Below are 72,089 nucleotides of genomic sequence, written 5' to 3'. Positions count from 1 at the left end.
GAAGACATACCTTGTGCGTGGTCTGAATACCAACGGTTAATAGCAACGTCGAGTTGTTCCAACTCAATGACATATTCATTACATAAAATAGAAAGCATGTTGAGGGAACATGACTGAAGATTATTCTCCCAAGATGCTTTCAATTAATCGTTTATTTTTTTGATATTGGGGAATAGCTGAATTCTTAATCCCAGGGAATGATCTTGTGTTCGGCATATTTTTCGAAATAAATTTTGTGCCAGTAAATTCTGACTTTTTTTTCCAGAAGGTGTTGTAATCTCATGAATGCCCTGTCCAGTTCAGCGTCAGTTATAGTAGAAGCATTTTGAGATGCCTGGATCCGGGTCATAAGACCTTCCCAGGCTTCTCCACAGCCATTCCCTTTTGAAAAAAGCCTTCAATAAGGCAAAGAAACTCAACAGAAAGGACCTTGTCTTCTCCGACAAATCTCCAGATACCAGACAACCGGTACGACTAATTACCCAATACTCAAAACAGCATACCCAAATTAAACACATCCTCAATCAATTCTGACCCTTATTAACGGCAGACCCCACAATCTCCAAATATGTCAAAACTTATCCCGACATCACATACCTTCGATCTCCTTCACTTCGAGACCGACTTATTAAAAGTCACCACTCGATCGACACTTCACATGCGCCCACTGCTACTGGAACATACCAGTGTGGCAAATGTGACGTCTGTGCCTTTGTAACCAATTCCAGGGCAGTGACCCTGCCTAGTGGAGATATTCACACCATTAGACATCGGGTCACTTGCGCCACCGTAGGAGTCGTATACTTGGCTCAATGCCAATGTGGCTCGTACTACGTCGGCAAAACTAAGCGTCCCTTCCAGATCCGTATCCGCGATCACATAAAACCGCTATACAAAAACACTACCACCACAGCCATCAATCGGCATATTGCCGCCCAGCATAACTTTGACCCTCACGTTATTTTATTTTCCGCACTCGAGCATGTTCCATCACATGCCAGAGGCGGAAGCATTGACAACAGACTACTACAGCTTGAAACAAAATGGATTCACATCTTACAAGCTACCAGTTTCCCTGGGCTCAATGAACATATAAGTTTTAAATCTTTTTTATGAGCTTGCATATTTACCAGTTTATCTGCAAATACGCTATCTATGCAAACATCTGGCGCCTGTTCTCAATTCACGCCATTTATAGTTCTTCCTTCTCCTGTTTTTCTCCTTTTCTCCAGTTTCTCTTACTTTTCTTTCCCTCTTTTCTTTTCCTCTCAGTTTTCATCCTTTTTCCTTTCTCTTCAGTGTTCCTCTCTTTGTCTATTCTCCTGCCATGAATGCTGGTGTGTCTCCTTTGCACAGCTCTAGATACCTGATCTCAATAATACTAGCAATTCATGCAAGATGATTATGTCATCATGTATTAATGTATACGCATTCTCACAACATTGCTCTACTATGTATTTGTTTATTTGTTAATTATTGTTGTCTTTCGTTTTGAGAAATACATTATATATGTATCAGAACACTTTTTGTACCCGTCTGTATTACTTTTCCCAGTTTGATCTATTTTTTGTTTAACTAGGACCCTGTGGTTCTTTATGTCTGATGTGGTCTTGGTGGCTGGACATTGCGGGCTGGGGCACAGGGATACTCCCTCTGCCCCCAGAGACCCCTGTGGACCGTCGGGCTAGCTGGGGACCAATCCCCATATCCTGCGCCCCCGCCCACTTTTCATCTCACATTGGGGGGTTCCTTCCCTGGATCGCATTCGCCCACTGGCTCTCCTGCATCCCATGGGGGGGCGCGGCTCTGCCCCCCTTCTGGGAAGGGCGGAGCTAGCGCTGTTGGTGCTTGTACAGACGCCCGGGACAGTACATACTTGTCTGCCTCAGGTGTCCACGCCTCGCTCACACTTCTCGGCCTCCCACATTCCATCAGCAGATGGGTGTTGACGGCGCCTTGGGACCGCCCACTCCACGGCGCCTCGTCCTCTCATTGGCCATGTGATGGCCATAGTGTTTGAGCGTGCGCGTGCGGTGCACGCTGGAACGTGTAGTTCCCGGGGCGCTTCCCTGTGCGCATGCGCGGACGCCTTCTATTCGCGTCCGCACACCTGATCATTATCTGATCAGGTGTGGGGGGTACTTTAGTAACCGGCCAGTCCCTCGCTAAACATGCTGGATGAGGGACAAGCCTGTTTGTGCTCCTACACACAACAACTGGGTAATCTTGGATGGCTATTACATTCATTACTCTTAACCAACCGCTTCTTTATACGTTTTTCCTTACTCAGCTTTCACCTATTCCTTTAAGGATGTACCAACTTGGGGTTACTACCTGACCTCCTTGGCAGCCTCTAATACTGATCCTCTAACAGTCATATATTCAGCTAATTGGCTTACCAGGTAAACTACCCCCTGCTATGTATTCAATCCTCCATCCCCAAACACACTGTTTTTTCATTTCTAAATATAGTCCTTTTTCACTTATCCCTTTCTAGGATTCAGTGATTTGTTACCACCCCTAATGTTCACACTAATCATGTGAATATTGGGGCTTGAAGTCAGTCACCTGCCCCATAACATAGCTTATTTGGTAAGTCTTTTCTTTGCGGTTTTCCTTTCATTCCCTTAAGATGATTGCCAAGCCTATCTATAAAGATAACTTACTTACTGTATATCCTTCCATATAGGTCATTTATTAATCAATTGCCAATTTTGCCAACTGCCCCAGTGTGTCTTCGAATCTATCTACAGGCGCTTCTCCCCTCCACCAATCAACTTTCTTTTAACAAATAGTGTGAGTTTTACAGTAGCTTCTCTGCCCTATTGAATTGATGTATAACACATCACTTTTCGTGGCCTCTTAATGTAATGTTCAAAACATACCCAATATCCACTCACTCATTATTTGTAATATATTCCTTTGCCAGGTCTACTGCGTGTCCCCTGCAAGCACAATACACGGTGCAGCCTGCCCTTCCCCCTTGGGTGACATTTCTCGTGCCTCCCCTGGCTGTCGGTTTTTCAGGTACGTCTGCAATACCGGGGTCATTGGGACCGCCTCTCTGTGGGATTGTCCAGCCACAACATTCCAATATTCAGTTATGTGCTAAACATTTCATTGTTAGACATTTCCGCTTGTTCATATCATGTCCTTTGTATCCCTATGTACAGATTTCTTTATATTGAATTTGAGCTCTTGTTCCCTGAGGAAGCCAATGCCTTGGCGAAACATGTAGGAAACTGAGCCTTTACTTTGATGGCCGTCTCCATCCGGCCCACCCTACTGTATTTGGGTCGCACGCAATATATATGTCTGTTTGGGTGTTAACCATTTTATTGCTCTCTTTATGTATGTAATTTTGTCAAATAAAATTTTGTAATTTTGTAATTTGATATCTTCTTTTCCTTTTTACATTATGCTACCTTAGCACCGCTCTAATCCCCTGTCCCTTCACCTACTAGTTATTATCACATAGCTGAACCAAGTCCTTATACGCCACTTGATAGTACACCCAATTTGTTATGTCCTGCGGTGTCCATGCAACCTTTTATATGTTGGTCGTACCATCCGGACCTTGCGTATCAGGGTTGGTGAACACCACAGGTTCATTAACCGCTTCAGCACCGGAAGATTTTACCCCCTTCCTGACTACAGCACTTTTTGCGATTTTGGCACTGTGTATTTTAAATGACAACTGCACAGTCATGCGATGTTGCAACCAAACAAAATTGACCTCCTTTTTTTCCCACAAATAGAGCTTTTTTTTGGCGGTATTTGATCACCTCTGCGTTTTTTATTTTTTGCGCTATAAACAAAAAAAGAGCGACAATTTTGAAAAAATGCATTATTTTTTACTTTTTGCTAAAATAAATATCCCCCCAAAATATATATATAAAAAAATTTCCTCAGTTTAGGCCGATATGTATTCTTCTACATATTATGTAAAAAAATCCCAATAAACATATATTGATTGGTTTGCACAAACGTTATAGCGTCTACAAATTAGGGAATAGTTTTATGGCATTTTTTCTTATTACTTTTTTTTATTAGTAATGGCAGCGATCTGCGATTTTTATTGGGACTGCAACATTATGGCAGACACATCGGACACTTTTGACACTATTTTGGGACCATTGTCATTTATACAGTGATCAGTGCTATAAAAATGCACTGATCACTGTGTAAATGTCACTGGTAGGGAAGGGGTTAACACTAGCGAGCGAAAAAGGGGTTAAGTGTGTCATAGGGAGTGATTCTAACTGTGGAAGGATGGGCTTCAAGTCACATGACAGCGATCACTGCTCTCAATGATAGAGAGCAGTGATCTCTGTCATGACACAAGCCAGACCGGGAAATACCTTGTTTACTTCCCCATTCAGAGGCTCTGTGACACGATCGCCAGGAGACCGGCGGACATAAAGTCCAATGGTACCACGGGCACGGTCACGCTGTACGTGGTAGGACGTACAGGTACGCCCATTTGCCCACTGCTGCCATTGTGCCGACGTATATCGGCATGCAGCGGTCGAAAAGTGGTTAAGAAAGGTTTCAGAGAGCATAGTGTGCTCCATCATTTTGCTACTCATCATGGCATGAACTTTAAGGATCAGACTGTCCTAGCCGTTGAATGTGTACTTTCGGGTGGCATGACAGAGAATGAAAGATATCTGTGTCTATGCCAACGCAAAACCATGTGGATATATAAGTTCAATGCTCTTTCTCCCAATGGGCTGAACGAGGAACTTGAAGTTCATACAGTTATATATTATACCTTATAAAAGTAATAAACTGCGCTAAATACTCGCGCGCTGGACAACCAAAAAAAATAAAGCAGCAGTAAACAGTGCGACAACACAAAATAGCAATATAAAAGTAATAAACTGCGATAAATACTCATTATGTTATTTAAAACGTTATTTAGATGAAAAAATTGAATTGAATGTCAAACACTAAAGTCCAAAACTCCGGATCACCCCAATGCTTCAACATAAACAAAATTGATTCACAGTCCAAGCATCATAAGAGTAAGTTGCCCTTACCAGAACACCAATAAATTGAACAGATGGCTTAAACCCAGCCAGGGCCTTTGTGATGGAAACCGGTCCGTTCTGTCCAGGTTCAGGTTGTAATTCCCTCAGTTTATTGCCGGAGGAGAAAGATAACAAAAAAGCTGGCCATAGTGTAGTATGGTTATATATGTACATGGACATACAAACGTACCAACACCCTGGTGTGCACACAAAAACAAAGGGTGATATCCCACCACCGTGGCTGTAAAGTGTGCTTACCGACTCACAATGGTCACTAGGCTCTATATCCCACTAGGAGTCAATTGATAGGTGATAGGAAATGAAAAGTTCGCCCTCTATAGCCAGGAAATCCAATCCTCAGTACATGACCCAAAAAGGAGATAAACTGACCATAGTGTAATATATTCAGAGAACGATTTAATAAATAAAGTAATACACTTACAAACAGAAGGTTGAATTCGCATGGATAGTATAAAAAAATGCCGGCCGGCATAAAAACACAAAGCGGAGCTCGTCCTCCTTCCTGGTCACGTGGTAGCGTCACTACGTGCGTACCCAGACGCGTTTCGTCATCAAGCGGACGTTCTCAATGGGGACGAGCAGCGCAGTGAGCCACCACCTTATATAAGCGAACAAGCTTCGTTCTGAGATACAAGCACAAGGACGCCATCTTAAATATGGGCAAATGCCCTGACTTCCACCAGGATATGTGGATGGTTAAAAATACATAGCCCAGAGGCGCGACTAGCAACGCCATATTAGATATTGGCAAATGCCCAAACTACAGCTGGGGTGTGTAGATGTTATATCCCAGTGGCGTAAGTAGCAACGTGGTTGCCAATTTAAAAATCTAACATATAAATAACAAAAATCTCGCCTATTGAGGAAAACTAATGTAATTAAAAACTAACTAATGCAAAAATTGTGAATAATATTATATGTGTCTAAATAAATAGATTAGGTGTAAACAAGATCCATAAATAAATAAATAATAAATAATATATATATTTTTTTTATATTATGTATTTTGGTTAAATGTGTTAAATTCATTATAACCTATAGGAATAGTATAGTGAAAAAATGTGAAAAAAATGTGAAAAAAAAATAAATTTAAAAATAAAATTGAATTTAGATTAAAAATTAATTAAAAATAGTTATGCAAATTTCCACGCCCTAATAACCTCTAGCTGGTAGCTCAGAGCGAGTTCACATTATTCAATGAAGTTATGTACAAACTCAAATAATAAAAATAATTAAGAATTAACGATAAAAGCATTTACATCTGTATCAATGTTCAACCCATAGGGGCATAGGTCTTCAACCTATGGATCCAGCTCATCTCTAATTGGGATATCCCCCTAATCAGTGAACTTCCCCTCCAATGGGGTCTAAACCTATCTATCCCCAAAAAAATAGTTTTGGAGGGATTCCTATCATGCACCAATAAATAGTGTTTTGACACTGAATGATTCCTGAAGCCAGTTAGAATATTAGTAATGTGTTCATTAAACCTCACCTGAAGAGGTCGCTTAGTTCTGCCCACATATTGCAGGCCACATGGGCACTGCAATAGATAGACAACTTTCTCGGTGGCACAAGTAATAAATGGTTTAATAGTATGTCTCTCATGTGTGCTAGTAGAAGTAAAGGTGGTAGTAGGTCTGTGGGTACATGCACTCAGGGTGCAGACTCTACATTTTCTACATTGGTAAAAACCTGTTAGTTGGTCAAAAAAGGTTGGTTTTATGACCGGAGGGTTTAGGATATTGGGGGCCAACTGATTTCTTAACGAGGGTGCTCCCCTAAAAACCACACAAGGCTTGTCTGGTAGGACCACATTAAGAATCGTATCACTCTTAATGACATGCCAGTGTTTATATACTAAACTCTTAATGTTGTTGTGTTGTAAAGAAAAGGACGTCACAAAAGGGACACCCGACGTAAAATTATCTCCAACATTGGGGCCTCTTTCTACTAACAGGTCATCCCTGTTAACCTGTTGCACAATTTTTAATGTTTTTTCGAGGGAATCTTTTGAATACCCCTTTTGAGAGAACCTTTCCGTGAGAACCTCTGCCTGTGTGAGGAATTCAAGATTGCTGGAACAGTTCCTCTTAATTCGAAGATATTGACTTTTTCGGAACCGATTCCAGCCATGGGCGGTAATGACAACTATCCACTGGTATAAAAGAGTTCCTATCTGTTTCTTTAAAAAATGTGGATGTGACCAACTTGTCCCCACTCACAGAAATTCTCAAATCAAGAAAACTAATAGTGGTCTGACTAGTTTCATAATTCAATTTGATCCCAATTCGATTGGCATTGAGGGCAGACAGGAACTACTGCAAAGCCAGGTGCTCACCCTCCCATAGGAGAAGGATGTCATCTATGTGCCTAGCCCACAGGACCACCTGAGGGGTGTCCCGGCATAGATGGCATCCTCCTCCCATTTCCCCATGAAAAGGTTCGCCAGGCTAGGGGCATATTTAGCCCCCATAGCCACTCCCATGTCTTGTCTATAAAAATTGTTGTTGAACCAAAAATAATTGTGGGAGGCGGCATACCTTAATAGATCCATCAAAAATGATATTTGGGCCTGAACAAGACCAGAATCCCTATTCAAAAAATATTCAACGGCCCCAAAACCCAACTCATGTGAAATAATAGTGTATAGGGATGTCACGTCTGCAGTGACAAGCCACATTCCAGTACGATACTGAACACCAGAGAGTAGTTGAATAACATGCCTAGAGTCTTTAACATATGAAAGTAACTTTTGTACCAAGGGTTGTAAGAAGAAATCAATATATCTGCCCACCCAGGACGTCACTGAATCAATACCACTGACAATAGGGCGTCCCGGGGGGCAGACAAGACTCTTATGTATTTTTGGTAGATAATAGATGGTGGGTGTGTGCGGGGCCGTGGGTATTAGATATAGGCCCTCTTTCTCAGTGAGGATCCCCATCTGTCGACCCCTCATCACAATCACCTTAAGTGCCTTCAAGTATTTAGCTTTGGGATCCGAGGGGAGAAGTGTATAAGTGGAATTGTCGTTGAGAATCCTATGCATTTCTTGCATATAGTCTACTCGGTCCAAAACGACAATCCCACCCCCTTTATCAGCTGGCCTAATCACCAGTTCCCTATGTTTACATAGGGAGTCCAGACCCTCTTGCAGAGTTTTATTCAGTCTAGCTGTCAGACTTGTACGTAGCAGACAGGTGAGCCCGATGTAGCAGGGGGAGGCCTCCCTTACGTATCTGGTTACCGGCCCCTGGTAGTATGGACAGGAGGCACGGGAGCACAGAGTGGTATGAGAGCCTGGCGGGTAGCTGCAGGAAGATCCCGGTTAAGATGGTTATGGAGATCACCAGTCAACTGGAGCACAGGCAGTGGGTGCAGAGCAGGAGTGGAGCGGGTTGGTCGGGTCACAGGCAGAGGTCGGCAGCAGGCGGGCAACGCAGTACAGAGGAGCAGGCAGATTCGTAGTCAGGACGGTCCGGGATCAGTGGCAGACAGCAAACAAGCAGGAACAGAGACAGGCCGGTGGTCAGGAGATCGGAAACAACAGGAAACAGGAAGCAGGAAGCAGGAAGCAGGAACACAGGAAGCTGAAGATCGGACAGCACCGAGCCCCCTGTGCAGATGGCCTAAATAGGCAGGTTGGCGCCAAACAGCGCGCCGACGCGCCGCGATGCCAACCAACAGCGCATCTGCCCAAGGGAACTCTCTGACAGTGCCCCCCCCCTCAAGGGCAGCCTCCGGATGTCCAACTGTGCCAATTTGGAAGCGTGGGTACTCCCAAAAGACCTCAGAAGCTCTTCGGCATGTAAGTTGCCCTCTGGCTCCCAGGAGTTATCCTCTGGTCCGTACCCCCTCCATTTGATCAAATACTGCAACTGGTTGCGTCTTTTCCTGCAATCCAAAATAGCCTCCACCTCGAATTCTTCCTTGCTATCGACAATTATGGGTTCTGGTGGGTCAGTACTTCGACCAGCAAAAGTGTTGGGTACAAAAGGCTTCAACAATGAAATGTGAAAGACCGGATGAATCTTCAGAGTACTAGGTAGATTGAGTTCGTAGGCCACATTGTTAATCCTCTTCTTGACTGCGAACGGACCCAAGAATTTGGGGCCCAATTTCCTTGAAGGGCAGGCCATTCTTATATTGGTCGTGGATAACCAAACCTGGTTGCCAGGTTCCAGGATGAGCTCTCCCCGCCTCTTCCTGTCAAACATCTTTTTATTATACTCTTGGGTCTTAGCCATGGTGTCCTGCAAGAGTTTGTTGTTACAAAGAAAGAAGTCCATGGTCTCAGAGACTGCAGGGATCGCACATTCAGGTAAAGACCTGGGCAGAAAGGACGGGTGGAATCCGTAATTGGCAAAAAACGGTGCTTAATGGCCGAATGTAGAGAGTTGTTATAGGAGAACTCAGCGATTGGCAGCAGAGAGACCCAGTTGTCCTGAGAGAAAGATGAAAAACAACGGAGGTATTGCTCCAAAGTTTGATTAGTTCTCTCCGTCTGCCCATTAGTCTGGGGATGATAAGCGGAGGAGAGTGCCAGCTCGATTTCCAGGGAGTTACAGAGAGCCTTCCAGAACCGTGAGGTGAACTGAACACCACGATCAGATATGATGTTCGATGGGACTCCGTGCAACCTGACAATCTCTTTAATGAAGACCCTTGCTGTCTCCATGGCCGAAGGTGTGCCCTTCATTGGCAGGAAGTGAGCCATCTTGGTTAACCTGTCTACGACGACAAAGATGGTAGAGAAGCCCTCTGACTGGGGAAGCTCTACAATGAAATCCATTGATATCATCTTCCACGGTCTTTCCGGGACAGGTAATGGCTTTAACAGACCCCAGGCTCTAGTCCGGCTATTCTTGTTCCGGGCACAGGTGGTACAAGATTCTACATAGCTCTTGCAGTCGTTCACTAACAAAGGCCACCAAAATGTGCGCTGCACTAACTCCGTTGTCTTCAGCACACCGAAATGTCCAGCCATCTTATGATCATGGCAGAGCTCCAGCACTGCCACCCTCAAATCTTCAGGGACTACGATTTTACCCTTGTGCCAAAAAAGACCATCCTGGGCCCTCACCACCTCTCCGGAACTTGGGGTCCAATTTAAAGAAGCTTGTTTTATGCGGGATAACAGATCCACTTGAAGCAAAAGAAAATTTCCGGATGAAAGAATGGTGTCCGGATGCTCAGGTTTGCCGGAATCAGGGAACATACGAGAAAGAGCATCCGGCTTGGTATTCTTGGAACCAGGTCTGTACGTTATATGAAACTGAAATCTGGAGAAGAATAGAGCCCATCTTGCTTGTCGAGGTTTCAGTCTTTTGGCAGTTCGGAGATACTCCAGATTTTTGTGGTCCGTATAGACCAGGATAGGGTGTGCTGCACCCTCCAGTAGATAACGCCACTCCTCCAAAGCGGATTTAATGGCCAGAAGCTCCCAATCGCCAACATCATAATTTCTGTCCGCTGAAGAGAGTTTGCGGGAGAAAAAGGCCACTGGGTAGAGAAGGGCCTTTGGGCCTTGCCGTTGGGACAGAACAGCTCCGACTGCGACCTCCGAAGCGTCCACTTCAAGGACGAATGGTAGAGCAGGATCCGGGTGTTTTAAGATTGAGGCGGAGGTGAACAGCTCCATGAGTTTTTCGAAGGCAGATTGTGCCTCAGGGAACCACTGGAATCGATTCCCTTGTCTGGTTATTTCGGTGATGGGGGCAATTATTGTAGAGAAGCCCCTAATGAACTTCCTGTAAAAGTTCGAAAAGCCGATGAACCTTTGAACCCCTTTTTTATCGGAGGGAGCGGGCCACTCCAGAATGGCAGATACTTTCTGCGGATCCATTTTTATACCATCAACAGAAATGATTAGGCCTAAAAACTGGATGCTTTGAAGTTCGAATTGGCATTTTTCTGGTTTAGCATAAAGTCCATGCTGCCTGAGACGAGCTAACACATTTCTGACATGCCTGCGATGATCTGAGACTGAGGAGGAAAAGATCAGGATATCATCTAGGTAGACAATAACATAAAGATCCAGGAAGTCACGGAAGATGTCGTTGACAAAATGTTGGAACGTAGCAGGTGCGTTGCACAGACCGAAGGGCATGACAAGGTATTCATAATGTCCAAATCTGGTGCAAAAAGCTGTCTTCCACTCATCTCCTTCTCGAATGCGGATCAGGTTGTAGGCACCACGGAGATCTAGCTTGGTAAAGATTACTGCGGATCCTAATCTCTGGAAGAGTTCGGGCACTAAGGGTAGAGGGTAACGGTTCTTGATTGTTACTTTGTTCAATTCCCGATAATCGATACAAGGACGCAAGGAATGGTCCTTTTTCTCCACAAAAAATATGCCAGCCCCGGCCGGAGAGGTAGATGGGCGGATAAATCCTTTCTTCAGGTTCTCGTCAATGTATATTTTTAGAGTATCCAGCTCCTGCTCTGTCAGTGGGAAAATCCTTCCAAAGGGAACTTCTGCTCCAGGTAATAGCTCGATTGGGCAATCGTAAGGCCTGTGAGGAGGTAAGGCCTCTGCTCCTTTTTTGCTAAAGACGTCCAGAAAGTCCCAATAGGGTGCAGGGACCACCTGTTGAAGCTCGGATTCGGTGTCTAAACAGAGTAATTGGGTAGACTCAGCAAAATTTGTATGTAAGCAGTGTTGTCGGCAGTAATCAGAAAAGAACTTGACTTCTCCACTGGACCAGTCAATGCTGGGGTTATGGGCCTGTAACCATGGCATCCCCAATATGATGGGAAAAAGGGGAGAGGAGATGGCATCCAGGCGCAGAAGTTCTTGATGGTTAGGGCCCATGGTGGCCAACAAAGGAATGGTTTCCTGCGTGACAGGGCCGGAGCGAAGAGAGGAGCCATCTGCGAGATGTACCGAGAGTCCCCGGACTTTGGACTGGAGAGGAATGTGATGGTTGGCAGCGAAGGTCAGATCAATAAAACAGCTGCAGGCTCCTGAATCAATGACGACTGTAGCTGGAATAATCTTTCCTGGAAGCTGTAGGGTGATAGACAGAGCAAGATGATTAACAGGTTTAGAGAAAGCAGGTGCACAAATTGAAGAGATGGGCAGCGACTTAAGCGACTTACATGTCTTGTTTGGGCAAGACCTCACGTAGTGTCCAGGCTCCCCACAGTATATGCAGAGATTGTTAACTCTTCGGCGTTGGCGTTCTTCTGGATCGAGAGAAGGGCGGAATAGCCCGAGTTGCATTGGTTCGGAGGTGTCTGGAACTGATGTGGCCGGTGCCGGGAAGGACTGGCTGGGAGAGCTTGGAACCTTGGGTAGCATCCAGGTAGGGCGGAATTGGCTGGTAGACCTCTCGGAGCGACGCTCTCTGAGGCGTCAGTCGATCTGAATAGCCAGATTGATGAGTTCACCCAAGGTTTGGGGTACACCAACCCGTGCTAACTCGTCCTTCAGGGGATCAGACAACCCCATGCGGAATTGATAACGTAAAGCCGCATCATTCCAACCAGTGTCGGAACTCCACCGCCTAAATTCCACCACATAGTCCTCAGCGGCTCTACGCCCCTGTTGAAGGGTGTGCAGGGCGGCTTCGGCAGTCGCTGTTACCTGAGGATCCTCATACAACCTGGGACATGACGGTGAAAAAGGCATCAAGGTCGTCCAGTGCTCCAGACTTCTGTTCCAGGAGGCGGTGAGCCCAGGTCTGTGGTTCACCAGACAAGAGGGAGATCACAAAGCCCACCTTGGTCGCCTCCAAGGAAAAAGTGCGAGGTTGCAGGGCAAAGTATAGCTCGCAGGCATTGCGGAAGGCACGAAATTTACTGCGGTCCCCAGCAAATATTTCGGGTACGGGTACCTTAGGCTCTGGAGGTAGCATAACTACTGAGGGCGCAGATGGCGCTCCAGCCGATGAAGCAGCTTGTGGACGGGTTGGAGCTGACAGGACCTGGACTTGTTCTTCCAGCCTTGTGTAGCCTTCCTGGAGGCTCTTCACAGCTTGCGTGAGACCCGCCAGGTGTCTACACAGTTCCTCCATGGGGGAGGTTCCCTGCTCGGGCTCGGACATCGCTGTCCGATACTGTCAGACTTGTACGTAGCAGACAGGTGAGCCCGATGTAGCAGGGGGAGGCCTCCCTTACGTATCTGGTTACCGGCCCCTGGTAGTATGGACAGGAGGCACGGGAGCACAGAGTGGTATGAGAGCCTGGCGGGTAGCTGCAGGAAGATCCCGGTTAAGATGGTTATGGAGATCACCAGTCAACTGGAGCACAGGCAGTGGGTGCAGAGCAGGAGTGGAGCGGGTTGGTCGGGTCACAGGCAGAGGTCGGCAGCAGGCGGGCAACGCAGTACAGAGGAGCAGGCAGATTCGTAGTCAGGACGGTCCGGGATCAGTGGCAGGCAGCAAACAAGGAGGAACAGAGACAGGCCGGTGGTCAGGAGATCGGAAACAACAGGAAACAGAAAGCAGGAAGCAGGAAGCAGGAACACAGGAAGCTGAAGATCGGACAGCACCGAGCCCCCTGTGCAGATGGCCTAAATAGGCAGGTTGGCGCCAAAAACCGGGCGCGCGCGCCCGCCGACGCGCGCCGACGCGCCGCGATGCCCACCAACAACGCATCTGCCCAAGGGAACTCTCTGACACTAGCCCTTTTAACCTCCAATTGATCCAAATCTCTAAGCATACCGTCTCTAAAGACCCGTAATGCTGGTGCCAATGTGCCTGGGGGGTTAAAAAGGGAAGTGTTTCTCAGCCCTGAGTGGATGATCCCCGTCTCACTAGTTCTTACATCACTGGTGGGGTGATTCATCATATATCTTTTGATACTTAACTTCCTGACAAATTTATGGATATCCATAAATGTTTGGAACTTGTTTAATCTAGTAGGTAGGACAAACTTAAGCCCCTTATCCAGTATGGCTTTTTCGGAATTGGTTAATATTTTAGAACTAAGATTAAAAATCCCTGTGCCAACTATACTTTTGGTCTTTTGAGCGGCTCGTACCCGCCTCCCCCTCTGATTCCTCTCCTCTTTCTCCTTGTCTTTTGATGCCCTGGTTTGGTTTGTGAAAGCCCCAACTGGTGGAATCAGTGGGGGCAAGGGCTCCCATGGGGGGCAAATGCCCATTAGGAGTCTGGTATGGCAAAGTGGGGGTATTCCCTCCGATTTGTCCAAAGTTCCCATCAGGACCCTCTCTATCTGCAAGAGGAAAGAAAAAATTGGAGGTACGTATATTGGCCTCCCATTCTGTCTCTACTGTTGGATACTTTGGTTCCACTGGTTGATAATCAGAGTATCCCCCACCTCGAGCTTTCCAAGCTTCCTGTTGGATAACAGTGCACCCTCTACCTCGTTGATTATAATAGGGACCCCAGCCCCTTCCCCTCGGTGGTGGGGGGGCCCTAAAATAGGGCGCATACCCCGGCTGATACGCCATGAGGCTGTAATCCACATACATATATAACCATACTACACTATGGCCAGCTTTTTTGTTATCTTTCTCCTCCGGTAATAAACTGAGGGAATTACAACCTGAACCTGGACAGAACGGACCGGTTTCCATCACAAAGGCCCTGGCTGAGTTTAAGCCATCCGTTCAATTTATTGGTGTTCTGGTAAGGGCAACTTACTCTTATGATGCTTGGACTGTGAATCAATTTCGTTTATGTTGAAGCATTGGGGTGATCCGGAGTTTTGGACTTTAGTGTTTGACATTCAATTCAATATTTTCATCTAAATAACATTTTAAATAACATAATGAGTATTTAGTGCAGTTTATTACTTTTATATTGCTATTTTGTGTTGTCACACTGTTTACTGCTGTTTTATTTTTTTTGTTTGTCCAGCGCGGGATTTTTTTATTATATACTGTATTTTGACTTATTTACTGCAGCTGGTTATATCTGATTTCTGGGAATTTATTCAAGGATGAATATCTTTGAATTTCGTGCTACCAATATGGTCAATGTAGATGGGGTCTTTGAGGCTTATAAGAGTGATGAAAGTGATTTAGGGGAATCTTTATGAGACTCAAGAATCTCATGGTTTCTGAAAACCATACAAAGTGGGATATAGCCTACTTGGAAACCTATACCAAACACTCAATGGTTCCCAGAAGTCTCAGATGGGACGTGGCCCCCCCAGAAAGGGGATGTAGATTTAGAAGGCTGGTTTAAATATTTTAACCAAGCAGGAATTTCCCTCATAAAATTTCTGATTGAAAGAAAGACCATTAAACTAGCCAAATTAGATGATGAGATTAAGAGTATTAAAGATAAATTACACCCTTATATGGGGAGTGAGGAATATCTAGCTAAATCCCAGAACCTCCTAAAAATTCTTGAAAAAGAGGATAAAGATCAAAGGATCAAGAAAAAGAAAAAGTTTAATAGAGACCTCTCAGACTATCATGGTAAAATTGTTTTTGATTGGCAAAAAAAAACTCCTTGAGGAATTGGCCAAACAAAACAATAATGAGATGGAGATCTCCACAATAAATGAGCCTGGGAATTCCAATAGGGGTCCCCTGACCATGCCACCTGCTGCCCATAATTCGAATAGGCGGGGTGCTCCCTATGCGAAACCCACAAATAGAGTAGTGAATGAGTATTATCAGCAATCACCTCGCAGGGACAATAGTGGGAGCCATAGAGGTGTCTATAGAGGACAGCCAAGACACAGTGGCCCTCCCAGATCCACCCAACCCCCAGATTACAGCCTCATGGCGTATCAGCCGGGGTATGCACCCCATTTTAGGGCCCCCCCACCTCCGAGGGGAAGGGGCTGGGGTCCCTATTATAATCAACGAGGTAGAGGGCGCACTGTTAACCAACAGGAAGCTTGGAAAGCTCGAGGTGGGGGATACTCTGATTATCAACCAGTGGAACCAAAGTATCCAACAGTAGAGACAGAATGGGAGGCCAATATACCTACTTCCAATTTTTTCTTTCCTCTTGCAGATAGAGAGGGTCCTGATGGGAACTTTGGACAAATTGGAGGGAATACCCCCACTTTGCCATACCAGACTCCTAATGGGCATTTGCCCCCCATGGGAGCCCTTGCCCTCACTGATTCCACCAGTTGGGGGTTTCACAAACCAAACCAGGGCATCAAAAGACAAGGAGAAAGAGGAGAGGAATCAGAGGGGGGAGGCGGGTACGAGCCGCTCAAAAGACCAAAAGTATAGTTGGCACAGGGATTTTTAACCTTAGTTCTAAAATATTAACCAGTACCGAAAAAGCCATACTGGATAAGGGGCTTAAGTTTGTCCCACCTACTAGATTAAACAAGTTCCAAACATTTATGGATATCCATAAATTTGTCAGGAAGTTAAGTATCAAAAGATATATGATGAATCACCCCACCAATGATGTAAGAACTATTGAGACGGGGATCATCCACTCAGGGCTGAGAAATGCTTCCCTTTTTAACCCCCCAGACACATTGGCACCAGCATTATGGGTCTTTAGAGACGGTATGCTTAGAGATTTGGATCAATTGGAGGTTAAAAGGGCTAGACTGAATAAAACTCTGCAAGAGGGTCTGGACTCCCTATGTAAAAATAGGGAACTGGTGATTAGGCCAGCTGATAAAGGGGGTGGGATTGTCGTTTTGGACCGAGTAGACTATATGCAAGAAATGCATAGGATTCTCAACGACAATTCCACTTATACACTTCTCCCCTCGGATCCCAAAGCTAAATACTTGAAGGCACTTAAGGTGATTGTGATGAGGGGTCGACAGATGGGGATCTTCACTGAGAAAGAGGGCCTATATCTAATACCTACGGCCCCGCGCACACCCACCATCTATTATCTACCAAAAATACATAAGAGTCTTGTCTGCCCCACGGGACGCCCTATTGTCAGTGGTATTGATTCAGTGACGTCCTGGGTGGGCAGATATATTGATTTCTTCTTACAACCCTTGGTACAAAAGTTACCTTCATATGTTAAAGACTCTAGGCATGTTATTCAACTACCCTCTGGTGTTCAGTATCATACTGGAATGTGGCTTGTCACTGCAGACGTGACATCCCTATACACTATTATTTCACATGAGTTGGGTTTTGAGGCCGTTGAATATTTTTTGAATAGGGATTCTGGTCTTGTTCAGGCCCAAATATCATTTTTGATGGATCTATTAAGGTATGCCACCTCCCACAATTATTTTTGGTTCAACAACAATTTTTATAGACAAGACATGGGAGTGGCTATGGGGGCTAAATATGCCCCTAGCCTGGCGAACCTTTTCATGGGGAAATGGGAGGAGGATGTCATCTATGCCCGGGACACCCCTCAGGTGGTCCTGTGGGCTAGGTACATAGATGAAATCCTCCTCCTATGGGAGGGTGAGCACCTGGCTTTGCAGGAGTTCCTGTCTGCCCTCAATGCCAATCGAATTGGGATCAAATTGAATTATGAAACTAGTCAGACTACTATTAGTTTTCTTGATTTGAGAATTTCTGTGAGTGGGGACAAGTTGGTCACATCCACATTTTTTAAAGAAACAGTTAGGAACTCTTTTATACCAGTGGATAGTTGTCATTACCGCCCATGGCTGGAATCGGTTCTGAAAAGTCAATATCTTCGAATTAAGAGGAACTGTTCCAGCAATCTTGAATTCCTCACACAGGCAGAGGTTCTCACGGAAAGGTTCTCTCAAAAGGGGTATTCAAAAGATTCCCTCGAAAAAACATTAAAAATTGTGCAACAGGTTAACAGGGATGACCTGTTAGTAGAAAGAGGCCCCAATGTTGGAGATAATTTTACGTCGGGTGTCCCTTTTGTGACGTCCTTTTCTTTACAACACAACAACAGTAAGAGTTTAGTATATAAACACTGGCATGTCATTAAGAGTGATACGATTCTTAATGTGGTCCTACCAGACAAGCCTTGTGTGGTTTTTAGGGGAGCACCCTCGTTAAGAAATCAGTTGGCCCCCAATATCCTAAACCCTCCGGTCATAAAACCAACCTTTTTTTGACCAACTAACAGGTTTTTACCAATGTAGAAAATGTAGAGTCTGCACCCTGAGTGCATGTACCCACAGACGTACTACCACCTTTACTGCTACTAGCACACATGAGAGACATACTATTAAACCATTTATTACTTGTGCCACCGAGAAAGTTGTCTATCTATTGCAGTGCCCATGTGGCCTGCAATATGTGGGCAGAACTAAGCGACCATTTCAGGTGAGGCTTAATGAACGCATTACTAATATTCTAACTGGCTTCAGGAATCATTCAGTGTCAAAACACTATTTATTGGTGCATGATAGGAATCCCTCCAAAACTATTTTTTTGGGGATAGATAGGTTTAGACCCCATTAGAGGGGAAGTTCACTGATTATCCCAATTAGAGATGAGCTGGATCCATAGGTTGAAGACCTATGCCCCCTATGGGTTGAACATAATCGATAATTCTTAATTATTCTTAATTATTATTATTATTTGAGTTTGTACATAACTTCATTGAATAATGTGAACTCGTTCTGAGCTACCAGCTAGAGGTTATTAGGGCGTGGAAATTTGCATAACTATTTTTAATTAATTTTTAATCTAAATTCAATTTTATTTTAAAATTTTTTTTTTTCACATTTTTTTCCAATTTTTTCACTATACTATTCCTATAGGTTATAATGAATTTAACACATTTAACCAAAATACATAATATAAAAAAAAAAAAATTATATACAAGTTATTTATAAACTTGTATAAATTTATATAATAATTCTTTTCATATTTTTATTTTAATTTTATCTTTATTTTTATATATATGGGTTTATGCACATATAATTTTATATATATATATATATATATATATATATATATATATATATATATATATATATATATATATATATATATATATTATTTATGGATTAGAGTATTTACCTAATTTATTTATATTTTTTTCACTTGATTTAATTAGACACATTCACTAAGGATACACCATTCACTTTTTGCTATGGCCAATTTATTTATGGATCTTGTTTACACCTAATCTATTTATTTGAACACATATAATATTATTCACAATTTTTGCATTAGTTAGTTTTTAATTACATTAGTTTTCCTCAATAGGCGAGATTTTTGTTATTTATATGTTAGATTTTTAAATTGGCAACCACGTTGCTACTTACGCCACTGGGATATAACATCTACACATCCCAGCTGTAGTTTGGGCATTTGCCCATACCTAATATGGCGTTGCTAGTCGCGCCTCTGGGCTATGTATTTTTAACCATCCACATATCCTGGTGGAAGTCAGGGCATTTGCCCATATTTAAGATGGTGTCCTTGTGCTTGTATCTCAGAACGAGGCTTGGTCGCTTATATAAGGTGGTGGCTCACTGCGCTGCTCGTCTCCATTGAGAACGTCCGCTTGATGACGAAACGCGTCTGGGTACACACGTAGTGACGCTACCACGTGACCAGGAAGGAGAACGAGCTCCGCTTTGTGTTTTTATGCTGGCCGGCGTTTTTTATACTATCCATGCAAATTCAACCTTCTGTTTGTAAGTGTATTACTTTATTTATTAAATCGTTCTCTGAATATATTACACTATGGTCAGTTTATCTCCTTTTTGGGTCATGTACTGAGGATTGGATTTCCTGGCTATAGAGGGCGAACTTTTCATTTCCTGTCACCTATCAATTGACTCCTAGTGGGGATATAGAGCCTAGTGACCATTGTGAGTCGGTAAGCACACTTTACAGCCACGGTGGTGGGATATCACCTTTTGTTTTTGTGTGCACACCAGGGTGTTGGTACGTTTGTATGTCCACATACATATATAACCATACTACACTATGGCCAGCTTTTTTGTTATCTTTCTCTTCCGGTAATAAACTGAGGGAATTACAACCTGAACCTGGACAGAATGGACCGGTTTCTATCACAAAGGCCCTGGCTGGGTTTAAGCCATCCGTTCAATTTATTGGTGTTCTGGTAAGGGCGACTTACTCTTATGATGCTTGGACTGTGAATCAATTTCGTTTATGTTGAAGCATTGGGGTGATCCGGAGTTTTAGTGTTTGACATTCAATTCAATTTTTTCATCTAAATAACTTTTAAATAACATAATGAGTATTTAGCGCAGTTTATTACTTTTATATTGCTATTTTGTGTTGTCGCACTGTTTACTGCTGCTTTATTTTTTTTGGTTGTCCAGCGCGGGATTTTTTTTATTATAAATATTATACCTTAGCTGCGTTTTTTGCATTTTCTGATATACAAACATTATCTGTGTATTTAAAATGTTCTATTATTATTTATTATTAATACATCGGAGAGCATGCAGACTCCAGGCAGGTGATGTCGTGGTCAGGGTTCGAACCAGCGGCCCTCGTTTGCTGCTGGCTGAGGGTGCTAACCACTACACCACTGTGCTGCCTGGAATTGTGTGTATATTATACAAAATACACAAATATATATTTGAAAGATTTTTTATGCATGTATATTATTAGGATTATTATTATTGTTGTTTTTAGTGTTTTTTTTTTATTTTTTATTATTATTAATAGTATTACTTTTCAACAGTACATTTTTAAGATATGCAATTGTTGATAAAGTATTGAGCACTGGGTATTGTTACTATCCACTCAGGTGGGTGGGGCCATATGGATGACAGGGTCATTTTCCCTATTTACTGTAATCTTCACACTCAGCTGACTAATCAGATAACCTGAAGAAGGGGCGTGTTCCCGAAATATGTAGTGTTTCCAGTCGGCGATGTGTGACTCTCTTTGATCCCTTGGCATCGGCAGTTCCTAATTGGCCCCAGCAGCAAGGTTTGCCCATACTCTTCGGATTCCCTTGGCTGACTTCCACCAGGCTGTGACATCACTTCTGGGCTTCGTACACAGTGCGAGCGGCCGCTGTATAATGGCCCCAACAGTTGCTGTGCATGCAGTTTGGTTCCCCCTTCATTGGACCCCTGGCCTTATGGCCCTGGACTGGTCCCGCACCAGCGGTGCTCCTGTGTTCTTTGTCCAACGGCTTTGTGCTGGGTTTCCCTAAGCCCCCGTGTCATCCATGTGGCTCCAGCCTCCAGGCACTGTTAGTTATTTAATGCAAGTCTCTGCATGACCATCAATTGACTGCTGTATGCCTTGGTGAACATTTTATTATTTTTTTAACAATAATAAAAAAGTTTTTACTTTGCCTTTGAGGGTTCTATTTATGTCTGTTGATCAGTGCTATTCACCCATTTGATTATATCTAAGTAAGTTAACCTATCTTTATATGGTTTATATAGAGATATTAAGCTAAAGTGGTCCAGGATAGCACATAGGGGTGGGAGTGACTTCTCTGGATTTGTTAGAAGAATAAGGATGTCATCCACATATAAGCCTTTTTTGTGTTGCATCGTATCTACAGTTAGTCCTGAGATTGAGGGATGAGACCTAATGTGTTCTGCCAAGGGTTCCATAAACCAAGGAGAAGATTATAGGGGAGAGTAGACATCCCTGCCGTATTCCATTTGTGATGGGAAAAGGGGATGACATGAATACCGAGGTCCAGACTTTGGTCGACGGTTTTGAGTACAGTGTTGCTATGGCTGAGAGTATGCGCGTTAAAAAATTTCCGACCCATTTCTCTGTTAAACTCAGACACCAAAGTATATGCTAAACTTATATCGCTCCACCTTGCTAATATTACACCCTACCTGGTTCGTCCAGATCAAGTTGGTTTTGTGCATGGAGGACAAACCTCAGGTGGCACTAGACACTTTATGAACCTAATACAATGGGCCGAACATCAAAATAACCCATATATTCTCCTCTCCCTCGACGCTGAGAAAGCATTTGACCGGCATGCGAACCGCTCGCATGTAGGACCAGTGTACCCGGTCAAATGCTTTCTCAGCGTCGAGGGAGAGGAGAATATATGGGTTATTTTGATGTTCGTTATTAGGAAGGATTGGAGTGCAGCTGCTTTTCTATAGAATCCAGGGTCTGATTAAAATCTCTGCAAATAACTAGCAGGTGGGATTTGTGTGGTTGGAGTCTACGTGCCATAGATGTGTAGAGCTTTGGTGAAGGAGTATTAGGGGCATATACATTAACTATGGTAAGTTGTGAGTTGTTTTAGGTGGCAGAGAGTATAAGAAAGTAGCTGTTGGGGTCAGCGTCCACAGAGTGGAGCTGAGTTTTTCACTGCTATCATGACACCTCTTTTTTTGGAGTCTGTGCTGGCCAGAAATATGTAGGGAAATTTGGGATGATTACATATAGGGGGTCTTGTGCTGTTAAAGTGGGTTTCTTGGATACAAATGGTATCACATTTAGAGGAGAAAGCTTCTTTCCCAAGGACAGAATGTTTATATGGGCTGTTCAGTCCTTTAGCTTTTAAGGATACTATTCTAAGTGTCATGGAAATAGAGAGGGAAGATTAAGAATAGCATGACCAGGGGTGCAGGCAACGGGAGGGGCCACGTCTTTCTAAGGCTTGTAGCGTTGTATTCTGTTGGGTCAAAGGCATATATTCTACAAAGAGAGTAGCAAGCGTACATCTGGGTGTCATCCCCGGGAGGGAAGTAGAGCGGGAAGAAAAGGAGGAGGGTGAAAGGGTAATAAGTATGAAAGAGAACAAAAAAAGTCATGTACATAGTACGCCTCAAATCCAGGAGGAGAATAAACAAGCACTGCAAATGGCAGGGCAGGGAAGAATTAGTAATAACAATTTCAATGAATGAACTGCAAACACAGGGGATTAACAATCATAAAGGTGTAGCTATATAGATTGAGCCTAAGCAATGGACCATAGAGGTAGTCATTTGTTAGGACATCCCTCGGCTTATCTGCTGCAATGTGTGGTGGTTTAAAGATCCTGTGGGTCCTGTCAAGAAGTAGGTCTTGGGCAGAGAGTGTAGGTACAAAAATAGTGAAAAGGATTTGCAAATATTGAGTTAGCTCCTGAGGGGGGACCGACTCAGGGATACCCTGGATTTTTAGATTTTGTCGAGAGCTGTCCTCAAGGTCTGCCAGCTTAGATTAAATGTGTTGAGGCTCATTCGCCTGTTCGTGGTGGGCATCAACCAGTTCATTATAAGCATCAGTGAAATCTGTGAGTTGTCTTTCCACTCTGTCAGTACGGTCTCCTAAATCATCTACTTGAAACTGGATGTGGGAGATTGATCTGGAAAGATCATTTTGAGTTCCTTTTTGCAGGCTCATCTGCTTTAGTGTGTGCTCAGACACTGCATTATCAGTTGCAGGTAAATCATCCAGAGAATCAGCAATCTCCTCCTCATCATCATCTCCCTCCCCCTCAATATTGTGAAAGTGCAGTGTTTTTTTTCTTACAGGGGCTACATGGCTCGGTGAGGCAAATGGTAAGGGAGCAGCTCTCATATTCCTGTCCTTGTTCTGTGTAGTTGCAGTGCTGGAGCACTCCATGTGAGCTGACTCATGCTGTGCAGAGTACGGCGGGGAAGCTCGAGTGTCCTCCCTGTCTTCCTCTGTGCCATTTTGGTTCCTGTGCGGCCACGAGCCGCTGAAGAAGTCTGTCAGCTGTCGGGGTTCTGGCGGGTTGTTGTTCTGCTTTCGGGACATGGCTGCAGGGTCTCTGGGCAGAGCGGTACTAGGCAGTGTGGTCTGGGGTGGCTGGAACAGTGCTTAGGCATTGCTGTGTCCCCTGTGTCAGCAAAGCGCTCCGATCAAGCGGCAATGTTGGATCGCGGCCAAACTCCACCCCCAAAACTGTATTTTTTCATCATCACCAAGCATTTATATTGCATTGCATGGTTAATAATATTTATCAGTTATGTTAATTCCATTTTGCGCTTAGAGAACTGAAACAAAAAAGTTTGAAAATGCCAGAAAATGCATTTTGCATTGTAAACCTAGGTAGGTATATGGAAGAAGAGAATTGTAAGATGCACATATTCACAGCCTATATGCGAAACAGTTTATTTGTGGTGAAAGGTTGTTAACCATCTATATGTAGTAATAAACGGATATAAAAACATGGATGGGGCCAACCAACATCAGACCAGAAAAAACAGGCCCATCATAATAAAAAGCACCAACCCAAATTTGTTATCATCTCATCACAACACTATCATGAAAAACTCAAGCAGATTTTATAGTTCATAGGGTTAGCTGCAAAACCATTCTTATCAGTAATTAATGTTCCAGTCAGAAGATTTGGCTGGTGGCTGTCCTGATGAAGTAGAATCAGAAGCAATTGTTGAGAGGCAAAACCAATCCATAGGCACTCAGTAACCATAAGTGACACTAGCAATTAGTTGACATTCCTTGAATGGATCAGATATATATATATATATATATATAAGTCACTTCTGCCTACCTAGATCATGTTACATATTTCTTTACATATGCCATAAAAATATATTTCATGAAATTTCCAAATTACTGACATTTAAAAAAGAAAAAAAAGCCTTCAGTGAATGAGAGGAAAAAAAAAAGGAGCTGCATTTCCAAGCTATCAATATTCATTATCTATTAATTTCCCAATCAGATCCTTTATCTTTGATTTATAGCTGAAGAACTTTCACTTTCCTGACTATAAATTCTTTTCATTAGCACAGTTCCCAAAGTGTCAGTTTTATTTAATGTTAGATATTATTCTAGAAATGCTACTTCTCTGCTGTTTCAGGAGACAGTCATGCCTTACAAATTTGTTACTACCCATTTGTTAGGCTGTCAGTAGAACTCATTTGTTCTGCTACTAAGCCTTGCTCAGTATCACATGATCAATGAGACATTAGAACACGACTGATTTTATTGTTAACTACTTTTGACTAATAATATGCAACCATGAATAAAATATATGATGCTCTCAATTGTACATTGTGTTAGTTGTTAAGCAATAATGAATTTTATTGAATTATAAAATATACATTATTTTGTGTAGAGAAGCAGGATGTGTTTTTTGTTAATTCTTTAACTCTAAAAAGGTAACAAATTACCTAATTTTAGGTTAGTTCAAATAAATATTAATCATTAGGTACAGATTTTTTCCAACTCTCAAACTAAACAAAATAAAGGGAAAATGTCTACACATATTATGTAACACTATACGTGTTTTTTTTAAACACTGTTTTACTGACAGACTCCATGGCAGCATACATATGGGTTAACCCTGCCTCCTCTCCACTCCTATAGGACCCCACTCCCATAAATTTTTGGGATGTTTTGGGATGCCATGTTCCTTTTTGTCTTTCTCCTAAGGACCAGAATGGTTGAAGTCTTACCTTGGATAAAGTGTCCACAATCGAGGCCCAATTGTGCCCCGCTTGGAGTCTCCAGCTATTAGCGGGATGGAGAAGGGCGATGGATATGGTGCCATGAAGAGCTTAAGCCTGGCCATTGGCAGGCAAAGCAGCAGTATGGCCAAAAGTCCCAGCTATTAGCAGGAGGCCATAAACGCCCTGGGTCCTTGCAGCAGCGTCTTCTGTATCCAGGCATGGTTGTGGGGGATGCCGTGTGCGGTCATGTATACTTTGGTCTGGTTCTTGAGATTGGGGGTCCTCGGCTGCTCCTCCAGAGTCATCTTCACTCTCATAAATACTAGGAGAGTGAACACAAACAAAGTTTATGGGAAAATCTGGTCAAAGTTTGTGCAATACATGTCTGCTGCTGACGGATCATGTAATGATCCTGAAGTTCTAAAAATTCTGGGCTGCCTTCAGTCAGATTTAGATCTGGCCCTAGTAATAATAAAAGGAATGGGGAAGGGGAAAATATGGGACTTTATATGAAACACATGCAGTCATGCATCTCCATCCCTAAATCTATGCTAAAGGAAAAGAGTTTGGGACTTTGTGTGAGGCATAAGGTTGAAGCAGGGCCGGACTGGAAACAAAAACCAGCCCTGGAAAAAATGTCATACCAGCCCTATACCCATAGCATTATTATACTAACATCATTATTTCCTTGTTCGTGAAAGGGAAAACCATGCATTTTAAAGCACATTTGAAGAGTGTATTTTATATATATCTATCTATCTATATATATATAAATATATATATATATATATATTTATGGTTGGAGCCCTATGTCCGGTATGTACATGGATACCACTTACAATAAAGATAGGACTTACCATCGGAAATAGACCTGAAAGTGTGGACTTACCATATGAAATGGACCTGAAAGTGTGCCTTGGTCTAATGGCCGGTATGCCAAAATAAGGGGGCATACCCTGGTTTAAGAAATGATTATTCTGTAAGAGAAATGAATGAAATGAATAGTTTGAGAAATGCTGTGAAATGGGGATGGGAGGGTGGGTATCGCGCACAGGAAACCGACAAGCACCACAGGTGAGCGGGCTGCTTAAGTACCCCCCCGGGCTCCTCCCATAAATTCAGGCCACCATACTGGCCTTCCTACTTATGGTTGGAGCCCTATGTCCGGTATGTACATGGATACCACTTACAATAAAGATAGGACTTACCATCGGAAATAGACCTGAAAGTGTGGACTTACCATATGAAATGGACCTGAAAGTGTGCCTTGGTCTAATGGCCGGTATGCCAAAATAAGGGGGCAAAAACATTCAGGTAGGGTTATGATTTTATTGATTTTCAATTACTTATTGAGCCAATTTGGAGAATGCCTGTGCCATCTCTGTTTGTGGGTTAGGGATATACCGGGCGAAGCAGGCTGACTTCCACCTGCCCAGTCTTTTAATGATGTGGTCTGGAACTCCGTGGCGGGATGCCGCGGAGGCTGCTCCGATGCGAAAAGAGTGTCCTGAATATTGACTAGGGTTAAGATGAAGATTGCGGAGAAGTATTCTTATGTGTTCCACAAACTGAGAGGCGTTTAAGGGTTTAACTGGGAACGGTAGAAGGGGACTGCTGTCTGGTTGTTCAGGCAGGAGTGACAGGAGCCGGTTGAGTACGGCGACTGGACACCAGCTGTTGTCGGTTTTGTAGAGGTGAATGTTCGCTCCTGAGCCCGTTTGCTGGGTTTTAGAGACCTCGAGGTGCAGGATGAAGTGGTCTTGGTATCTAAGTAAGTGTCGTCTGCATAGTACTGGGTCTGTGGATTTGTTAGAGGTGAATTCTCCAGGGCGCAAGAACCCATAGTACGCTAGATATATCGCTGCTTGTAAGACGATGCTGCGGAGCAGACCGAACGGCGAGGTAGCCAGCATGGTTGACATGTCCCTAAAGATGGGTCCCGTAATGGGCAAGCGCTTAGTGCTGACGACTGGTTGTTGTTTCTGAATTCCCCTTAGAACGGCTCGTATAGCGTGAGATGAGAATAGTGAAGGTTTCGTGGGGTCTTCAAGCGCCATAAAATGTTGAATGCCGGCTAGGTATAGCCGGATGGTGTTGTAGGATAAGGCCAGCTGCGTGTGGCAGTGTGCAGTGAAGGCCAGTACCTGCTTGATACCTGTTGGTCCTTTACGGCAGGACGTGAGGAATTTGTTAAAGGCCTTCCAAGCTGTCTGGTAGGCTTTAAGTGTGTTGTAGGAGAGGGAATGATTTATAAGTTGTGTAGCTCCGTGTAAATGTTGAACTAGTCCAGGGTCAGTTGTGACCAGACAGGGATAGGGGCCGACATCGGATCGGCATCGGGAACCTGCTCGAAAAAGGAGGAATAATTGAAACGTGACAGTGCGTCAGCTGCTGAGTTGTATCTGCCGGGAATAAATGTACAGTGTATATTGAACTGATGTTGTAAAGACAGTTGTACCAACCTGCGCAGGAAGGACATGACTGCTAGGGACTTGGACCTGCCTTTGTTGATGATGTCTGCCGTGGCCTGGTTGTCGGTGCTAAAGACTACAGTTTGTCCTGTCCAGTGGTGGCCCCAGAGTTGTGCGGCTGCCACTATGGGGTAAAGCTCAAAGAGGGCAGATGTTTGGGAAAAGCCGGGTATGATTAGTATCTGTTGAGGCCATGGTCCTGAAAACCAATGATGGCCAAAAATTGCCGCGAAACCTGTGGAGGCTGCGGCGTCCGTAACCACCTGGGGTGAATGGAGCGAAACTATAGGTATGAATAGAGATATGCCATTCCAGGCGGACAAGAATTCCTCCCACATGGATAGGTCCGCTATGGCTGCGGAGTCTAAATTCAAAATCTGATCAGGGTCTTGAGTTTCCGACAGAAATCTGAGTAGGCGTGATACAAATGTGCGGCCTTGTGGAATAATTCGCATAGCGAAGTTGAGCATACCCAGGAGGGACTGCAACTGTTTTTTGGTACAGTCCTTGGTGTGTGTAAACTCGTGAAGGACTGCCCTAATGCGTGTTAGTTTGTCGAGGGGGAGTCTGGCTTGCATTGCGCAGGTATCCAAGGTGACCCCGAGAAAAGTGATGCTATTTGCTGGGCCATCGACTTTGTGCTCCGCAATAGGAACATTGAGGTTTCCAAAAATTACCCTAAGTTTGTCGAGATCTCCTGGGGGCTTGCTGGGTGGTTCTATCAGTAGGAAGTCATCTAGATAATGGATGACTTCATGGCATTGACCCTTGTGTAATAGTATCCAACCGAGGGACTGGGCGAACGTGTCGAAGAGCCACGGGCTACTCTTCGAACCGAAGGTGAGCTTTGTAGCAAAATAATATGTTTCCTTCCACTTGATGCCATGCCAGCACCAAAGGGATGGGTGGATGGGCAGGAGCTTGAAGGCATCCGAGATGTCGGCTTTGGAGAGCCAGGCGCCTGTGCCTGCTTTGATGATCGCCTGTATTGCCATGTCCACGGAAGAATATTTTAGGGAAAACTCCTCGGAGGGGATCAGGGAATTGAGACTGGGTATGTGGGAAGAATGAGGCGCAGACAAGTCGTACACCAAACGCAATTTATTTGAAAACTTGCCCTTGACAAGCCCAATAGGGCTGACTCTCCATGTGTTGAAAGGGGGGCAACTGAAAGGGCCTATCACGTAACCTCGATCCACCTCTGCCTGTAAGAGCTGATCTATGGCTTGTTCGTCAATGGCTGCCGAACGAAGATTGGCACATTCATGGGTAGTGTGGGGTAGTGAAATGAGGCCGGTGTGAAAGCCTGCTGTGAAGCCTTGGATAAGGAAGGTGGCCAGGGAAGGGGTGGGATGTGAAGTGAGATACCATCCTAACCATAAGAGGTTGATCCGGCTTAGTCACGCCTTCTTGTGTTGCTTGACTTCACACAAAATCCTGGGGTGTGCTCTATGACATAAGGTGCAGAGGTGAAGTAGACGGCACTGGCTGAAGTTGCAGGACCCCTGATTAAAGTTATTACAGATGGCTGCCCCTCCCACGGTTCGGACTGGGCGTCCGAGTTTGTCCACCTGAGGCGTTGGTTCAGGGATCGGCTGACCCTGTACTGAACCTGAGGTAGAGGGAAACTCGAAAGGCCGTCTGTTTGCCGTATTGGCGCACCAGGTGGCAGTGTGGGTGGAAGACTGGCAAATCGCACACAGAGGTGAGCGTAAGCCGGCAAAGTGGCGGCAGAAGAGCTCTGTGTCCATGAGACTCCAATCTGTCGTGATCTGGAACTGTATGAGTCTGGCCGCGGCCTTGGCTGAAAAGGAACGGTGGTAGTCGTAAAAGGCAAAACCACCGTACTTGTGGCCTAGGTCTACCACAGTATGGAGATATAAGTCCAGCTCTTCCCGCCTGCTAGGGGTGGCTGAGCACAGGACATCTCTGAGCATGCCAAAGGCCAGTGTAAACTCTGAGACTGTCAACTTGCGGTTCAATCTGGGGTCTTTAGATTTAAGGACCACTGATACGTCGCCCCAGGAGTAGGCTTTATTTTCTGCCAAATCATGCACGGAAATGAGGAGAGAGGCCAGGTTGACGTCCTTGCCGTCCAAGATGTCCTTCCTGATACTGGTTGGGACCAGGTGGGAGGGGTAGACAATGTGGCTTGAGCCTGAGGTACCTGCAGGAAGAGGTGTCAAGCTTTGAGTTGCCGTTGGGTCGGGGACAGCCGTGGCCGGTCGGGCCTCCAGAAGTGCAACCCTGGTTTGGACGTCTGCGACTGAGGTGGATAGAGATGACACCATCGTGTGTAATTGTGAAATGGCCGATGATATCGACTGAAGGGATGCCTGTTGGGTACTGGGTCCTGCTGCTGGTGGGGGAAAGAGGAGTTTGAAAAGCTCGCCTTTCCTTGCTGTGGCGGGGAAGGGGACACCTCTGCGTCTGAGCTCTGCCGTCAGTTTGGGGATAGTCCATCCCCTAAGGGATTGCACGCTGCCGCTTTCTGAGACCGGAGAAGGTGACAGCGGGGCCGCGAGGTCTTCGCTGCCGGTCTGAGACATGGTTGCTCTGGAGAGGATTATCTTGAGCTTTTGTTTCCTGGTTGACTGTAACCTATTAGGGGTGAGATGAATTTCAAGTTTTTCTTTGATCCGCTGAGTCATACTTACCCGACTTATTCTCCCATTCCCCCTTTTTTTTTTTTTTTTTTTTTTTACCTGGGGGGATATCGTCCAACCTGGTGCAGGGTGGACCTACTGAACTTTGACTGACCTGAGAAAAACGAAAAGGTGACAATTCGTGAAGGGATTGCTAACTGGTTTTTTGAAGCAACGATTTGTATGACAATGAAATGATTCGAAATGTTTGCCTTGATTATGAATGGACTCCATGACAGAGGTCCGGCCTGGTCGTCATCATTGATTCGACCGAGAACCGGGCTCTGGAGCATGTATTGAAATGAGGCAAGTGAAAACATTGGTGCACCCGGGACGATCTGGTGCTTATTTGATGCATCTGGATTCGAATCGGAGCACCGTATGAAATGAAATGAGAGAAATGATTATTAGACCGAGGCTTGAATTGGTTGTGCCGTGTTTGCGACTGGCAACCATCCGAGCTCTGGTATAGGTATGAAATGCTGTTTGGTACCAGCAAGGCATTCCGTAAAGAATCGGTGCATGTCAGATGCGACTGGTTCCGGAACGGTGATGCGTTGTGGGAGCGAAATGGTAGTAAGCTGCATGGCAGAGACATGGATCCATCCCCCGATGTCTGCGATTAGCTATGATCCGGACTTTGAAGCATGTATCAGAAATGAGGCCGAGCCCTGGGGTACGCCACAATGAATCGGTGCATTTCCATGCGACTGGATTCATGTGTGAACGTGATACGTGGAAATGAAATGATAACCATGACAGAAGGTACGAATTACTGATAAACGTAACTCTGGAGCATGTATAGAAATGAGGCCAGTCCTGGGGCACGTCGAGACGAATCGGTGCATTGCCATGCGACTGGATTCATGTCGGAACGTGATAGGTGGAAATGAAATGATAACCATGACAGAAGGTACGAATTACTGATAAACGTAACTCTGGAGCATGTATAGAAATGAGGCCAGTCCTGGGGCACGTCGAGACGAATCGGTGCATTGCCATGCGACTGGATTCATGTCGGAACGTGATAGGTGGAAATGAAATGATAACCATGACAGAGGTATGAATGACTGAAAACGTAACTCTGGAGCATGTATAGAAATGAGGCCAATCCTGGGGCACGCCGAGACGAATCGGTGCATTTACCATGCGACTGGATTCATGTCGGAACGTGATAGGTGAAAATGAAATGATAACCATGACAGAGATATGAATGACTGAAAACGTAACTCTGGAGCATGTATAGAAATGAGGCCAATCCTGGGGCACGCCGGGACGAATCGGTGCATTACCATGCGACTGGATTCATGTCGGAACGTGATAGGTGAAAAATGAAATGATAACCATGACAGAGGTATGAATGACTGAAAACGTAACTCTGGAGCATGTATAGAAATGAGGCCAGTCCTGGGGCACGCCGAGACGAATCGGTGCATTACCATGCGACTGGATTCATGCCGGAACGTGATACGTGGGAATGAAATGATAACCATGACAGAGGTACTAATGACAGACCATAACGTAACTCTGGAGCATGTATAGAAATGAGGCCAATAACTGGGGCACACCGGAACGAATCGGTGCATCTTTTTGATGCGACTGGATTCGAATCGGAGCGCGGTAGGTGACTGAAATGAGAAATGTTTTGAAATGATTTGAAATGTCAGAAATGAGTTCTAGAATGTTTCAGAAATGAGAAATGATTGGTATCGAACTGACTTGATCCGATAACTTGCAAATTGCGACTTGCTATGGCTGTTTACTGATGCATATATTTAACACCGACATGCTAGAAATGAAGCGACGTCTGCGTCGCGGTGCTGTCGAAATGGTAACATATCGAAAGTACGAGCGATACACATTACAATAGTGAAGTGCGAGTAACGAAATTTGAAAGTACGGTTTAGTGACATGACATGAAACGAAAAATTCGATATACATTGCAGTTTATGAAAAGCGAGTGAAACGAAATTTTTGAAATTACGGTTTAGTGACCTGATATGAAAACGAAAAGTCCGACGGGACCTTACCTGCGACAGCCAAGCCAGCCGCGTGGTACAAACTACGAATGAAAAAACGCAGACTTCGAAAGTTTTGAGAACGGTATCGAATCCGGAATTTTGCGAGGCAAGAACTTGCGGACGCTGGTATATCGAATAGTCGGCCTAGTGACGTATATCGCGCACAGGAAACCGACAAGCACCACAGGTGAGCGGGCTGCTTAAGTACCCCCCCGGGCTCCTCCCATAAATTCAGGCCACCATACTGGCCTTCCTACATATATATATATATATATATATATATATATATATATATATATATATATATATATATATATCTATATATATATATCTATATATGTATCTATATACTGTATATATATAGATATAGATATAGATATATATATAGATATATATATATAGATATACATATCTATATATAGATAGAAAGCAGATATAAAAGCACATAGGGCTTTATATATATATATATATATATATATATATATATATATATATATATATAGAAAAAAGTCCAAGAGGTTGCTGCACTTAAAAAATTCTGTTGCTTTATTTCACATAGTCTTACAGGAATATTATAAAGCAAGCATAATCATTCCAGACAAATAAGGGCAACAAATGCCTATATCATTCGGATATGAATGGATTACGTTTCAGGCTAGTATGCTTACGCCCTTCCTAAGATCCGTCACAGCACATCTGAAGGTTTCCCTGCAATCATTCATTTAAATACAGATTTGTAGAAATCATCACACGTGGAATCAATATGGTTGATTAGTTAAATTCTTACTATATTTGGTACTCATGTGTATATATATTATCTACCAAAATTACAAAATATAGCAAATAGCGGCCAATAACTTAATCCCTCCATTCATTTAATTCAAAGAATTTCACGAACCTGTAAGAGATATACATATGTATAAAACAGACATATCCACATTTATAGTTCTCATAAAATATTTTATCTAAATGTATGGTCATAAAAATTCGTAGATTTAAACAAATAAAGATCCAGATCCACATTTAAGCCATACGGAGCAATGATATTCAAAAAATGTATCCAGTATACCTCTCTTTTCCTCAAAATCATTTCGCGATTTCCTCCCCTCCTATTTTTCTCTATTCCTTCAAGCACCATATACTTTAATTGTGATACATTATGTCCAAATTCTAAAAAGTGTCTAGCCAGCGGTAATTGTGTTAACTTATCACGTATAGAATACTTATGTCTTGCTATCCTGTCTTTTACTTTTTGTGTAGTCTCTCCAATATAAACTAAACCACATGGGCACTTTATGGCATATATCACATATGAAGATTGGCATGTATAATGTCCACATATAGGGATATTGAAGCCCCTATGTGGATGTGTAAAACATTTACCTTTAATCATAGAGTTGCATTGTATGCATGACAAACAAAGGTATGAACCCAGATTTTTTGGTCCCAAAAAGGTTAGTTTTGATGTTATAGATGGAGGTTGGTCCGATTTTATTAATCGGTCCTGCAAAGTTCTACCTTTCTTATAGGAGGGCATAGGTGGATTCCAAAATTCTTGTACCATAGGATAACTAGTTCTTAAAAGGTTCCAATGTTTTTTAATTATTTGAGAGATTTTCTTAGAAAAAGGATGGTATTGCATAATAAAGGGGATTATTTTTGTTTCTTTTCTAGATATCCTGGTGTTATTCTTATTAGACCGTTCTATTTCAATCAAAGATTGGGGATAACGTCTATTAGTAAGTTTAACTTTCATTTCATTGAGTCTCTGATCACAGCACAGCGGGTCACTAATGATCCGCTACACCCTCATCATCTGACTCTTTGGAATGGTCACCCGTTACGTAACCCCACCCCCTTCTGACATCACGGGGAATGCCACAGGGAAGTCCCCGTCAAGTCCCCATGCGTCAGAGGGGGCGGGGTCACCGGGTGGCCCCGCCCCCCCATTATTTAAGAACCGTCAGAAGAGGAGAAGCGTCACACAGCGGAAGCCTCCCTCCATGCCATCATGGATGCAGAGCGGCCCGAAAAGAAGATGAAGAGAAGAAGATGAAGAGAAGAAGATGAAGAGAAGATGAAGAGAAAAAGATGAAGAGAAAAAGATGAAGAGAGAAGCGTCACACAGCGGGAGCCTCCCTCCATGCCAACATGGATGCGGAGCGGCCCGAGGAGAAGAAGATAAGAAGAGGAAGGTGCCGGGCGAGAACACCGGAGGAAGAACCAGAAGAACCAGAAGAAGAAGAAGATGGAGGAAGAAAACGAAGGAAGATAGAAGATAGAAGAAAGAAGATAGAAGATAAAAGAAAGAAGAAGCATTTAAATAAAGGAATTGTCAAAAACTGTCTCTTGTCATTTTTAATATTTTTGACAGTTTTTTACTTTTTGGGGTACTTTTGTACCCCCTTACCATTTCAAACAGGGGGGAGGGCTGGGATCTGGGGGTTCCCTTGTTAAAGGGGGGCTTCCAGATTCCGATAAGCCCCCTGCCTACAGACCCCCACAACCACCGGGCAAGAGTTGTGTGGATGAGGCCCTTGTCCCCATCAACATGGGGACAAGGTGTTTTGGGGGGCTACCCCAAAGCACCCTCCCAATGTTGAGGGCATATGGCCTAGTACGGTTCAGGACGGGGGCCGCTCTCTCGTCCCCCCTCTTTTCCTGCGGCCTGCCAGGTTGCGTGCTTGGATAAGGGTCTGGTATAGATTTTTGGCGGGGACCCCATGCTGTTTTTCTTTTATTTTGGCGCGGGGTTCCCCTTAAAATCCATACCAAACCTGTAGGGTCTGGTATAGATTTTGAAGGGGACCCCACACCATTTTTTTTTTATAATTTTGGCCGGGGTTCCCCTTAATATCCATACCAGACCTGAAGGGCCTGGTATGGAATTTAGGGGGATCCCCCCACGTCATTTTTTTTTCAAATTTTGGTTCGGGGTTCCTCTGTGGGGAATTCCCATGCCGTTTTTATCAATTAACTTTTATGTGTATTGTCGGACCGGCAACTCATTAATAGCTGCGAGTAGTTTTAAATGACTTTTTTTCCTTTGAAATGTCATTTCGCTGTCAGACTGTTCTAAACACAGGAAACATGCGCCCCTTTACAGGCATACTATAGACACTCCCCAGGTACAAAATTTAAAGGCATATTACACTTTTATTGTTTCACTTTAAGCATTATTAAAATCACTGCTCCCGAAAAAACGGCTGTTTTTAAAACTTTTTTTTGCATTGATCCATGTCCCCTGGGACAGGACCCAGGTCCCCAAACACTTTTTATGACAATACCATGCATATAAGCCTTTAAAATTAGCACTTTTGATTTCTCCCATAGACTTTTAAAGGGTGTTCCGTGGCATTCGAATTTGCCACGAACACCCCAAATTGTTCGCTGTTCGGTGAACTGGCGAACAGCCGATGTTCGAGTCGAACATGAGTTTGACTCGAACTCGAAGCTCATCCCTACTATTGATGTTAGGCTAACTGGTCTGTAGTTCCCAGGGATATATATTGGTCCTTTTTTAAAGACTGGTGCTACATTGGTTTTTCTCCAATCAGCTGGTACCATACCAGTCAGTAGACTATTCATAAAAATTAAGAAAAATGGTCTGGCACTTAATTGACTGAGTTTCTTAAGGACCCTCGGGTGCAAGCCATCTGGTCCTGATGACTTATTTATGTTAAGTTTTTCAAGTCTGTTTCTGATTTTTATCCTCTGTTAACCATAGGGGTGCTTCCTGTGATGTTTCATGTGGATAAACATTGCAGTTTTGGTTACTGAAGCCCCCCGTTTCCCGTGTAAAGACTGAGGAGAAGAATACATTCAAAACCTTCGCCATCTCTCCATCCTTTGTAACCAGAATCCCTTCATCATTCTCTATGGGGCCAATATGATCTGTCCTCCCTCTTTTACTATTTATGTACTTAAAGAATTTCTTGGGATTTTTCTTAATCTCCTCCGCTATGTACCTTTAGTGTTCTATCTTAGCCGCCCTGATTACACCCTTACATTACTTATTGCGTTCTTTGTACAGTTAGAATGCTGATGATGATCCCTCAGCCTTGTATTTTTTGAAGGCCTTGCTTTTATATGAATTTTTATGTTGGCGTTAAGCCACCCAGGGCTTTTATTAGCTTTTTTTAAATGTATTATCCTTTGGGATGCACTGGCTAATACCCTTATTTAATGTGCTCCTAAAGCACACCCATTTTTCCTCCGTGTTCTTTGTTCCTAAGATTTTATTCCATTTTGTATCTTCTAGCAAGGAGCATCGTTTCTGGAAGTTGGCTCTTTTGAAATTCAGTGTCTTTGTATTCCCCTTATGTTTCCTATTTGTGTGATGTATGAAACTAATTGACCTGTGATCGTTGTATGCAGAGTCCATCCAGAAGATGTCCCTTGTCCTACACACTTCTACAGGCATATGTGTTCCATTAGGAGGGGCATGCGGAGCCTATGGCCACTCCACTAGTCAGCATTGCTCTGTTACCCCACTCCCAGTAACAGGATGGGGTCCTAGCGAGTACTTAGCGTGGACCTCAAGCATGCTCTCATTAGACTCTTGCTTTATGTACATAGTGACCAGACCATAGCTCTCCAAAATGCTATTCCACTCCCAGACAGACAGCTACGGAGGGAGTCAGAACACTGAACCCCCTCACTACCGGAGGATCTGCCACCCAAACAGGTACCACGCCAACGACTGGTCGCTGTTTCCTCCTGTGGTTACTCACATTAACTTCTTCTCTTCTTATGCCCCGTACACACGGTCAGATTTTTCGACGGAAAATGTGTGATAGGACCTTGTTGTTGGAAATTCCGACCATGTGTAGGCTCCATCACACATTTTCCATCGGATTTTCCGACAGACAAAGTTTGAGAGCAGGATATAAAATTTTCCAACAACACAAATCCGACGGACAAAGTGCCACGCATGCTCAGAATAAATAAAGAGATGAAAGCTATTGGCCACTGCCCCGTTTATAGTCCCGATGTACGTGTTTTACGTCACCGCGTTTAGAACGATCGGATTTTCCGACAACTTTGTGTGACCGTGTGTATGCAAGACAAGTTTGAGCCAACATCCGTCGGAAAAAAAACCTAGGATTTTGTTGTCGGAATGTCCGATCAATGTCCGACCGTGTGTACGGGGCATTAGACTTACAGGCTAACCTTGCCTTGCAATGATCTTTCACAGACCCCAATGTGCTATTTCAGATCCTGGTTCCTGGGAAAGACCGCAGGACCCCATATGCACCCCCTGAGTAACTTCAGACCAGGCCTTGAGCAGTTGAAACAACTTTACTGAACTTTTGGTAGAACATGTATAGCATGCAGTAATGTCTCTTTCCTAACTAAACCTTACTGTGGATGCCCAGGGGTAGAATCTTTGGAAAGAGTTCAGACTGGAGATAACTCTAGCAGAGGAGTCCATGTCCTTGGCAGCATCCCAATAATTAATTGTTCTAAGCTGACCATCAAGCTTCTTAAAGCGGTTGTATACCTTTTTTGTTATTCTTACCTACAGGTAAGCCTTATTATAGGAAATATACGGTAAGGTTTAGGAGATATTCACTTTGCATGCAGCTGCTGATGCGCTGTGAAGGCCTGGCTAAAGATCCGGCATACATGCACGGGAGTGACATAATCGCAGCTCCGGAGCCGCGAACCTGGAAGAAACTCAGAGGGAACATGTCAGCTCCCTCGGCGTGGACCAGGATCAGATGCCGAGGCCTCGTTCTAAAGTGAGTTTTTCATAATGAGCTAGTGTATGCTGCATACTAGCTCATTATGCCTTTGCCTTACAGGTTTTTTTTTTTAATTTTCACTGTGGGTATACAACCACTTTAAAGCATAGTTCTGAGTTCATGTGCATGCATCCCTGGCCCATTCTAGGTCACCCCCAAGATCCAGGCATCTTCCTTTGTATATAACACAGGCGGGAGGCTGGACCCCAGAGAAAAACCCATGAACACACAAGAAAAGGCAGCACAAACATTAACCCCTTCCCTTCCAGCCTGGGAAGCCATGCAGACTAACTTAGTCAAAAGTAGTCAACCTGCCTACAAGGGGGTTAAGCACCAGACCCCCCAAGATATGTGCCTCCAGTACACAGAGAGATAATAGCCATCGGGGTAATTTTGAAGCCAGACAACTCACCCACATATAAAACAGTAATTTAAATTTTGGGGAATCATTAAAGTATAACTAAAGGCAAAATCTTTTTTAGGTTTGGATAAGGTGATGAGGGGTTAGAACCACTGTCAAGTTTTTATTGTTCTCTGTGAACATTTCCCTGCAAAGTGAACATCCTATTTGCTGTTATCAAATCAACCCCTAAGTATGTTACCCTTTTAATGGATCAGAGACCAATCATAACATGCTTGAAACTATAAACAGAAGGCAGGCACACATGCATAGGAACAAAAACTTGAGAATAGGAGGACCTCAAAGAGGCCACAGCAAAGGAAGCTACGAATCCAACTAAACAGGCAGGCAGAAAGACTTTGATGAAACAGTCAAGAATGAGCTGATAAAAATCTCAGGACCAACAATCTACCCACAATAAAATGTCCAAGAGATGGCCACATAAAGGACAGTTCACTATATAGATCTACAGCTTCTAATTTCCTATCCTGCACACTTTTTTGAAAGCAGACACTGCTTAGTAAAGTAGTGTTTTTCTAGTTTGTTTTAGTGTAGGGAAGAACTTTGCTGGCTGCCTAACAAACCCACCAATAATCCTTAATAAACACTGTTTACTGCTGAATTTAGACATGACCTTACCTGCAATGTCACAGAAGTCATTTTAAATTAACTGACTTTTCCTGCATAATTGATTTCTAAATATATGGAAAAGAGAAGATTTAGCCTAAACAACCCAGTAATGCAAAGCATGAGTAAACACACTGCTTTGAGATGAAAAACAGCACAGCCAATTTTATGGCATATTTAAACTATTTTTGTTTCAGCTCTCTGAGCCAAACATGGAATTAAGATGACTGATTAATATGATTAGCCATGCAATGGCAGTCATATAAATGATTCATGATAAGGTGATATTAAATATACTAACTGTAAATTAGAAAATACAGTCTCAAAAACATATATCCTCAGAACTCCTAATTGCCTTCTCAGAGTTAAACTGAGAGAACCATTGATCTAGTCTGACTTCCACAGTGTTCTTTATTAATCTGGGAGGATATGCATCATAACATGCATTCATGTAGGCATATTACAGAGAAGTGATCTCTGTGCAATTGTAAAGATGTAATAATTTGCCTCAATGGTGCAGAAAAATAAATTATTCTTCCTTCATCTTTACAGATTTCATGTGCACAGAAAAATCAGTGTTTCAACCTGTAGCAGTTTACAAAGCTGCTTACAAACTTGTTTGATAAATCACAGATAAGTATACATATTTAAATAAATATAAAAAAGAATTAAAATACCCTTTATCCATGCTTACAATTTGGGGGACATGTTATGCAGATAAGGAACAATATGCAAGCATAAAATTGCTGAAAAAAAAAAAAAAAACAAAGTACACCGCAATATATTAAAATACCAAGAACCTGTGCCAAATCATTAAACATTATAAATGGTAAGTCTAACAGAAACCAGCACTGACAGAGCACACTAATCTCATTATTTCAGTATGTCAGAATACAGAAGACATTTGTACTTAACAACATCACAAGGCTTTAATAGGGAATATAAAACTGTATGCTTCCAGTATCAGGTAGAGATAGGTGAAAATATCCAAAGAGTGCTCCATTTGGGATTTAGGATCCTCCAACTTTATTCTTTTTGTCAGAAATAATCCATTGTGAGTTGAGATGCATGACTTGTATTTTGCAACATTGCAATACATGTGTTTTTTTCATAGGAAATTTAAAAAAATATACTATCTTTTACTGCTCCAAATGCATCCTACTTTGTTTGCACTGAATATATTTACTGTACAGAATGATGTTAAAGTAGATACTGTATGGGCGCTCTACTGATTTTAGCTTGCTAAACTGCATTGTATAAGAAATACACTTTATCTTTCAACTTCATTAAACGTTATTGCAGTGGTTCTCAACTCCTGTCCTCAGGACCCACTAACAGGCTGGATTTTAAGTATTACCTTGGGGAGATGCAGACTAGAATACTGCAATCACTGAGCAGCAAATTATATAACCTGTGATGTATTTCAGTTATCTTGCAAACCTGACCTGTTAGTGGGTTCCGAGGACAGGAGTTGAGAACCACTGCTTTATTGCCTCTCAGTGCTGCTGATCTCCTCCAGTCTCTTTCAGCTACTTTTTGTCTATTTGCACACACAACAAAAATGATTGCTCTGAACTAACTTCCTGAGTGAACAGTAGACCACACCTGCACAATGGTCGCTTGTAGTCTCCACCATAGGCGCATGTGACAGATAACAAATTAAGAGTATAACAGAGATAACTATCATTCCATTGCAGGAATTACCTCAACATACCTTCCTTGCACTCAACCCCTTCCTTGAGGTCTGATGCGTCCCCGTTCATCATTTTTAGGTCAGATTTCAGCCCGAATTTTTGTCTGAATTCGGACCTGAAACGGACCATAAGACGCACAGGGCTCCTGTGCAAATTTGCACCGGAGCCGCAGCAGAGATATGTGAACCAGCTCCATAGAGAGCAGGTCAAAATCTCCTGCTATTGCGACTTGAATGCGGGGAACCCACATCCTATTTGCAATAGTGTAAACCCAGCCTCAATCTTTTTGTTGGCATTGTCATCACTGCTACATAACATAGATATGGTCTAGCCTAACTCCTAAATTCTAGCTTCATCTCCTACCTGATATCCATACACAGCTGTTAACCCTCCTCATTTAGTTCTAATTCCTCCTGTGCTGCATCCTTTCCCCAGGTATAGGCCTCTCACACAACATAGAAGAGTTAGGCCCCTACATACTATTAGATTTTTTGCAGAATTTTGTCTTCAGATTTACCAAAGCCATATAGTGCAAGGGCCTGCCTGATTGCATACAAACTGATACTCTTAGGCTACTTTCACACTGAGGTGCTTTACAGACGATACAGGCGATACAGCGCTAAAAATAGTGCCTGTATAGCGTCCATAAAGCGCCTCTCCTGTGTTTCCAGTGTGAAAGCCCGAGGGCTTTCACACTGGTGCGGTGCACTTGCAGTATGGTCAAAAAAGTCCTGCAAGCCGCATCTTTGCAGTGCTGTAGGAGCGGTGTATTCACTGCTCCTAAAGCGGCGCCCCTTACCATTGAAAACAATGGGGCAGCACTGCCAAACTGCCAGCATAGCACCGCTGCAGCGGCAATATGCGGGCAGTTTTAACCCTTTTTCGGCCGCTAGCGAGGGTAAAACCACCCCACTAGCAGCCGAATAGCGCCGCAAAAACAACGGTAAAGCAGAGCTAAAAATAGCGCCACTTTACCGCCAGCAACAGCCCGCCCGCCCCAGTGTGAAATTACCCTAAAGGTTTGCTCTCATATTATATGATTTTGGTAAATCTGAAGAAACAAATCTGCAGAAAGTCTAATAGTGTATATGGGGCATTAGACCCTGGAGTATGTTTTCTTCCTGTCTATGTTACATAATGTCTGTGTTCCCTAAAATGAAGATGTTATTTTTGCCACAGCTCATACAGCTAATTGTCTTTGCAAGGCCTTAGCAGCTGGCATTAACTCCAGTCCAGTTGTCAGCTGTCTGTGCTCAAATAAGCTAATGTTCTCTGCATTGATACTCTGGTTCATTGTGTAGTTATTGACTACTTTGTGCATCCTAAAGAAGTGCTCAATCGTATGCAGGATGCGATTCCATTAAGTTAGAACATTGCAGATAAGTTTAAGAATGTGATGCCAGTTTGGTCTGTACAAAGACAGTAATCATTTTGAGTATCATAGGATCTGCAGAAATAGGAAATTACTTTGCACCACTACGTTAAAAATAAAAATCATGTAAGGCATGCATATCCTAGATGCCATGCTGTGATAGTATTTTTGTTTTTGTTGATGGCTAGAAAATCAAAGGTGTTGGTGCATGCTTGCTAGCACTGTACCTACTGTAGGCACAGTAGGCTTCACTTTATATTTGTGATAAGGAGGAGGAGAAGAAATAGCAGCTGGCTGTATCACAGTTGGGATAGTATGAAAACCTGTGTACCTGTTTATAATTCAGAGAACAAGAACAGATATTTGGTCTTGCAGCTTTACCTAGTAAATGGTCACTCTTGAATGTGTTAAAAAATGTATTATCTTTGTTGTTATGGTGATTCTTTGCCACCGCTGGTTTATGTCTCCTGTCACTGTTGCTTGTATGTTTTGAAAAAAGAATAAGCACACGACAAGGCAAGTTTTGCCACTAATATTGTGTATATATATATATATATATATATATATATATATATATACATATATATATATGGGCACTAGGATTATGGACAGTGGGCATTATTTACTAAAGGCAAATCCACTTTGCACTACAAGAGCACTTGAAAGTGCACTGAAAGTGACCTTGGAAGTAAAGTCGATGTAGATCCGAGGGGGACATGCAAGGAAAATAAAAAAACAGCAATTTAGCTTGCACATGATTGGATGATAAAATCAGCAGATCTTCCACTCATTTCAGATCTACCCCTTAGATTTAGAGCGACTGCACTTCCAAGTACACTTTCAGTGCACTTTCAAGTGCATTTGCAGTGCACTTGTAGTGCAAAGTGGATTTGCCTTTAGTAAATAACCCCCAATGTGTATGTGTCACCTAGGTTTATGGTTTATAGCTGAAGAGAAGTCAAAATTTTTCATTTTCTCAGAAACTTAAGGCTGGGTTCACACCTCCAATGGATGTGGCTCGCAGTAGGGGTCCGGTGTGTCCCTGTTCTCCGTTTCAGGGCCAAATTTTGGCCTGAAACTGAGCCAAAGATGCACAGCCCTTCTGTGCAAGCTGCTCCACAGCCACAACGGGGATATGTGAACCGGCTCCATAGAGAGCCGTTCACAATCTCCTGTCATGCGAATTGAAAACGGGGAAACCAGCATCCAATTCACATAGGTGAGACCCAGCCTAATGGGATTGTAAAGTCTCAAGGTTTTTCATCTTAATGCATTCTATACATTAAGTTGAAAAACCTTCTGTACTGCACCTGCCCCCAGAGCCCTCACTTTTTCTTACCTGAATCCATCCATTCCAGCGACGAGCATGAGCCCAGCAGCTCCAGCCGCTGTCTCCATCTTCATTGGATAGATTGATAGCAGTGGGAGCCATTGGCTCCTGCTGCTGTCAATTAAATCTAGTGACATGAGGGCGGGGGGCGGGGCTGAATCCTGCTGTCTGTCTGTATCAATGGATGCAGCAGTGGGACTTGTGAGTGCGCCCCCCCATGGAAAGCGGCTCTATGTGGGGGCACCTGATAAAGAGGAGGAGCCAGGAGCGCTGCCAGAGAACCCCACAGGAAGAGGATCAGGGCCACTCTGTGCAAGACCCTTGCACAGAGCGGGTAAGTATAAAAGGTTTGTTATTAGAAAAAAAAAAAGAACCTTTACAATCACTTTAATATGTTCGGTTTTGGTTCCTGGAACCCAGGAGTTTTGTGGAGATTTGGTGGGATAAATGCCTTTATACAGTATATGTGAGCTGACTGATGCTCATGGTTCCCTCTTTCTAGCTTTCACTGTTGCGGGAACATTCTTCTGGGTGAAAGTCTGAATGCTGACAGAACACTAAAAAAGTATCAGAGTGTCCTGTTTATTTTAGGAACAGCTATAATGGCACCCTGGCATATTTAGTGGCTACAGGCTTGCTGTACAAAGCCCTCCTGCACTGAAACTATTTGCGGTCTTTCTGAATAAAAGTGAAGGAACTGCTTGGTTAGCTGCTGGTACCAATCAAATTGAGCATGTTCCTTTTACAATATACAGTATATATACTGTTAAAAAAAAAAATATATATATATATTAAAAACAGGTGAGGTGAACAGCCCGTCGGTAACTCTCAAAGTGCACTGCAATCAGACCTTCCCTCAGGTCACATACAGAAAAAATTAACTGGATTGCTGCACAAATATTTATTTGTTATTTATTTTATATATATATACAAATGTACAAGACTGTAAGATGAGCATTATTTCCTTTAACATTTTGTATGTAGATAATGTTGGGTCAAGAAGGCAAAGCAAGTAGCAAGGAGTGAGGTGTGAAAGTTCTAGGTGCTCCTTAATTAGGGGCAGATAACTGGAGGTTTGTTAGAACAGTGTTTCTCAATGCTAGTCCTCAAGGCGCCCCAGCAGGTCATGTTTTCAGGCATACCATTATTTTCCACAGGTGATTTGATCAGTTTCACTGCCTTAGTAATTTCCAGAACCGTTTCATCTGAGGAAAATCCTGAAACCACGACCTGTTGGGGCTCCTTGAGGACTGGAGTTGAGAAACACTGTGATAAAATGAAAAGTAGTAGGCTAATACTCTAAGCATGAATCCCCCTCTGGAACTCCCCCATATATCACAAAGGTGCGATGGTCAAAAGAATATGTTGGCAATCACATCTCTAGCAGTTTCAATGAACACTGCAAAGCAGCAAACACTTCATATTTGAGAAAAAATAATAATAACTATTGTTCTAATCATAAGTTATGTACAGCCTTATTAAATCAATGGGTAAACCTATAGGATCTCAATTAAACAGCCACGGGGTGAAGAGGTTTTGCTAAGCAAATCCCTGAAAAATGCTAAAAGACACTGGCAAATGTCTGCCTAAAACTGAAATATACTGTAGCCCAGTGACCATAATTTCTCTTTCCCTATAGTTTAGCACAATGGGCCACAGCCTCCTGTCTGCTCTGAAAGCTAGAGATTCTAGTCGGGCAGGCTCAGTGCTGCCACAGTAGTCTTTCTTCTTTTATTGCTTCCCAGTTTGAAATTGAAATTGCTTATTGCTTGTTTTATCCATTCTTTCTGTATACATTCATGTGAAGAGTGCAAATATTAACATTGTGCAAACATATCTGCTCTAGATACTTTATATTACATTAAAAGGGGAAGTGGAGAAAAGTTAGAGCACTGGAATTGTTAACTAATAGAAACCAATAAACTTCATTTTTTTTTATTTTAGGAAACATTACCAAGAATTTGGATTGGTTGCTGTAGGATACAAGTGCAACTGTGTGCTAAGTATCTTTTCTTCTCTTCAGTTTTAAAATTTGAAAGTTTTTAAGCCATGTTGCTTAATTTGAAAATAAGTTAGGAGTTTATAGAATATCTATAGCTCAAACTTTTTTTGTTTTGAATAGAGAAGGAAAGTTTTAGATTGGGGGCCAGCAAAGGGTTGAACGCAATCTACCTGCCAATCGCAGCTATGTTGGGCCATGGAAGGAACTAACTGTGCCCTGGTCTAACTAGGGTTAAGAACCTTCAAATTGAATTTGAGGGAGAAAAGCTATAAGCTGGGTGTGCTCTGGAATATACAGTATATAGCACAACTCCTGCCAAAAGAACTGTGTTAACTAAACAGAATAGGGAAGTCTTATAACCTCTGCCTGGATTTAAATGCCATTTGTGTTCATAGTGGGGAGAACCTCTCAAACTTTTTGTTCTGGCTGACAACCTTAATTTGGACATCTAGTTAAAGGAAATGTCTACAGTGTTAATCAAAACCTAAATGGAATTTATAACCCTTACCCACTCTATGGGATAATGTTTTTATTTACCAATCATTGAGAATACGCCATCACCTTTTCTTTACTGTGTGACACCCCTTAAATGGACAGCAACTGAGTGAAAATCTTCCAAGTGGGGACCCATGCAGTAGTTAAAATGTGACAGAATTGAGCTTTGAAATATGGAGTTCAATGTTCAAGTTTAATAGGAGATGAGAGATATACTTGTCATTTTCATAACTGTGTTTTCCAGCCTCTTGCCCTACACAATTAAAGTTAATATTAATAGAAGTAAGAAGTAGGGCAGGAACATATATCAGTAACTTAAAGAGGTTACAATCCCTCGAGGAAAAACCTTCTGTAGTGCAGCAGCCCCCCAGAGCCCCCTTTTTACTTACCTGAACCCAATCTTTCCAGCGACGAGAATGAGCCCAGCAGCTCCAGTCGCTATCTCGGGTCCTCATTGGGCAGATTGAGAGATTGATTGGCCATTGGCTCCCGCTGCTGTCAATCAAATCCAGTGACACGAGAGTCGGGGGGCGGGGCCAAGTCCTGCTGTCTGTGTCAATGGACACAGCAGCAGGACTCGGGAGCATGCCGAAACGAGTGCCCCCTTGGAAAGTGAGCCTCTGAGGGGGCACTCAATGCGGGGAGGGGCCAGGAGAGCTGTTGAGGGATTCCTGAGGAGAAGGACCAGGGCCACTCTGTGCAAAACCTTTGCACAGAGGAGGTAAGTATACCATGTTTGTTATTTAGAAAAAAAAAAAACCTTTACAACCCCTTTAAGCAATATAAAGAAAAAGACAAAGTTAATAAAATAGTCTACTAAACTTCTTCAATAAAGTAAAGTTACGTGATCTCATGTAAGCCAGGATAAACAGATTTTAGGTGAATTAAAATCTTTTGATTCAATCTCATGTGTCTACAGGTCTGATATATCTGTTTTTTAATTTCCTGCGCTTCCAATATTTTAGAAACTTCTGTATTTGCAGTATAAGGGAAAAAAAAACCTTGCTATTGCTCAGCAGATATGTGAATAAGAGACGTATGCTTTCATAAACAAAGTTTTCTACAAACCAGAACTTTGAAGTTTAGTTAAATTATTGCTTTTTCTTTATGTAAGTCAGTAATAGTGCAGCACAACATGTAACAGTTCATAAAATGTCCATAAATGTGTCCATTTCACTGTACTCCAATAACAAAAGAGTTTTCTATGTGCAGTCTTCTTCCTAAATTCCACCACACATGCAAACCACCATGTGTAACATTGGACACTGACCTCTTTATAAAACCTTTAAATGAAATTAGGTCTAACACTTTTTTAAGGTGCCTCCTACTGGAGTACTCTACCCTCGATATCCTTTAATTCATGGACTGCTGGTGGCAGGTATCACATAACAGATGCAGAGGAGGGTATATATAGTGATTGTGCTGATTGTTCACTTTGATATATGGCATTTTCTTTATGTACCTTCCTTATTTCAGTACTGTGTTTTTGTAGAGTTTGAAATTGAACATTTTCTCTGTCTTAAAGTGTGACAAAATTTGTGAAAAGTAGATCATAATAAAAAGAGGGAATGTCAAAATGGGTAAAAGGCAACAAAAAATATTTGCCATCCAGACATGTTTTCTATAGCTTCATTACATTGAAAATCACTAGGATAATAAACTGGAATTAAGGTGTAAATGAATTGCAAAATGTTTGGTGAAAATATCTTAATAGAATATAGATGGTAAACATAGATGTCCAGAACTGCTTTATAGATAGACAAACCTGTTAGTTAGAATATACACTATATTACCAAAAGTATTGTGACGTCTGCCTTGGTCTTAGTGTTCATTATTGAGTTGGCCCACCCTTTGCACCTATAACAGCTTCAACTCTTCTGGGAAGGCTGTCCACAAGATTGGTTATTGTCAGGACTCTGTGCAGGCCAGTCAAGTTCCTCCACCCCAAACTCGCTCATCCATGTCTTTATGGTCCTTGCTTTGTGCACTGGTGTGTAGTCATGTTGGAACAGGAAGGAGCCATCCCCAAACTATTTCCACAAAGTTGGGAGCATGCAATTGTCCAAAATGTCTTGGTATGCTGACGCCTTAAGAGTTCCCTTCTCTGGAACTAAGGGGCCAAGCCCAACTCCTGAAAAACAGCCCCACACCATAATCCCCCCACCACCAAATGATTTTTTTTTTACAATTTTTTTATTTATTAGTCAAAGGGAGAGGTCCATGGACCCGTGATACAATACAAATATATGTTCAACATGAACCAAACAATGAAGAATATTACACCATTAGGCAGTAAATTGTCAGACGGCACGTTAAATACATTGTCTAGTTTGGTAACCCATGTAGACATCCCTTATCATTTTATTTTAGAAGAAGGTCAAACTTGCCACTGTGTAAACACAGAGCAAGGTCAGAAAAAACAGATGGAAAGGAGTATAGAAAGTTGAAAACAGAGAATAAAATAAGAAAGGCTATGGTAAGTTAGGGAGGAGTAGAAGGGGGAGGGGGGGTGGAGGGTAATGTAACATTGCAAACTGTTACGTCTATGTTACATAGAGAGGTACACATATATAACACCAAGGGGGACCTGTACTTCTTATCGGAGTCTATCTCTCTTTCTCTTATTCTCATTCTTCTTCCGGGGCACCGATTAAGGTCTTGCCTTCATCCGAGTAAACAAACATGCTCCAGAGTGACCATGTTTTGGAGTATTTCTCCTGTTGGTTCCGAGCTGTAAGGATAAGGTCTTCAAATTTATTGATTTCCTGTACCTTTCTGAGCCACATCCTAACTGTCGGAGGTTGTGAGGATTTCCACTTAAGCAGAATGCAGGATTTGGCGGCGTCAAGGAGATGGCGAATAATTGATTTTTTATAGGTTTTCGCCGACACATCTGAAACATGAAGGAGGAAAAAGGCCGGGTCATCTGATATTTGTCGGTCTGTAAATTTCTGCACAATATTTTTGACCTCTAACCAAAATTTATTTCGGGGCAATCCCAAAACACATGGAGTAATGTACCTCGTTCCTCCTGGCATCTCCAGCATCTATCTGAGGATGTTGAAAACATTTTACTTAATTTCTCAGGTGTTCTGTACCACCTGGTCAAGATTTAGAAATTAGTTTCTTGTGTTCTCGCACAGATGGAAGATTTGTATGTAAATTGAATAATGCGTTGTTTCTGTTGTGAGCTAAAGGTATAGTTCAAGTCTCGTTCCCATTCAGCGATATGTTTTAATGAATAGGTGTCTGGGGGAGTAATCAGAAGGTTGTGCATGCACAATAGTGTGTGTGGTAGAGTCCCTTCTGTTGAACAGATTTCCTCCAATGTTGTAAGGGGTTGATAAAATTTATGTGGTGGAGGAAGGGATCTGAAGAAATGGGTGATCTGGAGGGCATTCCAAAATTTTAGTTGAAATGTACCTGTCGGGTTTATGAGTTCTTGTAACATGGCCCATTTTTTCAGTTTTAGGAAATGGGAGGCCTGAGTACAACCCGTCGACATTAGTTGTTTGAATTGATCTTCCTGGTACCCCGGAGTGAAACTGGGATTACCCAGAATTGGGAAAAGTGGCGAGTTTCTGGATGAGATGGATCCCTTTTTGAACAGGAGGGAACATACTTTCGTCGTTTGCCCAATAATGGGGTGGGATTTCATGTCTTTAGGTAAGGTATCGTAACACCAAGGTGCTCTAGTCAAAGGGACAGAGCTTTGACTCTGTTCAATCTGAGTCCATAATTTGAGGGATCTGTGTCTATTCCAGTCAACCAGTCTACCAAGATGGACTGCTTGGTAATATTTATGAACGTCTGGTACTGCTAGACCTCCATATTGTTTTGGCAGAGTGAGTTGTGATCTCTTCAAACGGGGTGTTTGTGGGCCCAAATAAACTCAAAAAACAATTGTCGTATGTGTCGGAAGTAGGTGGCGGGGACCTGTATGGGTAGAGCCTGTAGGAGGTATATGAATTTTGGCAATATGCTCATTTTTAGTATGTTGCAGCGACCGAACCAAGAGTGTAAGCCGGATGACCATTTATTTAATAGTACTCGTACCCTAGAAAGAAGGGTGGGAAAATTCAGGTTAAACACCTTTGATATGTGAGCTGTGATAATAGTACCTAGATACGTCAAGGCCGTGTTGTTCCATTTTAGTTTAAAGTTTGTCTGCATTTGTAACTTGAGTCTGTGAGAGGTTAATGCCCATCGCCTCTGATTTTTGAAAATTGATTTTGAGATTGGAAGGGCTCCATATTTTTTTATTTCTTTAAAGAGATTCGGGAGGGATATCACAGGGTTGGTAAGGGAGAATAAAATGTCTTCTGCATAGACTGAAATTTTATGTTGAGAGTTCCCAACTTTTATACCAACGATGTCTGGGTTCTTGCACACGGCACAAAGGAAGGGTTCCAGTGACAGGGCGAAGAGGAGGGGGGATAGCGGGCATCCCTGTCTTGTCCCGTTTGATATGTGAAAGGGATCTGATAAAACTCCATTCGCTCGGACTCGAGCTGTGGGTTTACAGTATATCGATGATATACCGATGGCATACCGAAGTCCTGCGATCATAAAGTTCCAATTCACCCTGTCAAAGGCTTTCTCCGCGTCTGTGCCCAGGAATACGCAAAGAGTTTGGGATTTATTTATTATGTGTAGTAGCTTAAGCACCTTGGTGGTGTTGTCTCTAGCCTCTCTAGTGGGAACGAATTCCACTTGATCTAAATGAATCAAGTGTGGTAGATGTTGTTGGATTCTGTTTGCAAGGATTTTTGTGAACAGCTTGAGATCTATATTAAGTAAGGAGATCGGTCTATAGTTCCCGCAAGAGGAAGGGTCTTTCCCTTCCTTTGGAATCACCGCAATGTGGGCTTGTAATGTTTCCATAGCAAAGGGCGAAGCGGGGCTTACCATATTAAATAATTTTACCATATATGGACTTAACGATGGCATAAAGGTTTTATAGTATAAGATGACGCTATCGCTCCCTGTACTTCTTCGATTGTAATAGGGTCTTCTAAAGCTTCCCTAGCTGAGTCGGGCAATTTCGACATCTGAGAAGAAGTCAAGTAGTCTTGCATGTGTCCTTGCGTTGGGGGGAGCCTATGTATGTTATATAGAGCTGAGTAAAATTCCTGAAATTCACGAGCAATGTCATGGGGTTTGGAAATTTTGGTTCCTTGTGGTGATAATATGTGAGGTATGTAGGTCGCCAGTCTTTGGTCTCGCAGAAACCTCGCTAACAGTTTACCGCATTTATTACCTGATTCATATGACATTTTCCTACATATCTGCATAGATGCTTTGGCTTTGAATTGTAGTAGGTTGTTAATTTGCGATCGGTGGGTGAATAGTTCTGTCTCTATGGAAGGAGATGGGGATTGTTTATGAATCGTTTCTAACCGTCTTAGGTCATATAGCAGTGAGTTAAGTTGTTGGGTCTGTTGTTTTTTAATTCTTGAGCCATGTTTTATAAGTACTCCCCTTATGACTGCTTTGTGAGCTTCCCACACAATACCGGGGTTACAGTCCGCTGTGTCATTGGTTTGGAAATAGAACTGAAGTTCTCTAGAGACCTCTGATATTACTTCTTTGTCTTGTAGGAGGCTTTCATTTAGCCTCCAACCTTTAGTCTTTGAGGTAAGAGTGTCAGTGAGGGCATATGAGAGGGAGACCGATGTGTGGTTGGACCATGTGATAGAGCCTATCATGGAATGCCTGACAGAGTGTAGCTATGAATGTGGTATAAGGAAGTAGTCAATGCGAGAATATACCTTGTGGGGTGTTGAATAAAAGGTATAGTCTCTTTCTGTAGGGTGGAGGATACGCCAAACATCTACTAGTTGGGCTTTATGTAGGGTCTGATCAATGCGTTTACGAGAGCCAGGAGGAACGGTCGAGAGTTTAGAGGAAGAATCTTCCAAGGGAATCATAGGAATATTTAAATCTCCTCCTATTATCATCTGGCCTTCAGAAAAGTTCAATAACTTTTCGATAGTCTTTTCAATAAAGATGTCCTGATGAGAATTAGGAGCATATAGATTAGCCAAGGTCACCTTGACATCTCCTATCCTGCCTTTTAGAAATAGGAAACGACCTGCTGGGTCAACTACCGTATCTGGGCAAGTCCAGGAAACCTTATTGGAGATCAGAATAGACACTCCTTTCAACTTAGCTTCTGGATTTGTTGCGTGGTAAGCTAAAGGGAATGTTCGATTTCTAAGTATGGGCAGTTTGTCGCCTCTAAAATGGGTCTCCTATAGGAGGGCAATGTCTGCTTTATGGCGGTGAAGATCCTGTAACAACATGCGCCTTTTTTCTGGGATGTTTAAGCCTTTAGTGTTCAACGATATCACATTAAGAACCTCCATTGTGGACGCCAGAGGGAGTTAGGAGGAGGGGAGGAGAGGGGGGAAGAAAAGGAAAGAAATAAAAGTTTAGGAAGGAAATGCCGTTAGACACAGGAAAGATAGAAGTACTAAAGAGCAGCAAATTTGCTAGAAATGCTTATCAGAGGGAATCCGATGGTTAAAGCGGAGTTCCACACAAAAATGGAACTTCCGCTTTTCGGAACCCTCCCCCCCTCCGGTGTCACATTTGGCACCTTTCAGGGGGGAGGGGGGTGCAGATACCTGTCTAAGACAGGTATTTGCACCCACTTCCGGCATAGACTCCCATGGGAGTCTATGCCTCTTCCCGTCCCGACCGTCCTGTCTGCTGGGAACACACAGCTCCCAGGAGAGAGCGGGGACCACTACGGACGCGCAGCGCGACTTGCGCATGCGCAGTAGGGAACCGGGAAGTGAAGCCGCAACGCTTCACTTCCTGATTCCCTCACCTAGGATGGCGGGTTCTCGGCGTCCCCTGCCGACATCGCTGGACCCTGGGACAGGTGAGTGGGCATGTATTAAAAGTCAGCAGCTGCAGTATTTGTAGCTGCTGGCTTTTAATATTTTTTTTTTTGGCGGTGTGGGTGAACCCCCGCTTTAAGCGTAGGCCTATGTAGGGCTATCCCCACCTATCCCGACCTTGTTGGATAATGAAAACATATCAAGTATGCAAATACCTTCACAGATACAAAGAAAAAAAAGGTATACAGAAAATGGTTGAAATAAAACTTGCGTGTAATAGTCCAAAAAAGCAATTAATATTTAACATATACTGGGAATATACCCATATAGAAAAATAACACTCCTCTACCGGCACACCAGACCCATCAGTCCTTCCCTCCGCCCTCCATAATGGAAAGCAACGTGTATTAATTGCTGGTATCCCTATAAGCTAAGAGATGTTCCTGGAGGGGGGTAGGAGTGGTCTATGTTGAATACCCGTAAGGGTTCGGTTAACATGTGTCCCCACGTAGATGGATAGTGTTGGAGGGGGAGGTAGTGATATCAGATATCTAGCCTTCAGAAAATAGAGGGGGAGAGGATGGGTATTACTCCAGGGAGTAGACGTTGAGTGAGCAACGGGTCTGGGGTGCCGTAGCAAAAGAACACCCACTACATAGTAAACAGTTTCTAAGGCTCAGTCTGAAGCATAATAACCTCAGACTGGAACCTCCACCCCACGTACCCGATAGAATGAATAAAACATTAATGCACATAGATTCCTATAACTACAAAAAGCCACCCAAGGTTGTAGGTATGGCCGTGTATTCCTGGTATCCTGACCTAGAGAAATGTATAAACGTAATGTCAACTACTCTTCAGATCTACTTATGGAGAAAGGTACAGATATAATGTCTTTCCGTGTCAGCTGCCTTTGACACGGTTGACCACCCCCTCCTCCTCAAAAAACTTCACTCCATCGGTCTCCGTGACTGTGCTCTTCAGTGGCTCTCATCCTACCTATCCCAACGCACCTTCAGTGTCACTTACAATTCTACTTCCTCCACTCCTCTTCCCTTCTCTGTCGGGGTCCCCCAAGGTTCTGTTCTTGGACCTCTTTTATTTTCAATCTACACCTCTTCCCTGGGTCAGCTGATAGCCTCTCATGGCTTTCAATATCATTTCTATGCTGATGACACACAAATCTATCTCTCCACCCCTCAACTCACTCCATCAGTCTCTTCACGCATCACTAACTTACTAACCGACATATCTGTATGGATGTCACACCACTTCCTCAAACTCAACTTGTCCAAAACTGAGCTTATAATATTTCCTCCCCCACGTGCCTCTTCCCCTGACTTCTCTGTCAAGAGCAATGGCAAAACCATCCACCCGTCCACACATGTCAGGGTGCTAGGTGTTATCCTAGATTCTGAACTCTCCTTTCAGCCCCACATCCAATCACTTTCCAAAGCTTGCCGCCTCAACCTCCGTAACATCTCTAAACTACGTCCCTTTCTAACCAATGAAACCACAAAGCTCCTGATTCACTCCCTGGTTATCTCTCGCCTTGACTACTGCAACTCACTCCTCATTGGCTTACCTTTAAATAGACTATCCCCCCTTCAGTCCATCATGAATGCTGCTGCCAGACTCATCCACCTTACAAACCGATCAGTGTCTGCTACCCCTCTCTGCCAATCCCTCCATTGGCTGCCACTCGCCCAACGAATTAAATTCAAAATACTAACAATAAGTTTCAAAGCCATCCACAACTTTGCCCCCAGCTACATCACTAACCTAGTCTCAAAATACCAACCTAAACGCCATCTCCGTTCCTCCCAAGATCTCCTGCTCTCTAGCTCCCTCATCACCTCCTCCCATATCCGCCTCCAGGACTTCTCCCAAGCCTCGCCCATCCTCTGGAATTCCCTACCCCAATCTGTCAGACAGTCTCCAAATTTATCCACTTTTAGGCGATCCCTGAAGACTTTCCTCTTCAGAGAAGCCTATCCTGCCTCCATCTAACAACTGCATTATTTTCTCCATTAGCTCATCCCCCACAGCTATTACCCTTTTGTATAACTTGACCCTCCCTCCTAGATTGTAAGCTCTAACGAGCAGGGCCCTCTGATTCCTCCTGTATTGAATTGTATTGTACTTGTACTGTCTGCCCTAATGTTGTTGTAAAGCGCTGCGTAAACTGTCGGCGCTATATAAATCCTGTATAATAATAATAATAATAATAATAATAATAATGTCATATGTGCTCCAAATTCCAGTGGAAAGGATATCTCAGAGTGTCACTTATCCCTTAATATATTAGAGCTCTACATGTGCATATCAGAGATACAGTATTTCTGATCCATTGTCAAATTACATAGTCATCTCTGACATCAGGTTAAACCTGAGGCAATGCGGTATAGAGTAATGAGCGGGGACTACTCTGAACGTCCGCTTCCAACTTTGGTGATCAAGTGACAAAAAAAAAAGGAAAAAAAAATGAAAGCAAAATATAGAAGAACAACCTGTTGCGATATGGCGGTAGGGAGCTCGGGACACTTACGACTCCCGGGATCTTTCTCCGGATGTGGTACACTGTCTCCTGCTTGATCTCTGCGGGCGAGCTGGGAGGAAGCCTCCGGATCCTTCAGGGCCCAGGCGACTCATAGGGTTCGGTAGGAACTGGAGCCAGTCAGGTACCTGAATGGGAGATGTTTCAAGGAAGAACAGGTCCGGTAGGTCAGCGGGTGTACGTAAGGTGAAGGATGTAGATTCTCTTTGGAAGGTGACGGACAGTGGATATCCCCACCTATATGTGCAACCCTTTTCCCCTTATGGCACGGCATTGTAGGGTAGCCCTGGAGAGGTCCGGGAGAATCTTAATAGGCGCGCCATCAAAATCTACCTCCCCATGCTCCCATGCTTTCCTGGAGATCATTTCCTTCAGGGTATATTTGTGGAGACGACATATTACGTCTCTAGGGCGGCTGGGATCTGACGACTTTGGCCCCAGAGACCTGTGAACCCTATCCATCTCAATGACTGTCCGTGGTGAGGCTAGGACTTGCCGGAAGATGGCTGACACCGTATCTGGAAGGTTTTCAATGCCTGTGGCTTCCGGGATGCCCCGAAGCCGCAGGTTGTTCCTCCGGCTTCTCTCTTCCAAATCTTCCATGTGTAGTTGGAGTGCAATCGTTGACTCGACCTGCTCTGCTTGTGTTTGTTCTAAGGCTCCCAGTTTGGCTTCTATTGCGGATATGGAAGCCTCCCCATTATCCACACTGTCTGCCAGAGAATGTATCTCTGTTCTCACCTCCTGTATGTCTCTATGGTGAGCTTCCTCTACTTTCAGAATCAGGGCCTCGATATCATCTTGCTTCGTGGGCAAGGCCTGCAGGAGTGCTCTAAGCTCCCCGTCAATGTGGGTCGGATCATGCCGGGGGGAAGAGTCTGTCGTTACCAACATTTCTGTAGAGGATAGAGCGGGGGACCCTGAGAGAGATGCGATAGGAGACCGGCTGGGTGCGGGTGTTGTCTCTACCGTGGAACGTCTATCCAGGCCTATGTCACGCGGAGCCACAACTATGGCGCCTGGGGATGTCTGGATTGCGGTCTGAAAGAAGTGTTGGATCTCACCTTGTTTGTTGTGGGGGCGATGTCCCCGTGTCGACGATCTCGTGTGGTACCGTTTTGCGGTTAGCATACCATTGAAAGAGGCTGCATACGGCTGCTTTCGTCGAGATAGGTAAGGGACGGCCAGGAGCTCACAAGAAACGTGTCTTCATTCAGCCATGTCCAGGCCATGCCCCACCACCAAATGATTTGGGCCGGTGTCTGACCATCAGGGCTGGACCATACCATGTCCGCACATTAATCAAACAGAAAGGTGTTGTGGATTCCTGTGTGATTTACATGCAGTTTTGTGTGGTGCGATTTCAGCCCATTCATTTTGAATAGGCTAAAATCTCACTGCACCAAAAATACTGCATGCACTTATTTTTAAAATGCACTGCAACCGGGTCATATGGTACAAAGTACCATGGGTATGCTGGAAGGTGCTGGCAAACACACTGCAATTGCAACCTGTGTTTGGGGTGTTGTTAACTTACATTGACGCCCACTGCAGAGTGCATGGGATGTGAATGGCACAGAAATGCACAGCATGTTACTGTGCGATTTCTGTGTGGTCATGGTGTGAACCCATCCTATGTCCATTAACACAGTAGCATAGGCCAACATGCATACATTTCAATGGTTTTTAAAAACTGAGGTATTGGTAAGAAATTATTTAAGAGCTTTAGTCATATCCTTGGTCCATATTCTCAAGGTTTGGCAAATAGATGTGAGAGCAACGACAGGTTGCACGACAGGACATGCCAGGTCTTTTGTTTATGTAACTCAGGTTCATTCAAATCAACTACTAATCAAGTACTACTTGAAAATTCTGACATTTATTTTAAAAATGTTCCATTGTTTTTTAGGCACTTTTACAGTTTTTGAGGAATTTTATAAGTCACTTCAGGTGCAATGGCATTTCCGAGATTTTTCCAAGCTTTACTCTAGAGTTTTGTGAGGAATGAAATCATTCTAAAATGGCAGCATACACACAGCCCCCTGCTCAATGCCTAGGTGTAAAAATAATACCGTTTCTCATCTTCAAGCATTTTATTGCCTTTCTTAGTGCTAAAATGCATTGTTTTAATACCTAGGTATTATGCTAAAAGATATTTAAAAAAACTCACTGACCCAGTAAACATAAATGGGGTTGCACTGAAAATGACAATGGCTTATACAGTATAAAGCATATTTAAAATATATATTAAAGCTATATATCTAAAACAGCTATTTATTTATTAACTTATAGTGCCATTGTCTAAAAATGTAAGCATTATAGTAGTGTTAGTGTTAACTGTATTACAAAACAAGTTCATTAGTATTTCCAGTCAGGAGACTGCGTGTCTAGTTCAGACTGGAATATTACAGGTATCCAAGATATATCACAATTAGGGATGAGCTGAGTGATTTTGGTGGAATTGATTTTTCTGTGAAATTACTGGTTTTGCAGTCTGGCAAATGCTGGGGAAGTTGAACCTCTCAATTTCCTTCACTGAACTATTTTACTGAAATTTTCTTGAAAAAAAAAAAAAAAAAAAAAAAAAAAAAATATATATATATATATATATATATATATATATATTGTATATATAGTCTTTATAGTGTTCTGTTGAGTAGCTCTTGTTGGCACAAGGGCAGATCCATCATAGCTGAAATGAGCTTGTCACTTGAAGCCCATTGCCTTCCACAATGACACCAGTACATTTAGCCAAAATCTCCCAAGGTTTGCTGGAACTTCAGGGAAATGATAGCCTTCATTTTTCTCATCACTAGTCAGAACACACTGCAATCAACTGCACCTGTGGACTTGAAGTGCAAGAATCTCTCTGCTTCTACTTTATGCATTCTGAGGATCTGTGTCACCTGCACCTCTCCTGCTGCTTTTTGAATATTCATCCACTAACCATCAAATCACCAATTATCAGGGGGGCAACTAGGGTTGCCACCTGTCCGGGATTCACCTATACAGTCTGGGTTTTGAATCCTGTGCCCGGGTTTCAGTCCGCCTTACACCTGGAAACATCAGTGGCAGCCCCTCAGCACCAATCCTTCTCTCCTCCTGTTGGCTTCCAGTGCTTTTAACTACATTGGTTGGGGACACTTTAACCCACTGCAAAGGCTTAGCATCATCCTCGCCTCCACTCTAGATCCTCCAGCCTCCCCTTTATGCAGAGCCTGGGATCAGATCAGCTGTCCTGGTACAGTGAAGGAAGAGAGGGTGGTTTTGGCAGTGTGGAGAACACAGCAAGCACCAGAAGCAGCCGTGACAGTGACCTCACCCACAGACATTGGAACTGTGCGAGATTTCTTCTTCCTTCTCTCTGCTACTCTCAGCCTCCCCACCATGACCAGAGCTACTGTGTGTGTATGGCCCTGGATGTCTTCATTCACTACACACCATTAATCTTCTCCAGAAGGAGAAGGGGGCAAGATGTCTGCAGTCTTCCTGGCCAGTGGTCTCTTTCTTCTAGAGGGGGGTGGGCAAGGTCCCCTTTCTATCACCCTCTGCAGTATTTCCAACTGGTGGTCTTTTAACTGGATGAAGGGGGGTTCCTATGTTCCTGGATGCCCCCCCCTTATCAGCTCCCCTGCAGTCTTCTGAGCTGGGGGTGTTATTTACCTGAAGGGGGGTTCCTATGTTCCTGGATGGGGTCCCCCTTATCAGCCCCCCTGCAGTCCTGCTAGCTGGGGTCTTATTTAACTGGAGGGAGGTCCCCTCTTATCACCCCCCCCTGAAGTCCTCCCAGCTGGAGTCTTCTTTAACTGGAGGGGGGTTCCTATATTCCTGGATGGGGTCCCTTCCAACTACCAGCTGCAGTCCTCCCAGCTGGAGTCTTCTTTAACTGGAGGGGGGTTCCTATATTCCTGGATGGGGTCCCTTCTTTCTACCAGCTGCAGTCCTCCCAGCTGGGGTCTTCTTTAACTTGAGGGGGGTTCCAATTTTCCTGGATGAGGGTCCCCTCTTATCACCCCCCCTACAGTCCTCCCACCTGGGGTCTTCATTAACCTCTAGGGGGGTTCCAATGTTCCTGGATGGGGGCCCCCTCTTATCACCTCCCCTGCAGCCCTCCCAGTGGGGGGGTCCTCTTTAACTGGAAGGGGGAGGGAGGGTCCTGTATTCCCAGATGGGGAACCCATCTCTTCATCACCCTGGAGTCCTCCTTATCAGGAGTCTATTTTAACTGGAAGGGGGTTCCTGTATTCCTTGATGGGGGTTTCCCTTGATGGGGGTTTCCCTGTATTTGTCTGTATTCCTGGATGGGTGGGAGGGGTCCCTTCTAATCACCCACATGCACTCCTTCTGTTAAGGGGTATCCTTCTCATGGAAAGGGGTCAGTACACCTAGAAGTGTGTGTGGGGGGGGGATGGGTGTTCCCTGGCTCCAGTTTTACTGGGGGACAGATTGACCTTGTTTGATTTAACTACGTCCTTAAGCGCCTCCCACCATTAACGCAATTTGGCCACACCCACTGTTTGTTGCAGCACGCTATGTGCGCCGCATTATTACTCTTCTTGGGTCACCAAAAAGTGTTGCGGGTCTTTTACAATCCTGTAGTGTACAGTATACTGCAAAAGAAAAAAATTGCTGTGCACCACTAAAGCATTCGGATTTGGAATGATGAAAAGGTGGCAACCCCAGTGGCAGCCTGAGGTAAAGAAACAAAACTCTGCTCCTTCACCAAGGTGGCTGCCTTCACAGAAAGAAACAGAAAGAAACAAGGCATGGTTAGTCAGTAATACAGTGCCTTGCAAAAGTATTCACCTCCCTTGGCTTTTTACCTATTTTGATACTTTATAGGCTTTAGTTCATTGTTTTTTTAATCTGAATTATATGTGATGGAACAGAACACAATAGTCTAAGTTGGTGAAGTAAAATTAGAAAAATATATACATAAAACTATTTTTCAAAAATAAAAAAATGATAATTGGCATGTGCATATGTATTCACCCCCTTTGTTATGAAGCCCATAAAAAGCTCTGGTGCAACCAATTACCTTCAGAAGTCACATAATTAGTGAAATGATGTCCATCTGTGTGCAATTTATGTGTCACATGATCTGTCATTACATATACACACCTTTTTGAAAGGCCCCAGAGGCTGCGACACCTAAGCAAGAGGCACCACTAACTAAACGCTGCCATGAAGACCAAGGAACTCTCCAAACAAGTAAGGGACAATGTTGTTGAGAAGTATAAGTCAGGGTTAGGTTATAAAAAAATATCCAAATCTTTGATGATCCCTAGGAGCACCATCAAATCTATCATAACCAAATGGAAAGAACATGGCACAACAGCAAACCTATTTAACCTTATAAATGGCGATCGTTCACTGCGTCGCCCGTGCCCCTTTGAAGACGTAACCTATCACGAAACATGTAGGGCGTGGCTACGCAGTGTATGCCAGATCGCCATAAAGCCCCATGTAATTTAGCACGGGCGTCTCTGCTGTTTTTATATTTTGCCGACTTTTATATTTTGGATGTTTTTGTATGATGCCTAGTTGTCTGAGGCAATAAAATTCCCTTTTTTATCTACTACACTATTGGAATTTCTTTTTCTCCCCTTCTTTATTCATGAGTTTAAAACGAGGGAGTATTTACATCAACGCGAAAGTGTCGGAATCATCTCCGGTCGTGTGGTAAGCTGTCATCTCCTGTCCCTGCAGAGGGCTAAATCTGTATGTTTCTAAGACCTTGCTATAAAGGAGGTCCAATGCGTCTGGTAAGGATACATCTGTTATCAACCTTTGAATCCACTGGTGGTTGGAGGTCCCTTCACGTCCCCTTATTCCTTTATACACACTAAGGAATGCAACTTATGAACTTTGGATATGAGTTTTTTTTTTTGCGACTCATGACGCAATTTTGAACTCTTTCACTTATGACTTTGCACTTGGGTGGAATAACCTTGTTTTCTGCACACAAGTTTTCTATATTTATCTGTATGGAATGGTTAATATTAGTATTTGATTTACATATCGCTATTTGCTGTGTCGCATAGTGACTTTTTATTCACTTACACTTAAAATTAACTCTGATGGTGTTTATTCATTTATTCATCTATTTATGACAATCACACAGGAATATAGATTTAAGTATCTAATGCAAGCGCACAAATGTTTTTCTTTTTATTTAAATTTTTCACCTCATTGATATTTGTGTTTTTTGTTGCAGCTGCAGTCACACTAATTTTTGCTTGGTAGCGCAGGTTTTCTTTCTTTTTTCCTTTTTACAATAGCAAACCTGCCAAGAGAGGGCCACACACCAAAACTCACAGACCGGCCAAGGAGGGCATTAATCAGAGAGGCAGCACAGAGACCTAAGGTAACCCTGGAGAAGCTGCAGAGTTCCACAGCAGAGACTGGAGTATCTGCACATAGGACGACAATAAGCCGTATGCTCCATAGAGTTGGGCTTTATGGCAGAGTGGCCAGAAGAAAGCCATTACTTTCAGCAAAAAACAAAATGGCACATTTTGAGTTTGCGAAAAGGCATGTGGGAGACTCCCAAAATGTATGGAGGAAGGTGCTCTGGTCTGATGAGACTAAAATTGAACTTTTTGGCCATCAAAGGAACCGCTATGTCTGGCGCAAAACCAACAAATCACATCACCTAAAGAACACCATCATGCTGTGGGGATGTTTTTCAGCAGTCGGGACTGGGAAACTGGTCAGAGTTGAGGGAAAGATGGATGGTGCTAAATACAAGGATATTCTTGAGCAAAACCTGTACCACTCTGTGTGTGTGATTTGAGGCTAGGATGGAGGTTCACTAAATATAAAATTGATGCGCTTTAAATAAATAGTGCACAATATGCTGCTGCGACTAAGCTTAAATCCAGGAATAAAAAATGCATACATGTGAATAAAATAAATAAATAATTATGGTGCTAATACATGTGTTAAAATTGCCAAAATAAATCTTCAAATTGGTGATGTGACGGTGAATATAAATAAAATAATAATAACACTCTGAGTACAATGTCCAGGCAGAGATAAATAGTGGGGGAAAGTAAAAATAATTAAACAGTTCCTTCCCTTAATCCAGATTGATTGACTCACTGGGTTAGATCGTTTGTATCAGGATATTTAGTTTTTCTTGCATCCCACTTAAGCCATAACACTGCTGGTGATTCGGCTCTCAGGATAAAGGTTTTATGCAAAGCAAGCAAAGAAAAAATAGATCATTGTGCAGTCACACGTGACTTTTTCAAGGATAGCTTGTTTTTTTGATTGTTATCCTTGAAAAAGTCACGTGTCAGTGATGTAACGCGTGGGAGGAGCTTAGGACATTCAGTGCTGCAATACACCTGAAGGTTAACAGCAGCTGTTTCTCTATGGGAAACCTCGTCCACAGCGGCTGACTGCAATCTGCACATTTGAATGCTTCTAATAGACCGGGAGTTTGTGAGTGTATCTCTTGTCCCTGTTTTGCTTATGTACTATCTAATAAGTTCACTGCACAATGATCTATTTTTTCTTTGCTTGCTTTGCATAAAACCTTTATCCTGAGAGCCGAATCACCAGCAGTATTATGGCTTAAGTGGGATGCAAGAAAAACTAAATATCCTGATACAAACGATCTAACCCAGTGAGTCAATCAATCTGGATTAAGGGAAGGAACTGTTTAATTATTTTTACTTTCCCCCACTATTTATCTCTGCCTGGACATTGTACTCAGAGTGTTATTATTATTTTATTTATATTCACCGTCACATCACCAATTTGAAGATTTATTTTGGCAATTTTAACACATGTATTAGCACCATAATTATTTATTTATTTTATTCACATGTATGCATTTTTTATTCCTGGATTTAAGCTTAGTCGCAGCAGCATATTGTGCACTATTTATTTAAAGCGCATCAATTTTATATTTAGTACTATTTGTTTGGTTATCTGATCACCCTATATTGATAGCAGCTTTAATTTACTGATTTTTTCAAAGCACTAACTATATTGGTATATATATATTTTTAAGCACAATTTATTTATATCACACATATCTATCCACATCAGCGCTTGGTTTTTATTCATTTTTTTAGGATGGAGGTTCACCTTCCAGCAGGACAATGACCCCAAACACACTGCTAAAGCAACACTTAAGTGGTTTAAGGGGAAACATGTAAATGTGTTGGAATGGCCTAAGACCAAAGCCCAGACCTCAATCCAATAGAAAATCTGTGGTCAGACTTAAAGATTGCCGTTCACAAGCACAAACCATCCAACTTGAAGGAGCTGGAGCAGTTTTGCAAGGAGGAATGGGTAAAAATCCCAGTGGTAAGATGTGGCAAGCTCATAGAGACTTATCCAAAGCGACTTGGAGCTGTGATAGCTGCAAAAGGTGGCTCTACAAAGTATTGACTTTATGGGGTGAATAGTTATGCACATTGACTTTTTCTGTTATTTTGTCCTATTTGTTGTTTGCTTCACAATAATAAAAAATAAACATCTTCAAGGCTGTGGGCATGTTCTGTAAATTAAATGATGCAAATACTCAAACAATCCATGTTAATTCCAGGTTGTGAGGCAGCAAAACACAAAAAATGCCAAGGGGGATGAATACTTTAGCAAGGCACTGTAAGGAAAATAACAAATGAGAGGTGCCTAATGGCAATCCTGGTAACCAGTAATGAGTGAGCTGGGTAAAGTTCAGTTTGCTGGATATTCAATGAACACAGTGGGAACTATAAACGCTGGCTGGTTTTGGTTTACATACAGAAGATGGTCAGGCATCTTCCATTTGTGACAGAAGTAGCAGCATGTGAACATCAGTGGGTTTTGGCCATCAAAGAAACCGCTATGTCTGGCGCAAACCCAACAAATCACATCACCTAAAGAACACCATCATGCTGTGGGGATGTTTTTCAGCAGTCGGGACTGGGAAACTGGTCAGGGTTGAGGGAAAGATGGATGGTGCTAAATACAAGATGAGAGGTGCCTAATGGCAATCCTGGTAACCAGTAATAAGTGAGCTGGGTAAAGTTCAGTTTGCTGGATATTCAATGAACACAGTGGGAACTATAAACGCTGGCTGGTTTTGTTTACATACAGAAGATGGTCAGGCATCTTTCATTTGTGACAGAAGTAGCAGCATGTGAACATCAGTGGGTTGTGGGTCATCATGTTGTTGGATCAATATTGTCGGGTGGTGGCTCATCTTGATTGATCAGGATCTACAGGTTTGGACAACACGATTGAAACAGGAGTATGCCGGGGGACATCACATTTTTTTTCTGATAAAGAACTTTTTCATGTTGTGGTGTTTTTATGTACTTTCTTTTTTTTTTGTGAATGAGTGCCAAGGGGTACTTTATACCCCATAATCATTCACCTTATTGTTACATTGTAAAGGGGAGTTCCAGATTCTGATATGACCGCCTGTAGACACCCGCATCCCTTTTGTGGGACAGGATTTAACGATAAGGACCCTCCACCCCAAAATTGGAGACACGGTGCCTTGCAGGTGGTGAGAGGCTACCATTACAAAATAACATGCTTCCAGTTGAAGTTTATTTACAAATATTAGCTGGGGTTCAGGCAAGAAAGCTGTCCATATGTGGTCAATTTGCGTGCCCATTTGTGGAACTGAAAACAGGCTGGTTTCAGGTTGAAGTCCCCTTCAATGATCCATCCCTAATGGGGACTAGTCCTTTGCCCTCTGCTTGACTTTTTTTGGGCAAATCTTCCACAATTCAGGTCCTCTTTACATGAACAGACAAATTTAATGATAGGCTCTTGGTAATTTAACAGATGAGAATGGAAATTGGAGAAAAAAGTTTGTATGTAAGTAAGTGGGTAAGAGGGACTGTCAGTAAATTTTGTAACTAAATAATTTTTCACCTTCACTGATGTGCGCTGATGAGGCGGCACTGATAGGCTGAACTGGTGGGCATTGATGAGGCGGCACTTATGGGCACTGATTTAGTGGCACTGATGAGGCACTAATATGCCGCACTTATGGGCACTGATGAGCACTGATAGGTGGCACTGATGGGCACTGATAGGCAGCACGGATAGGCTGTACTGATGGACATTGATGAGTGGCACTGATGGGTGACACTGATGGGTATTACTGATGGGCATTGATCCACAGCAGTGATGGGCATTGATGGGCAGCACTGATAGGTGGCACTGACTGGCATAGCTAATGGGCACTGATTAGTGGCACTTATGGGCACTGATTGCTGCCACTGGTGAGCACTGATTGCTGGCATTGGTGGACACTGATTGGTAACACTGTTATTCTGATGATCAGTGCCCTGATTACTTTTCTATATGTCCCCCTGCGTGGAGATGCCACTGATCGGCTCTCCTCGCCACGCACTCTGTGAGGCGAGGAGAGCCGATTACTGGAATCTCCATGTTTACATGTGACTGGCTGTGATTGGACACAGCCGATCACATGGTTAAAAAACCACGGCGCAGCTCTTTACAGAGATCAGGGTCACGCCATGTTGTAGCAACACGACGCGGCCGCGATCATTCCCAGAACGAGTGTAGCGCCGCCCGCCGTCATTTGATGGTGGGCTGGCGGCAAGCAGTTAAACATTTCTCTACATTTGAACATATATGCATGAAAGACCCTCATGCTAAAAAAACTTATATCAACAATCTACTCTCTATTGCTTGTTAAATCAGATGTTCAATTGCCATCTTGTAATTAAATGGGAAAAAGATCTTGATTGCACTATAGATAACTCAGAATGGTTTAATATATGGTCTAGCCTCAAATCTTGTTCCTCTAATATAATGGATATTGAAACTGTTTACAAGGTACTTTTACGCTGGTATTTGGTTCCTGCTAAAATAGCAACATTTGCACCTGATCACTCAGGCCTCTGCTTTTGTGGATTTTCTGAACGTGTAACTTATATACACATATGGTGGAATTGTTCTATTGTACAAAAATTTTGGGAAAACATTTTTTTACTTGCCTCAGAAATATTTGAACATACAATTACACCAAACCCAGTAATGGTCCTTTTAAATCTGAAACCTAATGTTCTGACTCATAAAGTTCAAATTGTTCTTATTACTGTCGCAAAACAGACAATAGCTAAGGCATGGAAAACACCTTTATTGCATATAGCAGAAACCAAACACAGGATGAATTGATCATTATTACATTCTAAAATGCAAGCCTTGGATAAGGATAATTTAGTAGTGACATGAAATTATTAATCCCAGCTTTACTGGGTCAGAACTAGGGTGGAATCTGTGAGTTGCACAGACCCAGCAAGTGTCCGGGGCTGTAAATGCAGCATCCTTATGCCGCGTACACACGGTCGGACTTTTCGTCTACAAAAGTCCAACGGACGCTGACGGACTAAAGCTGGCTGGTAATCCGATCGTGTGTGGGCTTCTCCGGACTTTCAACGGACTTTTTTAGCCTAAAATCCGACGGACTTTAGATTTGAAGCATGCTTCAAATCTTTACGTCGTAAGTACGACGGACCCCGAAGTCCGCTCGTCTGTATGCTAGTCCGACGGACAAAAACCCATGCTAGGGCAGCTATTGGCTACCGGCTATGAACTTCCTTATTTTAGTCCGGTGTACGTCATCACGTACGAATCCGTCGGACTTTTGTGTGGTCGTGTGTAGGCAAGTCCGTTCGTTAGAAAGTCTGCTGCAAGTCCGCTGAAAGTCCGCCGGAAGTCTGTCGGACAGGCTGTCGGACTTTTGTAGACGAAAAGTCCGACCGTGTGTACGCGGCATTAGAGTCGCCTGGTCTGCTTCAATGTGTGAGTTTTAAAGTTAATATGGCTACCTCAGCAAGAAGCTGGAAGGCTGAAGACAGCCAATCAATTAACTTTATCAATATAACAATTTAACAAATCAATTAACATACTTGATTGGTTTACCTGCCGAAATATAAACAAACTTCTGGCCCTTGAAATGGAACCAAAAACTCTTTAATTCTCTACTATCTATATAAATACCGTATTTATCGGCGTATAACACGCACTTTTTTCCCCTTAAAATAAGGGGAAAATCGTGGGTGCGTGTTATACGCCGATCCCCGCTATTTTGTGATCTGTCGGAGCGATCGCCGCGATCGCCGCCGACATTCACATAGCTTGTATTTTTAAACATGGCGCCGCGGAGTTCGGAGGGACTCGGGGGCGCTCGTTCAGCTGAACGAGCGCCGCCGAGGACACAGTGACTGGGCGGAGCCGAGATACACATAGCCGAGGGTTCTCGGCTTTTCTCGGCGCCGTTCACAGTCACGCCCAGTCCCGTCATTGGACCTCTGTTATGTCCATCATAGGGACTGGGCGTGACTGTGAACGGCGCCGAGAATAGCCGAGAACCCTCGGATATGTGTATCTCGGCTCCGCCCAGTCACTGTGTCCTCGGCGGCGCTCGTTCAGCTGAACGAGCGCCCCCGAGTCCCTCCGAACTCCGCGGCGCCATGTTTAAAAATACAAACTAAACGTTTGTATGTCGACGGCGACAAGGCTGCACGGACCACTGGGGACAAGGCTGCACGGACCACTGGGGACAAGGCTGCACTGGGGCAAAGCTGAACTGGGGCAAAGCTGCACTGGGGACAAGGCTGCACTGGGGCAAAGCTGCACTGGGGACAAGGCTGCACTGGGGCAAAGCTGCACTGGGGACAAGGCTGCACTGGGGCAAAGCTGCACTGGGGACAAGGCTGCACTGGGGCAAAGCTGCACTGACAAGGCTGCACTGGACACTGGGGAAAGGCTGCAGATGAACACTGATGAGGCTGCATTGATGGGCATTTAAATGTAAGTTTTTTTTCCTTAAACTTCCCTCCTAAAAGTTTTTTTCCTTAAAATTCCCTCCTAAACTTGGGGTGCGTGTTATACGCCGGCGCGTGTTATACGCCGATAAATACGGTATATACACTCTTTTTATAGCTCACAGGCTTTGCTAAAACATGGAGCTCTGCTTCTTGAGCTGGGGAAAAAGGGTCCAATGACTCTGAATACAGAGAATCCTTCTGCGTGATAAACTGCATAATCAGTATAAAACTTTTTCAAAGTTTTGATTTATAGGACTGCTAATTACTATTAACTCTCTCTGCTTTGTTTCATGTCATGATTGCATTGTTTCAACTTATATCTTTATTTTCAAATGAAGCGGATATATAGTTCTTAATGAATCTGTTACAGTTGTAATCTCCTATATACAAAGAGATGTGTAAATAATAACTATGAATAGAAACCAGTATCACATCAAAGCGGCGCTATCCTTAATCAGAAATAATGACTGATAAGTGCAAAAATGTCTCTGCTGTCAGATATAATGGAAATCAATATGGAGTCTTCAGCTGGATATATAGAGTGTGTGTAGCAGATTGGATGAGTGCACCATTCACCAAACGTTGTGTCACCTTGTGCAGCACACACCCCGACAAGGGGTTCCAACTTACAAGAACCCAGGGGTTAATAGGCCTTTAAAAAGCTTCCTCAATCCGGTCGCTCCTGGGGTCCTCAAAGGTAAGTGGTTAAAACCACCAGCAGTATCCACATGTAGGAAAGAGACTCCACATAGTCCAATACCGTTTTGATAATTTATTTATAAAACAAATAAAGTAAAAACAACAAATCTCTTGGCACAGTGCCGTTCCAGTGGTAACTCTGTAGCTCTCAGTTGGTTGGAGATACACAATGCCAATAGTAACTTCCCCCAAAGTCCCGGGATCGGAGTACAGGCTGGAGAAATAGGTCTAACTGCTCACAGCATCAAGTACTTCCTCCTTCCGATTTCGGTGGCTTCGGGCTTGGAACGCTTGGAACGCACAGCGTTGTGACGTAATTCAAGTTGCCGTGGGGTCAAGCCCTGACTAGTTTCGTCATCACAACTTTTTCGAAGGGCATGGTCCCACGGCACGCCATTCAGTATTTATCTCTGGGACAGTAGGTGGGAGTTACCCAATATTCCGCACATATCAATGCATATTCAGAGTGTATGGAGCTAATTGGCTGGTACGTCTCTCCCTCTGATAGGATGATGGCCATAATCCAACCAACATTGAGCCACAGACACAACATACGACCACAGATGTCACAACATTACTTATGACAACTGCCTATAATGTGTAAGATTAAAATATAACATCAATCGCTTTTTATGATGATACCATAAAACCTTATAAAACAGAACACATATCAGTTTCTAAAATTGGCCGCCTCACTCCTATCTATCAAATTGTGCAAAGTAGGAGGGGAGGAGACCATCTTTCATTACAGCAGTAATAACACAGTATGAGGATATAACAATGTAAAAAAAAAAGGAAATTCAATAAAAATATATATGGAGAACAATAATGCCAATTCTGATGTAAACAGAATACTTGGTGGACCTGGTAGATTCCAATAAAATTGGAATGGCAAAAAGGAAGAACTATAGAAAAATGTATATAAAAAAGTGTATAAAGAGTACGTAAAAGACCCCCCAAATCTAATCGGGGTAAATGGAAATTGATTCTACAACAGCATTGGGACAATAAAAAATAGAGAGAGGACTATATTGTATATCAGAGACATGAATCAAGTCCTAGAAACGCAAACATACAGGGCTGAATGACCCTAATCCAATATAGAACTAAAAATCACTTATAAAACAATTTATGTCACGTTCTATATTTAACCCTTTCGGGCTAAGCGTGTCAGTTAAAAAGATCCATTGGGTTTCCTTTTTAGATAATTCCCTTACAGTATTACCACCCCTCCATGATGGTTTGATGCGATCAAATTTGTGATCAAATTTGTGATGACGAAACAAGTCAGGGCGTGACCCCACGGCAACCTGAATTACGTCATAACGCTGTGCGTTCCAAGCCCGAAGCAACCGAAATCGGAAGGAGGAAGTACTTGATGCTGTGAGCAGTTAGACCTATTTCTCCAGCCTGTACTCCGCTCCCGGGACTTTGGGGGAAGTTACTATTGGCATTGGTTATCTCCAACCAACTGAGAGCTACAGAGTTACCAATGGAATGGCACTGTGCCAAGAGATTTGTTGTTTTTACTTTATTTGTTTTATAAATAAATGATCAAAACGATATTGGACTATGTGGAGTCTCTTTCCTACATGTGGATACTGCTGGTGGTTTTAACCACTTACCTTTGAGGACCCCAGGAGCGACCGGATTGAAGAAGCTTTTTAAAGGCCTATTAACCCCTGGGTTCTGGTAAGTTGGAACCCCTTTGTGGGGGTGTGTGCTGCACAAGGTGACACAACGTTTGGTGAATGGTGCACTCATCCAATCTGCTACACACCCTCTATATATCCAGCTGAAGACTCCATGTTGATTTCCATTATATCTGACTTTGCTCAAGTTCTTCACTGTGTACTGACAGCAGAGACATTTTTGCACTTATCATTCATTATTTCTGATTAAGCACCGCTTTGATGTGATACTGGTTTCTATTCATAGTTATTATTTACACATCTCTTTGTATATATTTGATTTTTTAGTAAGTGGCTGCTGAGAGACATCTCAATCTCTGACAACTAACATTCAATAGATTGCAATCTCTGTTTTGCATTTTATACCTAATACCAACAGTGCTGAGATAGGAGAATTGTGGCAGGACGAGTTTTCTCTTTTTGGTTTTTTAATTGTAATCTCCTGTTGATCTTTTAATAAAAATCTTTGAACAAAAAAAAAGAAAAGATTTATAAATAAATACATAAAAAAGTGAGACTGTTGCAGTACAAGTGTCTCATATGCGGCCGAGTTAAAGTGGAGTTCCACCCACTTTTACAACTCTTCAGGATCCCTCACTAAACTGTGCACTGTAAACGAATTGGATATTTTTTAATTTTTTTTCTCAGCACTTACTGTATATCTGCTGTATTCATTTTTCACTTCCTCCTCCCTGGCCGTGGCCCATCGCATCATTTCCTGTTTGCAATGCCTTCTGGGAAGGTCCGGCAACTTCCTCTGACACTGTCGTTGCTATGGAAACCTGACCTGAAACCTATTACACTGCTTGTACTGCACTGAGCATGTGTGAGATCTGCAAGGATGAGATCCAGGAAGAAATACAGTCTGGCTTCAGATGCCCAGACTTAAGATGGCCACGGCCTGCTGTAAGTTTATAAAATAACAAACTACTGCTATAAACTAACAAAACAGACCTTAGTTTACAAACTAGCTTTACTAGAATACATTAAGCTTGTGTATTATAGGGGTATTTTTATTTAAAAAGTATCATTTCGGCCGGAACACCACTTTAAGCTTTTCAGGTATGTGTCACCGCTGCCAGTGTATGCAGTTCAAGTGTAAACAAAGTCAACCAGCGCAGACCCTAGACCCCAACTAAAAGCAGCTGTAGTACTGAGGGTAAATTTATCAAATCCCAAAAAGGTACATATAAAAAAGGCAGTACAGCGCATAGAGATTAAATGTTAAAGGAAATCAATAAAAGTCCACATATGAAAGATAAATGTAGGCAAAATCCAGTAATTCCTCCGGTGACGCTGGTGACATGAAAAACTTGCAGAGTGACTGTAGTGACAAAAATGGACCTCCACCATCAGTGACACAAGCCGCTCACCTCTATAGATGGACCCCTGAGTTAATCAGTCAGGTCAAACCAG

The sequence above is a fragment of the Aquarana catesbeiana genome, linkage group LG05 (assembly GCF_042186555.1).
Source record: "Aquarana catesbeiana isolate 2022-GZ linkage group LG05, ASM4218655v1, whole genome shotgun sequence".
NCBI lineage: Eukaryota > Metazoa > Chordata > Amphibia > Anura > Ranidae > Aquarana > Aquarana catesbeiana.
The sequence above is the reverse complement of the archived record's forward strand: the minus strand, read 5'-3'. Positions refer to the sequence as shown.